Below are 72,089 nucleotides of genomic sequence, written 5' to 3' on the forward strand. Positions count from 1 at the left end.
GAGTGGTATTTGATCGAGGAGGATGAGTGCTTGCAGGACTGAGCCAGTGGAGATCGTGTGGGCTCAAAGGTTGCATGAGTGGTATTTGATCGAGGAGGATGAGTGCTTGCAGGACTGAGCTAGTGGAGATCGTGTGGGCTCAAAGGTTGCATGAGTGGTATTTGATCGAGGAGGATGAGTGCTTGCAGGACTGAGCCAGTGGAGATCGTGTGGGTTCAGAGGGAGTATAGCCTCAAAGGAAGCAGCCCTATGGAGGTTTGGGATCTCCAGGTTTGGAGATGATGAGACAGAGACGCTACCAAGATTATCGGATTCATTCTACAAAGTATGTTGCAGTGATCAATGCCAAATAGGCTAGAGTCATCGGATGATGATGCTTAATTCCTAGTCTTGGAAGTACCTCCCTCGCTAAGAGGGAGTGCTGATTTTTGTGTAGCTTGGGAAGTACTTCAAGCCCTAGTGTTCAAAGGTTGGAGTTCAAAGCGCCACAAGTAGGCTTGTGGGCTTAGAACCCAAGCCTAGGGTTTTGCACACATAGATGATTGGGCCAAAACTGTGACAAGTTTTCGACATGTGATGGATGAGGATGATAGCTCTCGGCAAGACGATTCTAACATAATGAGAATCATTCGATTCTGAGTTGTCGTTAAGGAGTTATGAATTTTTGAAGTCTAATGTTGAGTTGACACCATATGAGTAAAGGTCAGCTTAAGTTTAGTAAGCCTCCTTAACAGCTGGACAGCCCATAGAGGACGTTGAAAGGAGCCCTTTTCTGTGATAAAAAGAGAGGTGAGATGAGTCATTTTACTCATCCATTGGAGCAACACATCACAAGATAGAAGCTCGTTGAAGGAGATCTTCTCTCTGTTTTAGCCGCAGATAGGAAAGGAGGACCAGTGAAGAAGGAATAGGCTTGTAGAAGCACTCTTTCATGATTGTTTGGGCACCTTATCTATTCTGCATGAAGGTTGAATAAGACAAGTATACTTCTATATAGGCCGCAGCAAAGAAGGCATACCAGCGAGGGTTTGAAGGGTTGTTTTGAGGCCATTGCAGGTGATCGAATCGCTGGAAGGAGGGCCAAGGAGTCTTGCTAGAAGGCCGAGGCAAGGAGGGATTGTTTTGAGAACATTTGAGGGTGTGCAAACCCTTAACAAGGTCGTCACAGGCTTGTAAGGGCTAGAACATCCCAGGATTACATCGAAGGGTTTCATCCAATGTTGCACGGAGCGAGGACGGCTAGAACATCCCAGGATTACATCGAAGGGTTTCATCCAATGTTGCACGAAGCTAGGACGAAACGAGGACATTTTTGGAAGCGGGGACGCGGAAGCGTCATTTTCCTAGAATCTAGGAAGCAAAGCGTCTGCTCTATATATATATATATATATATATTCAAAACAAACATCCCAAATACCAAATTAGTTGTAGAAGGCATGAAAACATGCATTTTTGCATAAATCAAGATAGATATGGCATCCATGATTCCATTGTAGTTACTAGTATGTACATCAATGATTAATTATTCGAGCATCAACCATCCATATTCTAGCAATTACAAACATACATCAAATTTTTAAGCATATTATAAAACACAAAACATTTAAGCATATTATAAAACATAAAACATAGAGCATATTATGATTTATCTAGCAAGTGAGCAATTGTCAACACTTGTAATGTCCAAAATTCAAATAATAATGTTTACAAAATAAGACACTTGGTCACCACCAAGACAAAAAGGTTCAAATTCACAAGCCTACAAGTCTAATGATTAATCTATGACAAAAGTAGTAAATTGTGAATAATTATTTATCTAACCTCTTATCACCTTCCACCACGAAGAGAACGTGGCGGCGGGCCTCCACGTGATGGCAATGAAGAAGATGGTGCCTGTGGAAGTTGTGGCACTGACACTGATGAAGACGAACCCCCTGTTGTTAGTGTTGAACCATGGAACCTAGGAACCAAGGGACCAAATGGGGGTGGCATCTCAACATGATCATCATCATCCTCGAATCACTCAAAAAATTCATACAAAAAAAAACACAAAGGAAGCTCGTGATCCGTACGCTTCATACTCCGAAGCATGACGCTTCGTACAGCCGAAGCGTTGTCCAAAGCGTTTCAGAAAAACTGAAACATGTTTCGATCACACGCTTCCGAAATTTCAAGGAAGTGTGTTTATCAGCTCGAAACGCGTTTCGGTTTTTCCAAAACGCGCTTCGGACAACGCTTCCCCCACGCATCCGTACGGATCGCGGATCGGGGTTTTGATCCCGAGGGGGCGTTTCCTGCAACACATCCCCTCAAGGAAGGGCAACTGTATCACCTTCGATGCAAATTTGGGCAAAAAGAAGGCTGATAAAGGGATTGTGGTGTGCCCTAACCAGGCCTAGTTTGCAGCAAACAAATCAAACCTCAAAACAATGAGCTAAGGTATGTTTGGTCAAACATTCTTTTAGGTGTTGGATCCATGTTTTGGATCAGTTTTGGATCGGTTTAATTTGCAGCATGTGAGAGTCATTTGTTGGGGTTGCCTTAGGTGTTAAGAAACCCCAACTAGGAGGAAATCTCACAGAGGAGTAATAGATGTCCTAGATGAGAACATGATGGAGGCGAGATTTTTGCAATAACTCCTCTATTGCAGAGCAAAGGGTGGATGTGGAGAAGTTTTTGGGAAACCATGTGTAAGGGTCTCCTAGGTGTGAATATGCCCTAACTAGGAGCAGATGCTACAACACGGACTTGGTCTCTCATGGGTTGTTGGAGGGCAGCGTGAAAGTGGACCAAGTGTGGATGTGATTGGGCACTTATGGTCTACTGGAGGACAACGTGATAGTGTCCAAGTTGGAGCCCGATGAACAACACCTTGATGGACACAAGTGGTTGCAAGAGAGGCGTTGATGAGCTCAAGGGTTTGATCAACCAAGAGCAGTTTGTGGAGCCCGAGACTTGTGTGGGGAAAAGGACATCTAAAACAAAAGATGCACTATCCTCCTAGCCCGTGTTCATTGTAAGAGATGGACATTTTGCAGTGATAGGTGGCAGCCCTCTGTGCCTTATGTTAGTCTTCATCGGTGCAGTGCAGGGAGACCATAGTGGGTTGAAGTCCTTGAATAGCTGAGGAGCAACAATGCGCAAATTGAGAGTTGTTCACAAGTGGAGTTGTGAACAAATCGACACTAGTCTCAATGTGTTGTGGCCTTGATGGACTAAGGCACAACTAGAGAGCAAATTGGATAGCCGAGTTTTGGTTCAGCCAGATGGTCAGAGTATCTTGTTGAGGGCAGATTGATTGTCGATGGACTACCACCAAGCCCCAGTTTTGTATCTTGTACTAGTGGATGTATGAAGGCCATTATCCCTGGTACGGGAGCCCTAGACTGTTGTATTGTATGTTATTTAATATAACGAAGTTGGGTTGAAAATTGTAAAAAGTTGTCTATATTCTGTGCCTATGTCATTTACTGCTTTCTATTTCTGCTGTGCAAAGTAGTTTATGGTTCAGATTCTTGGTTTGGTAGCGTCAGTGATTTTAGTACTCTAACCTAGACCCAAGATCGTGGAAATTCAACATAGCCTAATCTCCTATTATGAGCACAGTCACAGAGAGAAAAAGTCCAAGACTGAAAAACTATCAAAAGATGCTCTTTCATTGCAGGAAATCACCCTCATTGAGCAGGAAATTAAAGACAATGTGCAGATCTCGGAACTGACAAATTCATCTTAATTATTTCTGATATTGAGGTCCGGACTAAGGACACAGGTCATCATTTTTCTGCTATTTACAGAATCTCTAAAGGCTGTTTGTAACAGAAGATTGTACTTATTGAGCTGTAACGGGCTACCCTGTTTGTTCTATTATGCTTAATGATGGTAGAAGATTGTAACTATGTCAAACAAGATTTTTGCTAATGATTAATCTATGACAAAAGTAGTAAATTGTGAATAATTATTTATCTAACCTCTTATCACCTTCCACCACAAAGAGAACGTGGCGGCGGGCCCCACGTGATGGCAATGAAGAAGATGGTGCCTGTGGAAGTTGTGGCACTGACACTAATGAAGACGAACCCCCTGTTGTTAGTGTTGAACCATGGAACCTAGGAACCAAGGGACCAAATGGGGGTGGCATCTCAACATGATCATCATCATCCTCGAATCACTCAAAAAATTCATACAAAAAAAAACACAAAGGAAGCTCGTGATCCGACGCTTCATACTCCGAAGCATGACGCTTCGTACAGCCGAAGCGTTGTCCAAAGCGTTTCAGAAAAACTGAAACATGCTTCGATCACACGCTTCCGAAATTTCAAGGAAGCGTGTTTATCAGCTCGAAACGCATTTCGGTTTTTCCAAAACGCGCTTCGGACGGCGCTTCCCCCACGCATCTGTACGGATCGCGGATCGGGGTTTTGATCCCGAGGGGGCATTTCCTACAACACTGGTCTCATCCCCTCAAGGAAGGGCAACTGTATCACCTTGGATGCAAATTTGGGCAAAAAGAACGCTGATAAAGGGATTGTGGTGTGCCCTAACCAGGCCTAGTTTGCAGCAAACAAATCAAACCTCAAAACAATGAGCTAAGGTATGTTTGGTCAAACATTCTTTTAGGTGTTGGATCCATGTTTTGGATCAGTTTTGGATCGGTTTAATTTGCAGCATGTGAGAGTCATTTGTTGGGGTTGTCTTAGGTGTTAAGAAACCCCAACTAGGAGCAAATCTCACAGAGTAGTAATAGATGTCCTAGATGAGAACATGATGGAGGCGAGATTTTTGCAATAACTCCTCTATTGCAGAGCAAAGGGTGGATGTGGAGAAGTTTTTGGGAAACCATGTGTAAGGGTCTCCTAGGTGTGAATATGCCCTAACTAGGAGCAGATGCTACAACACGGACTTGGTCTCTCATGGGTTGTTGGAGGGCAGCGTGAAAGTGGACCAAGTGTGGATGTGATTGGGCACTTATGGTCTACTGGAGGACAGCGTGATAGTGTCCAAGTTGGAGCCCGATGAACAACACCTTGATGGACACAAGTGGTTGCAAGAGAGGCGTTGATGAGCTCAAGGGTTTGATCAACCAAGAACAATTTGTGGAGCCCGAGACTTGTGTGGGGAGAAGGACATCTACAACAAAAGATGCACTATCCTCCTAGCCCGTGTTCACTGTAAGAGATGGACATTTTGCAGTGATAGGTGGCAGCCCTCCGCGCCTTATGTTAGTCTTCATCGGTGCAGTGCAGGGAGACCATAGTGGGTTGAAGTCCTTGAATAGCTGAGGAGCAACAGTGCGCAAATTGAGAGTTGTTCACAAGTGGAGTTGTGAACAACTCGACACTAGTCTCGATGTGTTGTGGCCTTGATGGACTAAGGCACAACTAGAGAGCAAATTGGATAGCCGAGTTTTGGGGAGCTGAGAGAGTCGACTTCATCAGCCAGATGGTCAGAGTATCTTGTTGAGGGCAGATTGATTGTCGATGGACTACCACCAAGCCCCAGTTTTGTATCTTGTACTAGTGGATGTATGAGGGCCATTATCCCTGATACGGGAGCCCTAGACTGTTGTATTGTATGTTATTTAATATAACGAAGTTGGGTTGAAAAATGTAAAATGTTGTCTATATTCTGTGCCTATGTCATTTACTGCTTTCTATTTCTACTGTGCAAAGTAGTTTATGGTTCAGATTCTTGGTTTGGTAGCGTCAGTGATTTTAGTACTCTAACCTAGACCCAAGATCGTGGAAATTCAACATAGCCTAATCTCCTATTATGAGCACAGTCACAGAGAGAAAAAGTCCAAGACTGAAAAGCTGTCAAAAGATGCCCTTTCATTGCAGGAAATCACCCTCATTGAGCAGGAAATTAAAGACAATGTGCAGATCTCAGAACTGACAAATTCATCTTAATTATTTCTGATATTGAGGTCCGGACTAAGGACACAGGTCATCATTTTTCTGCTATTTACAGAATCTCTAAAGGCTGTTTGTAACAGAAGATTGTACTTATTGAGCTGTAACGGGCTACCCTGTTTGTTCTATTATGCTTAATGATGGTAGAAGATTGTAACTATGTCAAACAAGATTTTTGCGAAGGGAGGCTTATAGCTACCACTTTTTGGCTGTAGCCATTTGGCCAATTTTATGTATATTCTGATTTATTTTTTTATTTGGCAACAAAAATAAAACAAGATCAGGCGCTCATAAGTCTCTCATACAGTTGTACAAACACTTATTAACTATGATAAAAAAGGGTCTGATTAACAAAATTTGCATGCATAATGTGCCTAAGTTATTGACATAATTTTCAGGAATTTGGAAAAGCAGATAAACAGCAGAAGAAGAATAATTACAAGCAAAATAATTCGATCAATCATTCTGACATTTTTCCAATGAATTAGGTCAAACTTAGTTTCAATCAATCAATAAAATGTTTTACTCAAAATAGAAACCCAATACTTTTGGCAATGCCTTATGGCTAAATGAAAAACTTTAATGGTACACGTTGTGATCCTAAAAATATACACCAAATCCTCTAAAATTTGGAGCCCGAAACTTGTGTGGGGAGAAGGACATCTACAGCAGAAGATGCACTATCCTCCTAGCCTGTGTTCATTGTAAGAGATGGACATCTTGCAGTGATAGGTGGCAGCCCTCCATGCCCTATGTTGGTCTTCATCGGTGCAGCGCAGGAAGACCATTGTGGGTTGAAGCCCCTAAGTCGCTGAGAAGCAACAGTGGGCAGATTGAGAGTTGTGAACAACTCGATAGTAGTCTCGATGTGTTGTGGCCTTGATGGACTAAGGCACAACTAGAGAGCAGATTGGATAGCCGAGATTCGGTAGCCAAATGGACTTGGAGCATTGATAAAGCCAAGAGCTGCAGATCAGGAGCTAAAGGACCAGGCAGGTACAGGGTACAACCGAGGGGAGCTGAGAGAGTCGACTTCATCAGCTAGATGGTCAGAGTATCTTGTTGAGGGCAGATTGGTTGTCGATGGATTGACACCAAGCCCCATGTTGTATCTTGTACTACTGGATGTATGAGGGCCATTATCCCTGGTACGGGAGCCCTAGACGGTTGTATTATATGCTGTTTAATATAACGAAATTGGGTTGAAAATTGTAAAAAGTTGTCTATATTCTGTGCATATGTGATTTACTGCTTTCTATTTCCACTGTGCAAAGTAGTTTATGGTTGAGATTCTTCGTTTGGAAATTCGACATAGCCTAATCTCCTATTATGAGCACAGTCACAGAGGGAATAAGTCCAAGACAGAAAAGCTGTCAAAAGATGCCCTTTCATTGCAGGAAATCACCCTCATTGAGCAGGAAATTACAGACAATGTGCAGATCTCAGAACTGACAAATTCATCTTAATTATTTCTGATATTAAGCGCCGGACTAAGGACACAGGTCATCATTTTTCTGAAGGCTGTTTGTAACAGAAGATTGTACTTATTGAGCTGTAATGGGCTACCCTGTTTGTTCTATTATGCTTAATGATGGTAGAAGATTGTAACTATGTCAAACAAGATTTGTGCGAAGGGAGGCTTATGGCTACCACTTTTTGGCTGTAGCCGTTTGGCCAAAATTCTATGTATATTCTGATTTATTTTTTTATTTGGCAACAAAAAACACAAGAGCAGGTGCTCATAACTTATAAGTCTCTCATACAGGTGTACAAACACTTATTAACTATGAGAAAAAAGGGTCTGATTAACAAAATTTGCATGCATAAAGTGCCCAAGTTATTGACATGATTTTTCAGGAATTTGGAAAGGCAAATAAACAGCAGAAGAAGAATAATTACAAGCAGAACAATTGGATCAATCATTCTGAAACATTTTTCCAATGAATTAGGTCATACTTAGTTTCAATCAATCAATAAAATGTTTTACTCAAAATAGAAACCCAATACTTTTGGCAATGCCTTATGGCTAAATGAAAAACTTTAATGGTACGGATTGTGATCCTAAAAATCTACACCAACTCCTCTAAAATTTTGATATGTTAGCCTAATATCACCTCCTCCTAGCAAATCAGGTTTCATTGAATGTGGATTTGTCTAGAAAAAACTATGGATTTGTGATCACCATTCCTAAAAGTGACAATCCAAGAATCTACTTGTTATAACACCACTTGCTATGAACCAAGTTATCTAAAACAGCCAGAAAATAACTATGCCAAATATAGGTGAGAAGCACAGCTCCAAAGTACATCACCAATGATGAGTTGCACAACCCCAGAGAAATAAGAAAATAACTCTAAATAACCCATAAAGATAACAGTCTGAAAAAATCACAGCATTTGTGTGACTAATAATGTATACTAATTTATCAGTGACTCATCAACCTCAGAAATGGGACACATCACACAGGAGACATGTTTGGACTCTCAAAAAGGTGATGAGATTCACATTGTAACCATTATGCATTTCAAGAAAATGCCCAATTATCTCAGGTTACAAAACAGGATCAACCTATTATTCATAAGTAGCATGGATATTCACCTTCAAGAAGAGAAAGAATAAAAAGGGAATGAAATGGCAATGAAATGGCAATGGACAGCTAAGTGCCAAGACGCTTAATGTTGTAATTCCAGAAACACAAATTCAATGTTATCCAAAGCAACTTTGTAAAATTATTATAGCTGCAGAAACATTGGAACAACTTTGTTGGTAAGTAGTGCAGTTCCAAGATGTATTGAATGTAACTGGATGAATCTTTCAAAACACTGCCAAGTAGGTGGCCTTCATCAACAACCTTAGATGTCATTTTCTCTAGTAACTCAGAGATGTTGCTAAATTTCCAATAGTACAAAGTGTGTATCGGTTGAACTAAATCACAGCTTTCTTATCAATATTCTGCTCACAAAAATTCACGAGTAGACAGTGAAGGTAATTTACCTTGTAAAAAGTCAATCAGAGATAAATTACTTCTGTTTGATATAGATGCTCAACTTTTAGTCTTAGAATGAAATATTATATATCCCTGAAATGTTCTCATGTCATGGCCCCGTTTCAGATAAAAATCTTTCATATTCCAATTCCATAGCTTTCTTCACATATCCAGAAGGAAAAAGGTTAGAAGGTCGTGGAGTGGTACCCAAACCTCTCATTAATGAAGCTTGTGATGATAACTCAGAATATGCGCTGCCCGATGGAACTGATGGAGGTGCATAGTGCTGATATGTAGAAATCCTGGATTTGTTTGGAGAAAAATGGCTCATGGCATCAGCTGAATGGACATTTAATTTTGACATCGAGGAATCACTGACATTGCCTAGTACTGGTTGAGATCTAGGAAGCCCATGCATGCCACTAGATGATTCTGCCAAACGGAGTGGCATCTCATATAGATCATGTGTACGATATGAAGTAGCTGGCACACTGTTGAAAGTACCTCCTTGCAAAGGATTGACACTATGGTATGGCATGCCAGAACCATTGTTATTAGAATAAAGATTATAAGGAGATAAAGATACAGGCCTAGTTGAAGAATTCCATGATATCTGTGCATAATCACCAGAGTGGACAGGCAATTTTGGTGGTTGTTTCTTATCAAAAGTGTAAAGAGCTTCTGCAGGTCCCATCTCAGAGCCAAGAGGCCATCCTGCCACCCTTACAGCTAAAGTCTTGTCTTCCAACCTGTAGCCATTCATATGTGCAATAGCTTGGGCAGCACAATGGATGTTATAAAATTTCACAAAACCATAACCTTTGCTCAAACCTTTCACATCGTCCCTAATGACTTTGGCTTCAACTATTCTACCAAAAGGAGAGAATAGCTTAATCAATTGTTCCTCTTCCATGGTAGGAGGCAGATATCCCACATATACATTTGAGTGATCAATTTCTTTACCATGATTATGTTCAAAACGAGGTCCTAAACCCAGATGGGAAACGGAAGGGCTGTCAAAACTAGATTCCAAACCCACATGTGAAAAGTTGGGGCTGTATCCATGCAAACGAGAACCTCGTACAGAAGAGGTCCCAAATTCACGACCCTTGCTTACATCTGGTCCTATTCCAGAACTTCCATTTTCTGCGTGTTCCAAACCTCCAGCTAACCATGACATATAATTGTCTCTAAGACCCAGTGGTTGAGTGGACTGTCCTGGAATCCCAGACCCACTTTTTTCCAAAGAAACCTTATTTATCTCTGGTCCTATTCCATCTTTCCCACTTTCTGAGTGTTGCAAGCCTCCAGTTAACCATGACATATAATTGTCTGTAAGATCCAGTGATTGAGTGGGCTGCCTTGGAAGCCCAGACACACTCTTTTCCACAGACGCTTTCCCAGGTACTATTCCAGGATTTACGCTTTCTGGGTGTTCCAAGCCTCCAGCTAACCATGCCATATAACTGTCTGTAAAACCCAGTGGTTGAGAGGACTGAATTGGAACCTCAGACCCCTTCTTTTCCGTCGATGCCCTCATTACCTCAGGTCCATTTCGAGCATTTCCATTTTGTTGGTGTTCCAGTCCTCCTGCTTGAGCTAAAGATGACATATAATTGCCTGTGGGACCCACTGGTTGAACGGACTGTCTTGGACACCAAGACCCACTATTTTCCAGAGATGCTATCAATTTCTCTTTTCCAAGTTCAAAGCATAAATCCTGGTCATTAGATACCTTCTCTAGACTTTTCATTAGACTTGTAATCCTCACTGGACAAGAGGCTTGCACATGACCTTCCTGCCCACAAAATCTACAAAAAGTAGGTTTGAGGGTGCCTTTCATTACTGCCAATTCCTTTAGTTGAGACCGTTTGAGTTCATTGCTTCCTTCTTCTACAGGCACAAGCAATTTTTCAACCATAGCGCAAGCCTTCTCCAGAGAATTCTCATCATCTGCCTCTACAATAACATGCAAATCTTCATCATCTGATGGGTCTGGCTTTGGATCTTTCCTCCCTGATCCTTCCCTTCTGGATCCTCTCCCTCTTAGTAATATCTTAGCCCCAGTTTCTTGCTCCATTTTTTTCTGGTTATTACCACGGGGCCCCAAGATAAGCCCAATAAAGTTGTACCCAGGGTATTCCTTAACAGGTACATAAATCTTTTTGGATGGCTTAACATTGACAGTTTTATTAGAATCTGCAGGTGGCCTTAAAGCAGGGTTTTTTGCATTCAACATTGCCATTGTTATATCTCTTTCCTGTATGAGCTTTTCCCTAGCTCTAGCCTCCCTTGTATTGATTCTTATCCCCAAGTTATTATGTATAGGCTCAGGGGATGGAGATCTGTTCCCGTCACTTGATGAAACGATAACATTTCCAGTCCGAAGTCTCCAGTTGATCATATACAGCTTCAGATTTAGTTCCTGCATTTCAGTATATACACCACTTAACTCCTTAAAATCTGGAAGTTGGCTTTGCCCTGGCATTGACATTTTTGGTTCCTCTGTGTCCCATCTTGATCTCTTCTTCTTACCACTTAACTCCATAACATCTGGCAGTTTTGTTTGCCCTAGCATTGAAATTTTAGGCTCTTCTGTAGCCCATCTTGATTTCTTCTTCTTACCACTACATTCACCTTCATTTGTTACTACTCCCTCTTCAGGCATAGAATCAGAATCCCATCTGCTGCGCCCTTTTTTACCAGATTTTCCACCACTTTGATGTGTCTGAGTTGCCTGTCCATAATTTTGATGGTTTGCTGCTTCATCAGAGGGCAATAAAGTGCCTTCACTCTCTAAAACTCCTTTTCTATTAATGACATTTTCCGGAACATTTTCTACCTTGGCTTTACTTGACGGTGTTTCCAATGCATCAGGTGAAGCTTGATTGAAGGATGGGCATTTGTCCTGCAGACTGGCAATGTCTTCACTCTCATCAGAATCGCTACTCTGTTGCTGCTTTTCTGAACCATCCAGACTGGCAATGTCTTCACTCGCATCAGAATAACTGCTCTGTTGCTGCTTTTCTGAACCATCCAGACTGGCAATGTATTCACTCTCATCAGAACAACTGCTCTGTTGCTGCTTTTCTGAACCATCATCTGAATGGGAAGGACTTGTTCCTCCGTCTTGGTCCATTTCAGTCATAGCTTTTGGAACTGTTGAGCTGCCTATTTCAGTCACAGGCATCCAATGAATGAGGAAATCAAATTTTATCCAAAATAAGCAAAAGCAGAAAATATAATAAAAGAAAGAAAGTATTAGATGCAAGCCACAGTCAAGTCTGATAAAAGATTGGGTATGCACAGACATTTTCTAGTTTAGTGAAAAAGCGGAGGACTTGGACCCTGAAATATATTTCCAGTGAATTAGGTTAATTTAGTTTTGATCGATAAATAAAAGGTTTTACCCAAATTATAGACACCTAACATTTTTGACAATTCTTGACGATTAGATTAAAAAAAAACCTAAATTATATGGGCTATTATCCTAAAAATCTACACATTCTGCTATAATTTGATATGTTAGCCTTATATCTGGTCCTTCCAGCAAATCAGGTTACACTGAATTTAGATTTGTCTAGAAAATATTTTGGATGTGTGAACAAAGCATTTTGAAGCCCTGATGAACACCAGAGAATTTTAGGCCTACTTATCTGACCTCTGATGAAAGAATCACAAATCTTCCTTCTGGTTATCAACTTTTGTGATCACTGAACTAACACAAGATTCTAAATTCATATATTTTTCTGTGATAACTGCTTGTGATATCTTTTTATCTTTCTTACTTAATAGCTTCTTCTCTTACTATTATGCTATGTTACCGGATCCGTCAGGCCCAGCAGCTGGATCCGCGGATCCACGGAACAGAGACGGATTCGGATCCAGATCCACAAAGATCCGCCCAACATTTGTCTATGTAAAATGGCTTGACATTAGCACATATTTCCAAATTAGATCTCAGAGCAGAATTCCAGAATGAAACTGTCAGCGGATGAATAATGCGATATTGGAAAAATCAGCCGCGCAAAAAATTAACAAGGCAGTTCATTAATTTTTGCTTGGTTGACCATATTATAAACTTTAATTCGAGATTATAAGATGCAGACATTTGGATATTCTAATTAAATTTTATGTTTATTTTAAACGTAAAAAGGTGAGTTTCATAAAGTAAGTTCATTTAATTTAAATATAATAACTAGTAAGTAATGTTTCAATATTATGATACATTAATTTTAATATTAGTTAATTAAACAACATATCTTAATGTGATAATAATTATGTATATATACTTTATAATGATTATAAGTTAAGGTCTATGCCAATCACCCCTTATTATTATGTTATTCCTTCTCCTATATAGTGGGGCTATTCCATAATTATGGCCAGATTACATTAATCATCCCACTTGTGTACCTCCCTAGGTACATTGCAATGCTTCCATTTCTTCATCTGCTTGTACAAGGTCATATATATCTTTATCTTATGTAGGGCAATTCAGTACAACTTTGTGAAACAACTTGAAATAGTAGCACCCAAGTCTTATTCCTTGAATATTCAAGGACTATTCATATGGCATACCCACTTTCTCAAACTCAAATGGCTGCAACAAATTGTGCATTTCCAAGACTAGTGCCTAACTAATTCTTCTCTTCAAATTATCAAAATATCTTATTCTCTTTTTTAAAAAAGGCTAGGCAACTTTTTATTAAAAATAAACAAAATTACATTTCAAAGATGCCAATGGAGTCGACATTGCATATTCCATGAAGGACACAATTTTGCTTATGCATTAATCCTTACCAAAAAGAGAATCCCTCCAAAATATCAATTATTTGATCCTTAAAAAAACCTCTAAAATCTCTCAACATTCTCGGCATAAAGATGAGCAACATAGCCCCCTTTATAATGTTGTGTACATAAAATTTATAAACAAGCATTCCCTAAAGACCATTGAGTGATACCCAAAACTAACAACAAATCGAAAGGAGGATGAGAAAATTCAATGACACAACCCTCAACATTTTCCTAGATGCTCCATTCACCTTGCATCAATTGCACACCTACCTTGGATAACCCATCAACACTTCCCAAGATGGTCCATTCACCTTGCACCAATTACACCCCTACCTTAGATAACATGTCAGCCTCTCTCTCTCTCTCTCTCTCTCTCTCTCTCTCTCTCTCTCTCTATATATATATATATATATATATATATTAAACGGAGATTTGTGCAATTTCCTGTGATAAATTTAAAACTTCTTCAAGCATCAACTAGAGGATAAAATTCATCAGTGCCTAAAATGAAGCAAGCAATTTTGATAAATATTGTGCTTCTCCCATGAAACCTCTTAAGTAATGTAATGAACAAATCAACCAATTGTTGATATTGGCTTTGATTTATGTGGGTTCTACCTTCAATTCTCCTCTGCCAATCTTGTGGCAAAGATTAAACAAACATTGTATACCACATTCACACTTCTTAAGATTAACTAATAGTTGAGTCTTCTTATGTGTGTCTAAAACTTGTTTCATATGGGAGATATGCTCTTCCTAAGGAGAGTTGAATATCAATATTTCATCCAAGTAAATTATTGCCAGTGAATCTATAAATGAACACAAAATTTAAGTCATTAAAGATATAAATGTTTTAGGCATGTTAGATAATCTGAAAGACATAACAAACTATTTGTCCTGGATGTTTTCTTCTATATGTCTTACTCTCTCACTCATGCTTGGTGATATTCTAGAGAAATCTTCCAACTTCCATCCCTCTAAGACACAATGATGTTAGGTGACACACCAAGTGAAGCAGTGAGATTGATCAATCCTTGCCCAACAGTTGTTGAACTATTTCTTCACTTCATTGAACTCCAATACAATCCTATATTGGGCAATGGAGATTTTGTCAACAACTCAATCTCATGTTCAATCTCCCTTTTAGGTGGAAATCCTTGGGGTCCTTGAAATGTTTTCTTCTAGGCATTGATCAATTGTTTTGCTTGTTGTTGCATCCCCACAAAGATGTTCTATCCTTGACAAAGAGAAATATTATAGGCAATATCCAAAATTGGAGGATATCCAACTTTCGAGTGAGTCAAATACATTGTCTCTTAATCTATCATGGAGTCCATTACTGTTCAAATGATGTAAGTAGTTAAATTTCTTGTGGAATAAAAGTGTAAGGTTATCTATAGTGGTATGACTATCTCCCTATCCAAGAATTTGAATTTATGTAGAGGGGTTGTGAGAAGGGATTCCCCTGATGTCTAGTCATGTGAGTCTATTCATTTTGTTGGTAAGGAAAATCCAATTGGTGTAGGGAATAGTAGAAAAATCCACAAGAGTCTAGTAGATCCAATAATGGGGTGTGGTAGAGACATTGAAATATTCCTTCCTAACAAATTCATACATCACCTACAAGTAATTGTAAAATGTACACTTAATTTGATTGACAGCAATGAGGCACATCCCTGTGGTCTCGAGGCTAGAGAAAGGCAATCAATCTAGGTCTATCAGGAAATTCAACTCAAAAATGGGATTACTTTTTAGAACTCAAGAAGGCACACATATAAGATTGAACAATTTCTTGGATGAATTATTTTGGGCTTTGAATGTAATCATACCTCTAATCTTGGATACTCAGATCCTTCTAGACCAAGACCAGGTGATAACAAATGGTGGTGGTAGAGGGTTTGGAAGTTAAAGACCCTACGAAGTGTAAGTTCTTTATGTAGCTCATTTTGAACATAAAGTTTTAACATGAGAAGCCCTCCAAAAAAGAAGTAGAGCAAGTACAAATATATGTTTACTTTGCACGTAGTGAGGAAACACTTCACATTTGTTTTTGCATTGTAATCTTTCTCAGAAAGCTTGGGTTGAGGTTGTGGGACTTTTGTGTATTCAGAACCCTTTGAAATGTGAATCCTTAGATACATGTCCTAATGTTTGGCTTACTTAGCAAGATCTTAAGTGCTTTAGGGCCATTACATTTTGGTTTTGTGGGGGATATGTGCAGCTAGAAACTCTATTTTGTTTGAAGAGAATATGATGCCTACTTTTCAAGTAGCAGACCAAGTTATTGTTTTATTTGCATAGGTTATTCCAAAGGTTAAACCACACACAATGCTATTGGAGGTTATTCCAATTTATTCTTATACAACTTGTCAAGGCCCTATTAGAATCAATTGTTATTGATTTCAAAGGGTGGCTTGATGAAGATAAGAGTGCCACAGGCTTAAAGAGCACTTTAAGCTCTTTCCAATGCGCTAGCTTGCCTCCTAACTACTCTCCATTGTGGAGAACTGAATTTTTTAAGTAGAGAAACTAGATTTCCCCCCTTTCAAGTCAGCCTACCTTGTGGTCAAGTCGGCCCTACTATGGTCAAAATAGTGTGAGTGAACATGTATAAATGAGAATCCTCTCCTCTCTCATTCAACCTCCAACTCGTCCAAGACAAGCAAGAAAAGTTTGGATGTATAACAAAGAGAGGTATAGGTTCATATCTCATGAACCTTGTAGCAAATTGAAGAAGATACTCTTAGGATTGGTTTCTGTTTTTATGGCACTTGGGATATGGTCTTTGGTGACGTTCTTATCAGCTTTTGATGTCTTTCATCAAACCTAAACTTGGTCACTTTGTAGCACTAATCACAAGTCTTTTTTAAAGGTATAATTCAGCCAGCCATTGGAGAAATTTCAGCCTCTCTACAGCTCATAGATTCTGCCTCCTTTAGTCCTGTAGCAGACCTCAGCCCCAGTAATTTCAGGCCTGAGATTCAACATGTGGAAAGACATGAATTCAGCCCCTCTCTGTGAATATCGGCCCAGGTTCAGACCTGCAGAAGGACCAGAACTCAGCCCTCTTACACTGTGGACTTCAGCCCTGTGAAAGAAGCTGTCGAGGCCTATCTTTTGGGGCAAATTTGGTAAATCCTTGAGCAGACATGAGGACATTCTCTGAGCAGGATTGTAGACACCTTTTGGAATAGAACTGAAAAATTCTTTTAGCCGACTTCAGCCTTGAAGCAAGAATCTTGGAGACACTTTTTAGAGCAGATTTGAAGAGTCTTGAAGCAGACTTGAAGACTTCTTGAGCAGCTCTTGAAGTGTCTTTGGAGCAGACTTTGGAGAACTTTTTGGATAACATCTTGAAGTAGTGTTGGGGTAAAGTTCTGAAGTATATTGGAAGTGTTTGTTTAGGCTGGAGCCTGAGAGGGTTGGTGTCCTCATTAAGACCAGGTTGATGCCTGGATTTGTGCTTGAGGATTGGAGACCTCATTCAAGATTGGAGTGTGAAATTTTGTAAAAGTGGATTGGCCTCACTATCTTCACTAATAAAATTATTTTCTTGTTCTACTTGTTTTCTAATTTAACTTGAGATAAAATCTTAACTGGCATAATAAAACAATTGAAAGAAACACTGATCCACCCCCCTCTCAGTATTTCCAACAGGCCCGAATTCTATCAGTGAGATTGACTTCATTCTATATCTTTCAGAGACCCATAGACTTCAGCTCAAAGGTAATATAGGAAGAGAAATAAATAACCCAGGGGGAATTCTAGGCCTTATACACTACTTACTGGAATCTTCTCTGGATAGAATCATAGAAGGATTGATAAGCTTCAGGTCATGGGAAAATCTTCCATGATCAATAAACTGGATGAAGGAAGCCTTCAAGTTCAAAATAATTCTATTCTTCGACTAGCACATCCATTAAGATTAATCACTAATCAGTCTCTTCAGGTCAGCTACATTCATATTTATAGAGAGCACAACATGAATGCAGATCAGCTCTCAAAGGAAGAACTTCAACTACATAAGCATTATGGTTCCTTGGAAGAAATACAACATGGCCATACAGTAGTCTTATAGCAGAGTTTTCATTTAATGATTTCTCAATGAACTAGATGATCCTTTTTGGACTGCACCTAGACCTGAGTATAGCATTTTTGTTTATCTCTATTAAAAATACAGTTTTCTTGGAAAATACAAAACACTTAATCAATGTTTTAAAAAACAGCTGAATTGAATCTGAAACGGCCGAGTTGATCCGAGTCATTGGGATTTTTTTTGACCCGGTAGAAAAAACGGAACGGGAGGCCGAGTCATGATTGACTCGGCCGAGTTATTGCAGAACCGGCCGGGTTGACCGAGTCATGACTGACTCGGTCAACCCGGCCGGTTATGCAATAACTCGGCCAAGTCAATGAATGCTGCCTGTGACCCCAAAAAAATGTGATTTTTCATATATTTTTTTTAAATTTAACTGTTAGCTGAGTGTTGGGCACTCCAAGGTGTTCTCTAAATCATTTTTTTACAACCAGGCCGAGTTGACTCGGAAACGGCCTGGTCAAACCGAGCCGATAAAAAAAATTACGACCAGGCCAAGTAACCGGCTAGGTTGGCCGAGTCAACTATGACTCGGCCTAGTCATCCAATGACCAGGCCGAGTCATAGTTGACTCGGTCAACCAGGCCGAGTACGTATTGACCAGGCCTAGTCATTGGAAAACGGCTGGGCAGCGTAAAAAATAAATTTTATTCACTTTTTTTTGGATTTGTGGTGTGAAATTAATCTGTTTGGATGTCTGTAATTTTATTATGAAGTACACAATGCATAAAGTATGCCATGAACCATTGCAAAACTATTTGTAATCAAGTTAATAAGAAGGCGCCTTGCTTATAAAAGGTAACCTCTCCCTCGTAATAGAATGGTGATATTCTTTTCAGAATCTTGCTGTTTATCTCTCTGATGTTTTCATTATGTCAGGTATGACTAATTTTTTTCAGATCTGCAAGTAGATCAAAGATCCTCTTCATACTTTCGAATCCAAAAGTCCAAGTACCTGTAAGATATGTGAGGCTGTTTTCCCTGCAATATACTGATAACATCTCCAAAGGCAGAAAGTGACAAGTTTATAGCTTTTGCTTCTTCCATAGTTTGGCCACTAGCCTGTGTCTTAAGAATTTGTTCGCTTCCACCTAAATTAACCATCCACAACTTACCTGTTATGGCGTATGTCTCATCAACTCTCAAACCCCTAGTGACAATCCTGATCAAGCTGAAAAGAGGAACAGCTTTCTTCAGGAAAAGCTTTCTAATATGCATTTTCTGAAAAACCAAATTTCCCAGTAAGCAAAATTATGCTGAAAGGTGTATTAACACATCTAACCTTTAGTGTTGTATCTAGATGTCTACCTGTAATACATATCTTCTTGCTTACAGAGACAAAAGGATGTCATGAATCCACTGGACTTGAGGTTTTTCATTCTTTAAGATTTTGCTGAGGACCTCAATCAGGAAAAAACAGAGCACAAAATTTAGTAAACCCCACTGCCACAGTGCAACTCTCACCTATGTGACCTGCTTGAAGCCTCATTGACATTGGTCCACACAGTAGATCTTGTCCATCTGCCAATAAGGTACCATAGAAATGCTTGTTTGAAATCCATCGCTACAGCTTCAATCAGATTTTTAATCTCCATACCACTTGGTGCATCCATTTGAATTAAAAGGCTATACCAATATTAGAAAGTTCTTCAATCTATTCAAATCTTTAAATCAAGCTCTGTGAGAGAATAGAAGCACATTTCAAAATCTTGATTTGAGAGGCAAATCAATCCCAACACTTAAATAACCAAAATTTTCCTTATGCAGAATATAAAATGGCATTATGTAATTACTACCACAATCCAGAATTACTATTGCAGCACCGCAAACATATTAATAAATCCATTTAGAAACATGGAAGACCTGGTAAAAACAAGCAAAATTTGTAAATATGAAGAGCATTTTAACACAGAAGAATTAAATAGAAACACATATCTATATATGTTTAGTTTTCAAGGTTAAAATGTGTATACTATAATCTAGAACCTGAATTAAAAGTGTTCGAACCAAAGTGTAAATACATAAGACCCTCCGGTATAAACCCCCCTAGTCAAGTTAAAAAGTTTGATCATATGTTGTCTTCCATCTATATTATAATGCTATGTGTTTGGAAACATGAATGAAAATCTTTAAAATTATGTTTAAAATATTTAAAATTATGTTTTTTTATAAAAAAAATAAATATTTAATGTATTTTTTACAACGACCGAGTCATTGAAATCGACTAGGCCGAGTCATTACCGAATCCTGGTCGGAGTCGGAGTCGATCCTCGGCCTGGTCGGAGTCCTGGTCCTGGTTGTAAAACACTGCTCTAAATTAGTTAAATGCTATTTGTGGTTCATTCCCCTCTCCTAGTATTGATATGCTATTCAAATTTCACAGTAATGTTAAATTCTTAAAGTAAAAGGAGCTTCTGAAAATGTTGCTCCCGCTCCCATTTTCTCTCTCGCTCCCCACTTTCACTCCCGCTCCCAAGTAACACTGAGCCAGATGATGTTGGCAACTCTAGCAGTAGCCAATAGCACTGGTCACAGACTTTTGTTGTAGAGGCCATTTATAGCCTCCTTGGTTATGTGTTTTTGTTTTGATCTCTATACCATCATCGTGTATGTATTGGACAGTGCACTGGGTGCCATTTTGATATAATGGATATATTCATGAGCCTACTTTGATCATATGTTGTCTTCTATCTATATTCTAATGTTGTGTGTTTGGAATTTGAATGAAAAACTTTAAAATTATGTGTTTTTATAAAAAATAAATATTTAATGTATTTTTTACAACGACCGAGTCATTGAAATCGAGCCAGCCGAGTCGATACCGAGTCGGAGTCGGAGTCGGAGTTGGAGTCGACCCTCTGCCGAGTCAGAGTCGGAGTTTTAAAACATTGCACTTAATAGCTATATAATCAAAAAACATGGTGAGAATAACAAAAATTTAAGAGCAAAATGTGCCTATGCTATTGACATAAGCTTCCAGGAATATCTAAGAAAAAAGATAAGCACAGAGGAAAAATAACTGCAAGCAGAACAGTTCATTCTTTTCATAGCAACAGAAAAGGAAAATGACATCTCTAATGTCCATCACAAAACTTCAACCCTGAGCAGAAGAAGTGTAACAAAAGAATAGCTATTGTCATTTGTACAGAAACATGAAAAATTACAGAGAAAGTGTATACCCACAAACAAATCCATGAAAGAGAAGCTGTAAAGAATTGACGAGAAAGACATGTGCAACAATTTACGGCCATCCCCATATCCTAATTTAACATAGTAGTTTTCAAGACATCTAGCATTAATTCACCACAAGAAATTTTCTTACCACGGGACAGAATATACCAAATGGATGATTCTTTTTCTTTGTATATACAGAACAAATTTGTCCTTAACGTACCCCTGTATGGGTCAGGCCTGCCCCCTCTCGCATACCTTACACTGCCTTCTTTTTAGTGATTTTGTTGAACCACAAGGGTGATTTAGAGAGTGGCCGGGCTCACGGTGACTACTATGAATAAAATCACAAGTGAAAAGGAAGTGTGGTAACCTATAAAGAGTATGTTAGGTTTAAAACGCTTTAGGAAAAGGGCAAAAACAATACATACAGCTACTGTAATTACATGAGAAACGTGGTTGCATCGACGGAATTAATTAATCAGACGAAATCATCAACATCCCACGCACTTCACACCTCACACCTCAGATACCAAGGAGTTCGGTAAAACTTAAGCTAAATTCCAATGACTGTCTCAAACCCTCTCTATTGAATACACTTATCACGTACCCCTGTATGGGTCAGACCTGCCACGTCTCGCATACCTCACACTGCCTTCTTTTTGGTAATTTTGTTGAATCAATTGAGGAGGGTGATTTACAGAGTGCCTGGGCTCACGGTGACTACTATGAATAAAATCACAAGTGAAAAGGAAGTGTGGTCGCCTATAAAGAGTATGTTAGGTTTAAAACGCTTTACGAAAAGGGCAAAAACAATACATACAGCTACTGTAGTTACATGAGAAACGTGGTTACATCGACGAGCTTTATTAATCAGACGAAATCATCAACACCGCACACACTTCACACCTCACACTGCCTTCTTTCTGGTGATTTTGTTGAATCAATCGAGGAGGATGATTTAGAGAATGCCTGGTGTCACGGTGACTACTATGAATAAAATCACAAGTGAAAATGGCAAGCATGGTCGCCTACGAAGAGTATGTTAGCTTTAAAACGCTTTACGAAAAGGGCAAAAACAATGCATACAGCTACTGTAATTACATTAGAAACGAGAGCACATCGACGCAGCTATAAAAAAAAAATAAGGCATGTACGTTTTACCCCATTAATCAGACGAAATCATTAAAACCCTATAACAAAAAGGCTACATAAGAATGCATTCGTGAGCAAAAATGCCCCATTTAAGCTCAAAATAAGTAAAAGCGTGCCCTTTTCTCACTAGCAACAGAACCTATAATGTGTTTGTTTACGTGAATGAGAATCGAACCCATGGCCAACATTGTTTTTTGTATCGAATACTAATATAGACCATTATTCATAAGAGAAACAATTTCTGATAAAATTAACTGAAGTTTCCAGCAATCTTGACCTCGTATCAACCCCATACCAAAATCCAACAAATTCAAGGCCAAATAGGTCAGATGGGTAGAGAAATGGGTACCTGTGTGTGTCTCAGGATGAGAGATTACTTCCTGTGCTAACTAGATGCTCTCATGCTCTCGCCGTTCTCTGGGCTTCAGACTTACATGTATTCTATGGCCAACGATAGCGAAAAAGGGCAAATGAACGAATACAATATCGGATAGTCCACCATATTATGATAAGAGGCGAAAGCTGAACGCCACTTATATTGGCATCCCACATCATATGGAAAGGAGAGAGCCTATGTATACAAGACGGTTAGCCTTGGCAAACGATTGACACAACTATGGGTTTCCATAGTATCATGTACTAAAATGTTTGGGGGGGCCTTGGCAAACGATGGCAAAACTATGGGTTTTGCCTAGTATCATGTACTAAAATGTTTGGGGCCACGCTTCCTTTGTGTGTATATATAATAACAAAGGTTTAGTGTATTATAGTTTAGTAGGAATGAGGGTAAATTTCTCCTCATTATTATTATTTAATTTTAAGGTTGTGTTTATATATGATAATAATGGTTTAGTGTTTTATAATTTAGTAAGAATGAGGGTAAATTTTTTTATTATTATTATTTAATTTTAAGGTAGGACCAAGTTAGATATTAAATTGGAGGCCTTCTTGTTTGTGGGGTAATGGATCTACCTCTACGCAGTGATTTGAAAGGCATATATACTCTACCCCTCTGGTTTTGAACTTGTAACCTCTTAAGAAGAAAGACATACACTTAACCATTAGGCTCTTAACATTATATGACTCAAAAGATGGTGTATCCATAAAATTAAACATTATATCAAAAAATAATAATAAAATATAATGTGGATTTAATTAAAAATAAAATATAATGTGGATTCAATTAAAAAGTAATGAAAATAATAAATTTATTTATTTTTTGGAGAAAAAAAATATAATAAGTGTATCACATTAAAATAAATTTAAATAATGATAATTCATATTAGTACTCATAATATTCCATAACATATAATTAATAAACCTATAAAAACTTAATAAATTTAATTAATAAACATATAATTAAAAATAAAAATGTTTCTAAATATAGAAATGTGAAATAGATATAATATATATAGTAACTATAAATTATTTATTGTTCATGGAGTCTTGGATCAGGTGTTTTGTTAAGGCACTCCTTGATGTGAAGTCACTGGTTCAACTCCCCACATGGGGGTGATATATTGAACATGATGAAGATGTAGTCTCACCAAGCTTACAAAAAAACTATAAATTATTTACCATATAAATTAAAATAATGTTTCATATTCATAATAGCTCCAGCAAGTAGCTCAATTGTGGATTGCCATGAAAATGAAGTGTTATGTACCACTAGATTCTAGGTTCAAATCTCCTAAGTTTACCCGCTAAGGGTGATGTAGTTTGGTGTGGTTCTCCTGAGTTTACCTCTCAAGGCGGCGTAGTTTAGTGTGGTTCACCTAGGGATTATAGTGGTAGTTGTCGCCATAAAAAGAAGTTTACATCTTAAAAGATTTGGTGGCGTTAGTGTGGTTCACCTAGGGATTATAGTGGTAGTTGTCCCCATAAAAAGAAGTTTACATCTTAAAAGATTTGGTCCTAAGTTTACCCGCTCAAGGTGTTGTAGTTGTCCCCATAAAAAGAAGTTTACATCTTAAAAGATTTGGTCCCTCTAAGTGCTATCTGGATGGAGAGTAATGTATATTGATGGTAATATAATAATAATAATGTATATTATTGTATTTTTATGATGGAGAGTAATAATGTATATTGATGGTAATATAATAATAATAATGTATATTATTGTATTTTTATTGAGCATAGTTTAAGTCCTTGTCAGAAAATGTTGTTATTCCTATTTATGTTGAGAATCTATTTTGTAATGTGTATGTTTTTAGTAAATTGACTATTAAATACATCCAATGTTGATAGACATGTTTATTTTAGAATAGGGTTTTCATAATTTTTATTTGACTAGCAGGGCCATATAAATTAAATGGCTAGTAGATGGGGATAGGCATCAATCCAAAATAAGCATCAAAACAGTTACTTATTATGGATTTAGGGTTGCTAAAATTAAAAGAATTATAAAATTACCTAAATTATAATTTTATTTTAAATTATTCTTATTATTAATTATTTAAAATTTTAATATATAAGTTAAACATATATACAAGTGAAAAAACATGGAATAAGATTCTTAACCATGGAGATTTACCCCACTTTACCATGGAGATTCATAATCTCTAAGCTTTGTTACAATACCATGGCCTAATACCATGACTTATCAATACTACATGTCCAAAAAACATAACTCATTTGTTCATATGATACTTGTTGATATGACTTTTTTTTAATTAATCAATTTAACTAAAAGAGAAAAAAGAGCATAACTAATTTGGAGACAAATATCAACATTGTATTTGTGTATACTATTATAAATATTATAGAATATTATGTGGAAGTTAAATCCCTACCATCCATCTAATAAATATTGATAATTAAATTAAAATTCTATAAGCCTTATTCCAAAATAAAATCGTGCAATGGCGGGATTTAAATTATATGGAATATTTTAAAATAGACTTAGTAGTAGTAACAAATTAAAGGTTGTGTTATATCTTAAAAGTAGTTATGCTCTTTTTGCTCTTTTAATTGAAATGATTAATTAAACAAATGTCATATGAACATGAGTTATGGTGTTTTGGGCATGTGGTATTAGTAATCCATAGTATTAGCCCATGGTATTGTAACAAGCCTATTTGTAGTTAAAAATCTCCATGGTAAAATGAGGGTGAATCTCCATAGTTAAGAATCTTGTTACATGTTTCTTTAAATGTATATATGTTTTTTTTTTCCCAAAAAAACTTATATTTTCGAAAAAGAAATATTGAGAGGACTTTTTGAAGGTATGTTCATGTCCTATAAAAAAAGCTTCATATGTAAACATTATGTCCATAAATAAACAGTTACATATCTAGAAACTCGATGACTACATCCTACATCCTCTATGGCTTAATCATCTAAAAACTCTGTAATATGGAGTGTAATAGGGTGCTAAGTTATTTAGCACCCTAAAATGGTGTTTCACTTCAAACCATTCCAATTTTGCATATTCATTCTTGATTTCATTAATGATAGCTTCAAGGTGTGGGGTTGCAACCTCTAATTCACATTTATCCAGAAATTGAATGACTACATCCTCTAAAGCTTAATCATCTAAAAACTCTGTAATATAGAGTGTAGTAGGGTGCTAGGCTATTTAGCACCCTAAAATGGTGTTCACTTCAAACCATTCCAATTTGCATATTCATTCTTGATTTCATCAATGATAGCTTCAAGGTGTGGGGTTGCAACCTCTAATTCACATTTATCCAGTTAATAACTAGTTTTGAGTCTTTAAATACTTGCAATTTCTTAATGTTATAGAAACTTGTAACATAAAAAAGGGCTCATGTAGCAGCGAATTTCACTCTTGATTTTGTGCCTCTTCCTAGAGTGAATCAAATATGATAGAAATAATGATGATTTGCATAAAGCACAACTCCATCTCCACATATGGTTGGTTGGCCCTCATTGGCCCCATCGAAAAAACCCTAAGGCACATCAACTAGCAATGGATGCATAATAGGGATCCTTTGTTTTTTGCCCTTTGGATTTATCTTAAAGTGTTTAACCAATTATTCAATAACCCCAACAACCACTTTAGCTGGAGCAATCTTATCCTGAAAGATAGCACAGTTTTGTGCCCACCAAATGGAGTGAACCAGGTAAGCAGGGAAAAATGGGAATGTCTTAATTGACTTGTCCCTTGCCCATTCATGTACACATTCCAACACTAATACTTTGTTCCAGCTAGACATTTTGGGGGTTGAAAGGTTGAATAGCCAAGGACTAGACTTGTCGGCAGAAGGCATAGCCAATGAAAATGTGGGAGGTAGTTCCTTTGCCTGTTTACATAGCGCACACTGACTTGGTCCAATCCATCCATGTTTGATTCTGACTTCCCATGTGAGGAGTTTATTCAGAATAGCTAACCAAAGTGTTAGTTTATGTTTTATGGGGCCTAGGATTTTCCATAAAAATCCCCACCACTACTCTTCCTAAATGTTATATGTGGCTTCAATTACCGACTGATAACCTAACTTTGTTGTGAAGACCCTCAGCGTTTGGTCTTATACCATATTAGAGCATCCTCGAAATCATCTTTCAACTTAGCTATGGCAAAAACCAACAAACCAACACATGTTTTCCATTCGGTTGCATCTGGTTCGTTAAATGTATATATATTTAACTCATATATTAATTTTTTTATTAATAATAATATTAATTTAAATAAAGTTATCATTTAGTTAATTTTTGTGGTTTTTTTAAATCTTGTGTAGAAATTTTGAATAATATGACACATATTCACAGAGATTATCCTAATTATACACTTATAAGCGGAACATGCATAATACATAACCTCCTCTACAATGATCATCAATTTACAGAAGCAGAAACATTCAGAGGCGTACATAGAAGCATCAATCACACATATCAACACAATATTTTCCCGGGGAAAGCATCTCGTTAAAAACCCCAACTATCTGTATATTATAGTGATTGAATCATGTAACAATACATAGTACAATACTCCTCACAAGTACTCAGTACTATCTCCACATGCTACACACAATACAACTCAGATCTGATCTCCAAATCTCCCCCGCTGCTTGCCTGCCTCGACAGCTCAATACCTGCTCAAGAATTGATGAGAATAGTTTACCAAACTCGTATTTGACCTGCAAATAATCACTCACACTGTGTTGGTCGTGAGCACAGGCTACAATTCTTGGTATTGGCCAATTCATTGGCATACTCAATCCCTCTGATTGTGCAAATCATCATGCACAGCTGTAGTCACAATTGATAGCAATTTGATCCTCTAACACCTGTCCCTGTTGAACTGAACATGCACTGACATGCAACTAAGTTAACTGATGTATTCTATAGTTGCATTATGAGTTAATAACTTGTGAATTAATTAATAACTAATTCACCCAACTCATCTCTAGTCTATTGATCAGTTAGACTAAATACGACTAGTTTAACAAAGCTAAACTGAACACAACTCCATCAACTGCACCTCCAGTCCACTAAACTCAACTCACTTGAGTTCTGACTGAAGTCCTGCATGCAAATATTAGTCATCCCATAGGTAACCACGTATTTCCTTCTGGGATCTGCATGTACCACATTTGTAGCTCATCCTGAAGTGCTCCAAGAGAATAAGGTCAAGTTTATAGTCCAAATATTATTATGAGACAATAATATTTGACTTTTCTATTTTTGACAGCCAGTCTAAAAATAGACTTTGATCACTCATACTGTGATCACTCATACTGTGGTCACCCATACTGTGATCACTCATACTGTGATCACCCATATTGTGATCACCCATACTGTGATCATCCCTGCTGGGATCAAAAATAGAACTTGCGCCATAATTTGCCTGCGGGCCCACTTAATGAAGGCGACTCCTTTCCACTAAGCTCCATCATCTTGTTGCATTTTCAACAAGCATTTCTTGTTGCACACTTTTCAACACTCCCTCTCAACAAGAAAGGCTTCCTCTCAAACCCGATCCTGTAACTCTGGAATGTTCTCCATGCAACACATCTGGCCGGTCCACTTGCTCTGTCATCAAAGTCTCTGACTGTTATTGCCTTTATTGACTGAAAACTTTGCATCTCTGTGCTCTTCAGTATCTAACTGCTCTAGCCTCTATCACTTTGATCTCTGACTGCATCTGTGCTGCTGCTAGTTCTATCTCCCAGCATTGCATCCGCACTGCACCTCCCAACTGACCTCCCTGTTGGGCTAGAAACACCCTCTGATGTTGAAGCTCTACCTGCTACTGACAAGTGCTCCCTCTCTGACATCTGCACTACTGCAACATCTCCATGCATCTTGCACCATTGCACACCTCTCTGTGCCACCTAGCACTATGCAAAACACTTGTGCCTCTCGCATTGTTGTGGCTTGCTAGCTATGCGCTGTCCTGGGATTCCCTGCATTGTCGCTCTCTCTGCCGCTCCATCCGCATCTGTCTCTACCCAATCAATCAGTTCCTGCTACTACACATTGGGGCTCTCGTAGCAAGGTCTCATCCAAGAGGTTGGGTACCTCAAGGATCTTGCCCCTCCTCCTTAGGACGATCAATCCACATCACCCCACCTCCTACCTAGAGGTATGGCTGCATGCGATCCCTCAGCCCACCTGGCTCGAAGTTTCCCCCTACTGGAGGTCTCTGAATGAGTAGATGTCCCTACTCGATCTCCTCTCAGCTTCCCTTGTTGTGGCTGCTCCACAACCTCCTGAAGCTGCTGCACCAATCGTGGCTCCTCCACAATCGTCTGAGACTTCTTCTGGCTCTGCATGTTGAGAGGTAATATATGCTCCCTCTCAACCACCAAGTCTCCATCAATTGCCTCGCTGCTCAAGGCTTTGGATGCATCTTGAACCTCAAGAGCATACAGGTTCTTGACCCATGAACCCTCCTCACGACAACGAAAGCATCGCACTTTCGATTTATCAACCTTCTTCCCACCACTGGAAGAACTGGATTTGGAAAGAGAACCCTTCTCCTTCCCCTTCTTCACCTTACTCGCTAAGGCACAGTTCTCCTCATCCTGCATGGATGAAGAACCGTCTCTGGTGCTCCGTCTAATCTCCTCCTACACAAGATCCGACCAAAGTCTCTCCCATCCTGGCAGTTTCTCCCTTCCATTCACTGAGTCCTGGTAGCTATGCCAACTCTTAGGAAGGTCAAGGAGTGCTAGCCTCACCATCCTCATCCGACAGTCACCCCCACACTTCCTAGCTCATCCCGGCATTGGGTGAACTTCGTGAGATACTGGGGCATACTGTCTCCATTCTCACACTTAATGTTTCTGAGTTTTATCTCTTGCTTTGGAATTAAATTCGAATTCCACCAGTTCAAAAACTCAACCACTTCCGATCTAGAATTTGTGAGAACAAAGTATTTCTTGTACAGAGATTGACTGTCTGGGCATTCACCGGATATCTCACCTTCCAAAAGAAGGATGAATCCAGAGGCTACCTGGCCCGACTACAGACTCTGCCTGAAGAAATAAAATGTAAACACTTTTTGAATAATAGATCCGATGATCAATCTTCGCTTGATATCCTGTAAAAATATCTTCTACAAATCAAGCAGCTCTGATACCATGTAGGAATTTCTTGCAAATTCTCTACAAATCTAGCTCCGATACCATGTAGAAATTTTGAATAATATGACACATATTCACAGAGATTATCCCGATTATACACTTATAAGCGGAACATGCATAATACATAACCTCCTCTACATTGATCATCAATTTACAGAAGCAAAAACATTCAGAGGCGTACATAGAAGCATCAATCACACATATCAACACAGTATTTTCCCGAGGAAAGCATCTCGCTAAAAACCCCAACCATCTGTATATTATAGTGATTGAATCATGTAACAATACATAGTACAATACTCCTCACAAGTACTCAGTACTATCTCCACATGCTACACACAATACAGCTCAGATCTGATCTCCAAATCTTCCCCGTTGCTTGCCTGCCTCCACAGCTCAATACCTACTCAAGAATTGATGAGAATGGTTTACCAAACTCGTATTTGACCTGCAAATAATCACTCACACTGTGTTGGACGTGAGCACAGGCTACAATTCTTGGTATTGGCCAATTCATTGGCATACTCAATCCCTCTGATTGTGCAAATCATCATGCACAGCTATAGTCACAACTGATAGCAATCTGATCCTCTAACACCTGTCCCTGTTGAACTGAACATGCACTGACATGCAACTAAGTTAACTGATGTATTCTATAGTTGCATTATGAGTTAATAACTTGTGAATTAATTAATAACTAATTCACCCAACTCATCTCTAGTCTATTGATCAGTTAGACTAAATACAACTAGTTTAACAAAGCTAAACTGAACACAACTCCATCAACTGCACCTCCAGTCCACTAAACTCAACTCACTTGAGTTCTAACTGAAGTCCTGCATGCAAATATTAGTCATCCCATAGGTAACCACGTATTTCCTTCTGGGATCTGCATGTACCACATCCGTAGCTCATCCTGAAGTGCTCCAAGAGAATAAGATCAAGTTTATAGTCCAAATATTATTATGAGACAATAATATTTGACTTTTCTATTTTTGACAGCCAGTCTAAAAATAGACTTTGATCACTCATACTGTGGTCACCCATACTGTGATCACTCATATTGTGATCACCCATACAGTGATCACCCATACTGTGATCATCCCTGCTGGGATCAAAAATAGAACTTGCGCCATAATTTGTCTGCGGGCCCACTTAGTGAAGGCGACTCCTTTCCACTAAGCTCCATCATCTTGTTGCATTCTCAACAAGCATTTCTTGTTGCACACTTTTCAACATCTTGGCAATGTGAAGTGTATCATGAGGTAAGTGTTTTGATGGCTATCTTTGTTTACCAACCATTTATTTTACATGGTTGCACTAGTATATATAGAAAGAAATATTGTTGTAAATTATGTGTGCATTGTTTTCTTATATTTTGTAGGTTTATTATTTTGATTTTCTTCACACTCCTTTGTAATGGTTTATTATATTGAATGAGCAATACATTGTGAGTATAATGGCTAAAATTTAGGTTACATTTTTTCAAGGTTTCTTTTATTTTATAGAACCATTTATTTTTTCTAGTTGGGTTTGTTTTATGAGATGTGATTTCATTAAGGATCTAGTTTGGAGTGGGATGAGGTTAACTAAAGGGACATTGCAAAGGAATGTTCACATATGTGGTTTGAGGAATTGTAGGAGAAGTTCCTGATCTCACAAAAGTTAAAAGTTTGATCACTCGTAGTGGTATAAGTGAGAAGGTGTAGGTTAGCTAGTTTATTTGAGACTTTGTTATGATCCTTGCGCCTTAAAAATGATAAGAAACGAATAATTACAATCCACTTCGAGGGGGGGGCCTCATTTTACAATAAATATAGTGAACAGGGCAATATTTGATTATCTTGAGACTAGGTCTCCTTAATATATATATAGGAGACAAAGGATACAATTATAGTAAAATGGGACCATGAGGGGTTCTAGCTTACATGACAATATAACAATAGAAATGTAATCACTCAATATCTATGGCTTAATAAGGGGTTTTAGGGTTAACATGGGGCTTATATAGGGCTCAACATGTCCCTTCCCTTCAAAAAAGTGTTGTCCTCAACACCTAGCTATTTGTGCATGTTTTTGCATGAAAAACTCATCCTCCCATGTCATTTCTTCCACTGATAGGTTCTTCCATTTGATGAGGTGCTTAATTGCTCGATTTCTCAACAGCTTAGTCGTTGTTTTAAAAAAAAACATGGTTCTATTATTATTTTCCCTTCTACCATTAATCTCTAGTAGAAGAGTTTGGATTGAGATCTTGTCATCAATTACCTTCATTAAGAATGAAATAAGGAATATTGGATGTACACATGAAGTTAGGTAAATCAAAGTTATAAGACATACTTTCAATCCTCTGCAACACATTATAAGGGCCATAATACCTCATAACTCATTTATTGTCCTTATTTTGTTGCTTGAGGGACATCTATTTATATGGTTGTATTCTCACAAATACTTGAGCTCCCACTCCAAATTCCCTTTGACTGTGATGTTGATCTGCTTGTTGCTTCATCCTATTTTGTGCCATAACCAAGTTGTCCTTCAAGAATTTGAGAACCTCTTGTTGGTGTTGAATGTGGTCCTTTACTGCTTGAGCCATTATAGTCCCTTTCAAAGGTGATGTGATGGATGGAGGATGATATCCATAAAGTGCCATAAATGGTGACATTTTTTATGAAGTATGGAAGGATGTGTTTTGCCACCATTCTGTCAAGGGAAACTATTTGACCCATTGTGTATGTTTATCATATGCAAAGCAACATAGCTATCCTTCTAAACATGTATTTCCAAACTTATTTTTCCCATCAGATTGAGGATGGTAAGATGATTTGTGAGCCAATTGAGTACGTAGACAAGAAAATAATATAGTCCAAAAATTTCCAGTGAAAATTTGATCTCTATCACTTCTAATAATCTTTGGTGTTCCATGTAGCTTTTGAATTGTTTCCATGAATGCCCCTGCCACAATACTTGCTTTAAAGGGATGAGAAAGAGGGAAAAAGTGGGTAGACTTTGTCATTTGATCTACCACTATCATAATGAAACTCTTTCCTTCATATTTGGGTAAACATGTAATAAAATCCATTGAAACTTCTTCCCAACATTAGCTTGGTATGGCTAATGGTTGAAGGCGACTTGGGGTCTTGATATTCTCTCCTTTATTTTGTTAGCATACCACACATTTCGCCATAAAATAGTGCATGTCTACTTTAAGACCATCCCCCCCCAAAAAAAACTTGATCCTATGGTATGTCTTCAAGAACCCTGAATGTCCTCCTATAGGAGAAGTGTGTAATTCCCAAAGGACCTTCTATTTGAGTTGAAAATTCTTACATAAGTATAAGTGATATTGATACTATAACAAATCATTTTTCCATGTAAAATTTTCTATTGCTTCAGGATCCTCCTCTAGATATTGAATGATCTTGCATATCTTCTCATCTTATTGCCATTATATCCTTGCTTCTTCCACCTAGTCAGATTGTGGAATGGAAATAACACATAGTAAACCATTTATGTCTTCCTCTTTCTTTGAGAGTGCATCTACCACAATATTTTGTTTTCCCTTTTTGTAGATAATTTCAAAGTCATAACCCAACATATTTGTGACCCATTTTTGTTGTTCTTCCAAAGATAGTCTTCGCTTCGAGAAGTACTTGAGACTATCATGATCTATTTTTACTTTTAAGTTCCTTCCTATTAGGTATGGATGTGATTTCTTAACTACATGTAGTATGGCCAACATTTATTTTTCATAAATGGGTTTGAGTAAGTTCTTTCCTTTAAGTTCACTACTTTCAAAGGCAAAGGCCTTCCTTCTTGCATCAAAACTACACCAATGAAATGGCCCGAGGCATCACACTCCACAATGAATATTTTTGTGAAGTCAGGTGTCACCAGTACATGAGTTGTACACATGGTCTCTTTAAGTTCTTTAAACGCCTTGCTTGCTTCTTTATTCCAAGAAAATGCTTCCTTCTTTAATAATTTGTTAGAGGTGCTACTATTTGACCACAATTCCTAGCAAATTTGTGGTAATATCTTGTCAATCCTAATAATCCTATGAGTTTCTTTAAGGTATTTAGAATTGGCCATTGCCTCATAGCTTTGATTTTGTTAGGATCCATTTTGACACCATCGTGTGCTACAATATGACCCAAATATTCCACTACTTGAAACCCAAAGGCACACTTGGAAGGCTTTGCATATAGTTGTTGCTCTTCCGATAGTATCAAGACCCTGTCAACATGTTGTACATGCTCTTCCTAATATTTGTTGTAAATCAATATGTCATAAAAAATACTAGCCCAACTTGTCTAAGGAGGGGTTTGAAAATAGAATTCGTCAAGCTTTGAAATGTTGAAGGTGCATTTGTAAGTCCAAATGACATAGCCAAAAACTCATAATGACCTTCATGTGTTCTAAAGGTTATTTTGGGATTGTCTTCTTGCCTAATTCTGATTTGATGATATCTAGAACGAAGATCCAACTTAGTAAAGAAAATTGTGTAGTGTAATTCATTTAACAATTCATCAATGACAAGAACAATAAATTTATCTTGGATTGTTATTTTGTTGAGATGTTTGTAGTATGGACACATATGCAATGAACCTTCCTTTTTTATAACCATCACACCACTAGTGAAGAGAAAGCACTTTGGATAGGTTGAATGATGCTCACCTCTAGCATTCCTTGAACCATACACTCAATCTCACTCTTAACTGTTATGGGCCATATATTAGAAGAAAATAGTTATATGAGGATTTTCCTAAGTCAAGGCTCTTAAAGGAGAAGTATTTGATTTGGGAGGGGATCTAAATATTACTTTGTTTGCTCGTGAGTTTTGGGGGACATGCCCTAGATTAGACCCTTTATTAGTTTATTTCTCCCATATCTTCCAGGATGTTGGATTGATTGATATAGTACCCTCCCCACCAGTTCCTACGTGGAGGAATGGTAGGACTAGAGTGGCAGGAGTGGCAAAAAACCTTATAGATTTATGGTTATTAAAGATCTTGCTATATCCGTGAGTACATACAGATCTTGGGTGGTGAATGTGGGTATCTCTAATAATATGCATATATGTCATTAAATGGATTTGGATGGAACTAAGAAAAACTTCATGTTTAATCCTAACCACTCTTGGTTAGAAGAAGAAGAGTTCTTAGTACTGATTAGAGAAAAATGACCAAAGTTGAGTGAGTTTAAGGGACTATTAGCCATAGACAAGTTGGTGTTTAAGCTAAAAGAAACCTAAAGGAGAAGTGATTGGGTGGGAGAAAAACAAAAAGTTGACCCTGAAACATGACTTACTACCTATTAAAGAGTTGATCGATACAAAGTTTTATGATTGTGTATCAGGGGTTTTATCAGAAGAAGAGAAAGCTAAGGTAAAATGTTTGGAGGAAAGGGAAGTAAGAATCTTAAAACTAGAAGAAGAAACTTGGAGGCTAAAAAGTCGGCCTATTTGGATTGCTTGGGGAGAGAATCATACCCCATTTTTCCATAAGTTTACAACACATAGAAGGAACATTAGTTCTATTTAAGAGATAAAAGATGGTTTGGGTGGTGTTATCTCTTCACAAAAGGATGTGGAGAAGGCTACATTGGACCACTTCTCTGGTATTTTTGAGGCGTTTGATTCAAACATTATTGGAGCTCAATTGATGGTTATACAAAACTATCCTCATTTCTTCTCAGCAATAGACTCCCAGATTATTGGAAGGCTTGTCTCCTTGACATAAGTTGAGGATATCTTAAAAGCAATTGCTAAATTTAAGAGTCTAAGTCCAGATGGATGGATTATAAAATTATTTCTAAGGTTTTTTTATATCTTGGGTCCAAAGTTGTTGGTTGTTTTGGAGGAGGCTAGAATTATTGGGAAAGTGTCTAGTACTCTCAATGCAACTTTTGTTACACTAATTACCAAATGCTCTAATCCCTCCTCTTTCAATTATTTTAGGCCAATTATTTTGTGTAATATTATCTACAAAACCAATGCCAAAGTGATTGCTAATCAAATCAAAAGTAAGCTAGTTGAGTGCATGATGAATGAACAATTTTGGTTTTCTAGCAAATCGTTAAATTTTGGATGTTGTGGGAGTTGCACAGGAATGTCTACATTCAATCAAAGTTAACAAGTTGGAAGCTTTAGTTCTGAAATTGGACCTAGTAAGAGCCTGTGATGGAGTGGATTAAGGACTCTTGAGACATGTACTTTTACAAATTGGCTTGGGCCTTAAGGTAATTGACTAGATAATGGGGTGTATATCTTTAGTTAATTTTGTTGTTCTTATCAATGGATATCTTTTTGGTTTCTTAGAAGCTATAGGGGTTTAAAACAAGGGTGTCCTCTATCACCTCAATTGTTTCTATCAGTCATGAAAGGCTTCAGTATATTGATTGGGAAGGCTCAAAGGGATGACAAGATCAAAGGGGTAAAGGTGGTTTCAAGGATTTTTATAAGTCATCTATTGTTTGTGGACGATGTGTTTCTATTTGGGAGAGAATTTGTGGAAGAATGGTCATCCATTAAAGAAATTCTTCAGTTTTTTTTGTGAGGCATATGGAATGGAAATCATTGGTCAAAAACCCTGCTTCTTAACTCATTTGGTAGAAGAATAAACGTTATACAAAATAGTATCATTGCTACCTCTCCAACATGGCTCTATTGATTTGGTTTTTTTGTAATTGGGTTACTTTCTAAAGCCAAATAATTATTGGAAGGCATATTGGTTTTGGCTTCTAAAAAAGTGGAAAAGAAAGTGGAAAACTGGTGTTTCATATGGCCATCTCTTCTTGGTAGGATGACACTCATTAAATGTGTCCTAGAAATAATACTTGTTTATTGGCTTTCTATGTCAAAGATTCCCAAGTACATCTTAAACTCAATTAGCTAAAGAATGTTCAACTTCTTATGGTCTAGAAATAAAGCTAAGGAAGGAGTCCATTTAGTCAGTTGGGAGAGTTTATCACTTCAAAAAATGCTAGGGGCTAGGGCTTTAAAAATATATTTGGTTTGGGAAAGCTCCATGTATGAATAGTTTGTGGAAAGTAATAATTGGGGTTGGTCTTTGGAGTGAAGTCATGATATCCAAATACTCTAAGAAATTATCACTTACTGATTGGACTAGGAAACCTTGTAGACTTAATTCATGTCCTTCAAACAACTAGAGGGATTTAACGAACTATTTTCCTTTGATTAGAGAATGCTTGGCATGGAAGGTTGAAGATGGAAAAAGCATCCTTCGGGGTTTTGATCCATTTACTGGAGGAGAGGAATTCTACATGTCACCCTTGGATCTTGTTCTTCTTTTAAACATAATTGGTTTCATATTTTTGTCTTAAATAAAAAAACTTACAACAGACGAAACAATCATTTGTTGGTTACAAGGTAGTGATTTGGGACTTCAAGGAATCTTTGTAGAGGACTAGAACATATGTATAAATGGGTTTTCACATCGTGGTATTTATTTTACATAAAGAAGAATATGAAATGGTATGGAGTTGGAATGTGTCCACTAGTCAAGTAACAATTAACGAAGCATATGAAGCAATATCTTATTCCTCTGTGGTTGTTTAGGAAAAATGGTGGCATACGTGTATTTGGAAATGGTTTAAGCCCTTAAAGATCGAGTGCTTTGGTTGGCCAGTCCTTGAAATCAAGATATTGACTTGGGACAAATACATTAAGAAAGGAGGTTATGGTCCTGTAACAACCCCTGGTTAAAAGTTCATGTAATAAAAGTTAATAAAGACAAAATAAAACCACGATTAAGGGACACTTATTCCACGCTGAATGTTGGGCAAAGATATCTTAGTGGGCATCACTGGATGTGTTTATGGCTAAGGTAAATTGGTAAAGGCAATGGATAAGGCATTAAAAGGAATTTTTGGCACATTTATTTATGAAGTAAAGGAAAATAGGAGAAAAGGGAGGTGAAAGGTCATAGGTTGCGTGTGAGTAGGAAAATGAAGGAAAATAATGGAAAATGAATAAAATAAAGGCCTCATTGATAAAAAGGCTTGTGAGGATCAATTTGTAACATTTTGTCAGTTTCGTTTTGGAGCTCTCTCATTATTCTCTCTCTCTCACACACTCTTAGACATTTAGAGTTTTCTTAGAGCACTATAGCTTTGGAGCAAGGAAGGAAAAATCAAGCGAAGGAAAGGAAGGAAGGCAAAGATAAGGCAAGGAAGAGCAGGTTCAAGCAGCTTCACAGGAATACTTGCAGGTAACATATTGCATGTGTGATTTCCTAGTTGGTTTTGACATGCATGGCTTTGCATGTCGGTATATGGTTCTTTTGTTGTCGGTGGCATGGTTTTGCCTGGTTATGACAGTTGTTTTTAGCCTAGCCTTGCCTTTTTTCGGATGGTCATGGTGTGATGGTATTGTTTTCTCAATTTTGAGCTTTGGAATTACCGAATGGTTTCAAACTCTAGGACGGAGGTGGTCTCAGGAAAATTCCCAAAGGCCTAAGAATCTCTTGACTAGTTTTGGTGGGACACATGGTAAAGCCTAAGGGTGGAGTCTCGGTTTAGGGCCTAGTGATCCGGTGTGGATTGCGGCAAAACCTGAGATATTGGTGTCTCGGTTTAGGGCCTTGTGATCCAGTGTGGATTGTGATAAAGCCTAAGAGATAAGGAGAGAAAAAATTCCTTAAGGATAGTGATGGAGTCCGGAGGAATTCCTAGCTCGGTGCCGGTTTTGTGATCTTAGTGCCGATTTTTGTGAGATAACAGTTTGGTGAGGGTGGAGGTGGCGTAACCTTTGGATTCCCTTCATTGTTTTTTGATTGGTTTATCCATGAGATCCCACATTCATGCTTGGAATATGGCATGAGGGTGAATGGATGAAAGAAAGATTTGGTTCAGCCATGTCTATGGTCGGGTGGTACGTGGAAGTCCTAAACTTGGTCGGCTTTGCCTATGTTTAATAAAAGTTAATTTCTCTTGCCTTTCTACTTGTTAATATGAGGCTTTAATGGCTGTTATCTCATTGTTATTTTCACTGTTTAATGTTGGTTATAAGCATGGTTATATGACTGGTTATTGTCATGGTTATTTAATGTGTTTACTTGTAACTAAACGGATAATGCATGCAAGACCTAATTGATGTCAAAACAATTAAGGGAAATTAGAATTTTTATTGTAGATTCAAACTGCAGTTTGTGATATGCCAAATCAATTGACTTGAATCTAATTTACTCATCAATAGAAACAAAAATCGATTGATGAAATCATGAAGCAGAAAAAGGAAGAATTTAAATCACACATAACACAATATTTTTCTGGGGAAAGCCACAACTAAAAACCCCTACTATCTATATATTGCATTAACTAGAAGATCTGAGAAGAAAATGTAATGCTTGTTCAACCCAAACAATCTCTACACAAATACAATCTCACTCACTGCTTCACAAACCAACTCAAGCCAATACTTAGCCAAATATGTTGCCTGCCAAGCTCCTATTTCCTTGCGTTATTCCCATGGGAATCAACCCATATTTAATTGGGAAATTCCTCACTCATAACTGCGCAATCCATCCATATGCCTTCCTCTTATTGCATGCATCATCGGTTTAATTTAAATGATTTTACAACTTATAGTACATTGTCCTTGAACTCTAATCTCAACAGGGTCTTTTTCAGAACTTACATACATGAGTTATTTATGAGTGAATTATCAGTTATTTGATTAATCATTGCATGTGAATTAAATCCAACTTAATTCACTTGACCTCTCACTAGTTCCTCCATCAGTTAGAACTAGTTAAACTGAATTTAACTCAGTTAAATTGAATTTAACTCAGTTAAACTGAATTAAATAATTACAACTCAATAAGAACTCAACCTGGGCACCTAAAATTTAGGGATCACTCTACATGAAACTAGATAGAATCCCAACTCAAATTTATTGATCCAACTAAGTCAACTTAACATAGTTCACTGTTACAAGTTGCTATGAGAATAGAATTACAATTTAATTCAAGGACAAATCAAATAAGGATTTTTCTTGATGCTATTTTTAACATTTCTTGTTGTTATTTTCAACGCTCCCTCTCAACAAGAAAGGAATTCAACTCTATCCCGATCCGATACCTTTGGAATGTTTAGCATGCAACTCTTGTCACTGTTGTTGTTGCTACTGCAGCATCTGCAACCAAGAAGCATCCAAACAAAATAAATTGAATCAACTGTGTTTGCAATTGTCTACTGGGAAAAACTATGATGTTGTTGACTCTGCTATTGAGCCTCCTACTCTACTATCAACACTACTTTGCACTCCTCAGTATCTGACTGGAATTGATCCTCCTGCTACTGAATATTGTGCCCCCCCATAGCAAGGTAATGATCCATGAGACAAAAAACACCTCAATGGATCCTACCCAATTTCTGAAACTCTTGGACTAAGGTTTCACTTCGCCCTTCTTCACACCTGGAGGTATGGCTGCATGTACTCCCTCCGCCCACTTGGCTCGAAATTCCCCCCTACTGGAGGTCTCTGCTTGAGTGGATGTCTCCACTCAATCTCTTCTCTGTTTCTCCAATTGTGGTTGCTCCACAACTTGTTGAGGCTGCTTCTGAGGTTGCTTCCAAGGTCGCATGTTGAGAGGTAATTCATGCTCCCTCTCAACCACCAAGTCTTTAACCTTTCCCTTGCTCCTCAAGGCTTTGCATGCATATTGTACCTCAAGAGCATACAGGTTTTTGACTGTCACACCGATTTGTTTCACTTGTCTGGTGGCGATGTGTCTAAGGAAAACCTTTCCTTTGCTAAAAATCACATCGTAGCCACATTCTTCCATTATCACGACGGAAACAAGTTTCTTCTCTAGTCCTGGAACATACATAACATCTGTTAGTTTGAGAGGGGAGCCAAACTCCCTCTAAAAAGTAACAGTACCGATGTTGGTCATGCTATACCTCCCATCATCTCCAAACTCTATGTTCTGCTTGAGGTCTTTCTCCTCCAAGTCACTAAAGAGATCTCTATTCCCCGTCATATGGAATGAGGCACTGCTGTCGAGATACCACATGCTTCCCATTACAGTGCTTTCCATGCATGCAATGAGAGTGAAATCAAGTTCGAATTGTGAAGCTAGAGCTTCACCTACTACTACTACTGCAGGATCCTTCTTGCTTTCTTTCTTCTGTGGGAATTTTGTGGCATAGTGCCTGAAATCGTGACAATGAAAACACTTGATGTTCGACAAGTCCTTCTTCTTACCGCCCTCCTCACCTTGGGATTTCTTTCCCTTGGATTTATTTTCTTTTCTGACTAATGCAAATTCCACTTCCACTTCTTTGGATGAGGTCCCAGCTTTGATGTTTCGTCGAATCTCATCTCGTACCAAGTCAGACCACAATCGTTCCTAGTCTAGTAGCTTCTCCCTCCCATTAACTAAGTCCTAGTAGTTGTGCCAGCTCCTAGGAAGTCCTAGAAGTGCTAGGCTCACCATATTGTCTTTTGCCATAGTAACACCAACACTTCCAAGCTCATTCAGACATTGGGTGAACTTGGTCAAGTACTTTGATATTGTATCGCCCTTCTCCATCTTGATGTTTCTGAGTTTATCCTTCAGTGCCAACTTCCTGTGATCACTATTGTTTTGAAACAGGTTCGTCAAGGTCTTCCACATTGCAAATGGAGTTTTCTTACCGTGGAGATTTGAGACAATATGATCTTGAACTCCTTCTAGGATAATCCTTCTCACCTTTGCCACACACTTTCTCCACTCTATCATATCTTTAGCATCAGATGTTGGAGGCTTTGGGATATCATGATCTATGAATTCCTTTAGCCCATTGTCTTCCAACACTACCTCCATCATGTCCTTCCAAGCTATGTAATTTGAGCTACCCTCAAGGGCATACTCAAGTCTCAATCCGTAGAATGACATCCTGCTGGCTCTGAAGTATGAAACTGCAAATTCGATTTCACTTGCACAACAAACTCGTATTCTCCTCTTCTATAGTGATTTCAGATCTGATGCCATGTAGATTTTTATTGTAGATTCAAACTACAGATTGTGATATGATAAAACAATTGAATTGAATCTACTCAACTCATCAGCGGAAACAAAAATTATCGATGAAATCACGAAGCAGAAAAAGGAAGAATTTCAATCACACATAAAAAATAATTTTTTAGGGAAAGCCACAGCTAAAAACCTGTACTATCTGTATATTGCATTAACCAGAAGATCTAAGAAGAAAATACAATTCTTGTTTAACCCAAACAATCTCTGCACAAGTACAATCTCACTCACTGCTTCAAAAACCAGCTCAAGCCAATACTTAGCCAAATCTATTGTCTGCCAAGCTCCTACTTCCTTGTGTTGTTCCCTTGGGAATTATCCCATATTTAATTGGGAAATTTCTCAATCATAACTGCGCAATCCATCCATAGGCCTTCCTTTTATTGCATGCATCATCAGTTTAATTTAGATGATTTTACAACTAATAGTACATTTCCCTGAACTCTAAGCTTGACTGGGTATTTTTCAAAACTGACATGCATGAGTTATTTATGAGTGAATTATTAGTTATCTTATTGATCACTGCATGTGAATTAAATCCAAATTAATTCACTTGACCTCTCATTAGTTCCCCATGAGTTAGAACTAGTTTAACTGCATTTAACTCAGTTAAACTGAATTAAATAATTACAACTCAATAAGAACTCAACCTGGGCCCCTAAAATTTAGGGATCATTGTACATGACTCTAGATATACTCCCAACTCGAATTTACTGATCCAACTAAGTCAACTTAACTTATTTAATTGTTACAAGTTGCTATGTGAATAAATTACAATTTAATTCCGAATTTAATTCAAGGACAAATTAAATTAGGATTTTTCTTGATGTTATTTTTAACATTTCTTGTTGTTATTTTCAACATAATGCTGGTTATAAGCATGGTTATATGACTGGTTATTGTCATGGTTATTGTCATGTATTTACTTGTAACTAAAAGGACAATGGATGCAAGACCTAATTGATGTCAAAACAATTAAGGGAAGAGAGTTTTGATCCTTCTTGTCAAGTTCCATATGAGTTATCAGTCATTTATGTTTTGTCTTGTATTCATTTCATGTAGACTGCATTGATGCCAAGTGTTTGATGGAATGTCAGTCATGATTGGGGATGTTTAGGCCTATTCCCGGACTCAATTTTTTATTTGTAAGTCTTGTCATAATGTAATTTATGGATTCTGAAAGCTACAAGAGTTTTTGGCCAGTGTCTTGGATTTTGGCTTGAAAAGTGGCTCAAATCCCCAGGACGCAGGCACAAGTATGAGTACAAAAGTCCTTGGATGTTGGCATGCCCATGTTGTGCATGCGTCCAGAGGTCCTCAGGCGCACCTTTGTCTATATCAAGGGATGTCTAGGGGTTTAGTGGTCTAAAAGTTCAGTGGGACCCCATGGGTTGGCTACCTGAGTGGTTGAGATGGTTCCTATGAGTCTTGTTTCTAATGTGGAAGGTCTGTATGGTGTGTTTCCGTCGATTCCATTTCCTTAAGGTGACTTAGGAGGTCGAATCATATCATAGTAACTTCTCGTCACATGTTTACACCAGTTGGTCGGTTACTTGGGTAGATGTGGGAGGAGGTTGTTATAGGTCCTAGCTTTTGTGTCCTTTGTAGTAAACAAGCTAAATATATTGACCACTTATTTGTTTCCTATAAGTTCTCCAAACTTGTGTGGAAGGATATATTCTAGATCTTAAGATTATCCTTTGTCTAGGAAGCTTCCACCTTTCAAGAGAGCCTATTGAAGTGGTAATTATCAGTTAAAGAATATAGAGTTTTCCTATTTTGTGATTATATGGTGCATTTGGAGACAAAGGAATTATGCTCAGTTTTAAAGCTCACACATATATGCATCAATTGTTAGCTTGAAATTTGTTGGTTACTTTAAGGAATTTCATAGAGAATATAAGCACAATGTATTCAGATACTCTCTCACCTCAACTTTTAGACCAAGTTCCTATTGGTTTTTTTGATGGTGCGACTTAGTTGGATTCATGTGGAGAAAGCGTGTAGATAGTTGTGAACAACAATCATAAATACTTACTTTCAATGGGAGGAAGTCTGGGACAAACACTAGAGTTGAACTACTTGATTTATGGGGTTTAATGTACTTTTCTCTAGAAAAAAATGATTTTCTTTATTATAGGTTCTCAATGATTCCAAGTAATTATTGATTGGTTAAATGGACATGCTAAGATCTAGGTGCTTTCACTGTATTTTTTGCACGACATAATTGAAGAGCTTAAAGTATAGTTTTAGGCTATCTCTTTCAGACGTATTTTTTGCCAACATAACTCACAAGTTGAAAGGATGTCGAAGTTAGCATTAAATAAGCAAGAAGGTCTAATCAAGTTTGAAGAAGTAAAAGAAAATTTGTCATAGATAGAGACTTATAACTAGATTTCTAATCAATTTGGTTTTAAAAAAGAGTTGTTTTCTACGTAAGTTTAACTTTTTACAAGTTGTTTTATTGATATGTAAGTGGAATAGTGTCTTGGTGAACATTACTTTTTGGTGTAATTTTTTATAGTTTGAAGGACATAATTGTTTGTTACAACTATATTAAGGGTTTTTTAACTAGGAACTTATCTAATTCAATTATATTGTCTGTGAAAGAACTAAAATCTATTTCAATCTATTAGTATATGCATTGGTTCTCTTTGATTCACCCTATGAATAATAAGAGGATTGCCTATTTTTTATTTAAAAAAAGAGTGGTAGAAGTTTGGGTTCAAGATTCAATTAAACTTTAGTCAATAGGCATAACCTGAGGGACTCCATTAGCAGAATCCCCATATGTATTAAGTCGAGTTGTAAACATCTAGGTTGAAATGGGTTTAGATATAATCACTTGGGTTACGATGTATTGGGACACAATTGCATATGATAGGCTTGGTTGTGGAACACGGGACCCTGAGTTATGTCCATTGATTTAGAAAGAGGTACCTTCATGGAGATGGTATTATGTTTGATAGAGAAGCCATAATGAGTATTACATGTCAATGATATGTTTTCCTTAACTTTGATCCTAAGTTTGCATTCGATGTCAAGGATGAACTTGAGTTTGAGCATGCGTAGCTCTAGAAAAATAAAGGTATTATGAGAATTGATGATTGACACCTTTAAGTCATGCCAATTGATAGGTGATAGAGTTGATATGACCCAATAGGTATTGTAACACATTGACAACAACATTAACACATGGAGCTTCCATGGTGGATAGTTGAAACCCTAAGGTTATAAGTACTTCAAAAGGTAGTTTGGATAAAGGTTGAGGAGATGGAAGAGAAGATCTTCCACTTGTATATAATTAGGGTGAGAGATAATACATTCTCGAGAGGGAAAGGTGAAAATAAAAATGATCAAAAGTAAGGGTAACCTTACTTTTGAAGGGTTGACACATAACACATAAATCAACTTTCTTGAGAAATGAGAGGTTTAGAATATTTTTTAGTGAATAAAGATTGTAGGAGAAAACATGGAAAATAACATTTTGTGATGAAGCAAAAATGTGAGGGAAGTCCATATTGGAACCACCAAAATGCATGTGTGTTTCAATAGCCCACATATCCAACCAAGATGGAAGAAATAATGGGACTACATTTTAATTTAGAATGCCAAATAACCCTTGAAGGGGCACCAATATTATGAAAGGAAGAGACCTTGGGTTCACAAGTGAACTCCATACCAACTAATGCTATTATCGCTAGGATGGATAGTCTAGGTAAATGGGTTTTCCCCTTAGTTGTTAGCTAAAAATGAGAAAACTTTGATTGAAAGAAGAGAAGAATATTGAGTATATTAGGTACATTTAGATGAATGGATGGATAATTTTATCTAAAATTATCATTTAATCTAAGAATTTTTCTTCTAATTAAGAATTGAAAATAAGCAAAGAAGGGAAATAAAACCTATATTTAAAGCATGAAAATATGAATGCAACGCATAATTATCCATAATGATATTCAAATCTTTAAAAATTTTGAACATTTCATCCTCAACCTGTGTGCTTCGAATAATTTTCATCAAAAACTGCAATCTTTTAGCCATATTAACATTGATGAAGTTATGCTTGCAACTAGAGTGAATAGAAATAATGACCTTCTCTCCTTGAATACCTCCATGAACTTGCAATATGAAGTTTGTGCACGGAAACACATGGTTGGTGCTTTATTTATCCTTATTTTGACATTAAACCATATGTCTAAATGTAAGTTGTCATATGCTTCACCAAAAAGTGTTATCATCTTGTCAAAGTCAAATGATCACCACTATATGAAAACATCTTATTTGGGACCATAGCATTGACAAACTTTCCACTTCTCTTTCGATACTAACTTTTTGTACTTTATGAGTCCTTCAATGATAGTGCCATCACGTTTTCTTATTAAAAACATCTTCCTTGTTATAACACCAAAACAAAACTAGGATTTTAAAGAAAAACACTTACTTTTCAATAGAAATCCTTTATGTAGTTAGAGTTTGAGGCCAAAAAATTAAAATCATGACAACTTCTACTATACTTCTCAAATTGGCCATTGTGACTCCAATTAGGAATTGCCACAACTTCTTTAGATCGAATGAAACTAGCTTGAATAGAATCTATGCACTCTATCACAAGATATCCAATCTATCAAATTCACGACCATCATCATATTAAAAAAAAAACTTAAAAATTGTTAATTTTGACTCAATGATATCTCCACTTCCCAAGTTGTATTCTATATGATTTTTTCTTTTGAAACAAATTATTTTTCAAGAGGAAATCATATATAGGACTAAATTCTCCATAGTTTTCAAAGAGAGATTAAAAAATTGGCATGAATGTTGTCATCCTCTTTTCTGCCTCAAAAATCAACCCAAGAAAAATCTTCCACTTTGTACCCAAAAAAATTCGCACTTCATGCCCAAGAAAGATATCTAACACCACTGAAAAAATTTCAATGTATCAGAGGTTTTTTTCTCTACTTTGCTCTGCAAATTTTGGGGTTTCTTCTACATAGCCTTTTATCCTTGGCTCCATAAGAGGGAGCTCTACCCCCTCCTTTAGCTAGATTGTTTCAAGAGTTCATAATGATTTTGGAACTACTAATTTTCCCCTTCAATCTCCTCATCTTCGACATCCTTTTCATAAAGTAGCTAGGTGAAGTGGGGTTTCTGGTTTTGTAGCAAACCCTTTGCTAAGTTCATCATGACAAGTTAGAAATCTAGGGAATTTCCAGCCAAAAGTGGTACAAGATCCAAAATATGAGGTTAATCTAGCAAGATTTGAGAATATATCCAATATATGCAGGATCATGCTCTGACATGTAAATTTATTGGATTATGGCCCTTTGAAAGCTCTTTGATTAGGTGGATCCAAAACAAATGGAACCTCTAGGGTTAAATAGAATTGGAGCTAGTGGCAACATATTTTTTCATAGTCAATTTCTCCAATTTGGAAAATATATTGAGAGTTTTTGAAGGAGGGTTGTATTTTTTCACCAATGTGGGGTTCTTCATGTGATTTTGTAAGGAGCAATATAAGCAAGAGAAGGAAGATTTCCTTGTTGCCCCATCGGTTCATTTATTTTCTCTTCCCAAGGAATATTGGGAGGAGTAAACTCTTGAAGGTATCAACAATTCCATTATAAAATTTGTCAAAGTATTAGAGGCTACTATGAGAGGGAGGTACACAACATATGATTGCATTTATGTTTACATGAATATCTCACAACCTTTTCCAACCTCCATATATATTTATGATCAAGCTAGTGTTTGGAAGCATTCTCTAGATTTTGAGCATGTCCCCTTTAGATGTTTTCCAATGAATACCAGCGAATCGTCTGAAGCACACCCTTCTTAGAAAGAGCAAGATGATTTGGGAAAAATCCCCCAATGAAGAAGAAATTTTAGTCCTCAGGGTACCTCAAATCTTGACCAAGCTCTAGATATGGAAACAAGTTCAAGTCTCCCTCTTCTCCAAAAGAGTCTCTAGAGCAAGACAACTCTCAATCAAGCATAAAATTATCAAAACGAAAATCCCATAACCCTCTATCGAATCCTACAAAACCCATGTAAAATTCTTTTGAAGAGCACCAACAAAATCCAACACCATGCGAAATGATTAGTTTCCCATCAGAAGAAGTAGAAGTAGAAGCACTACCATAAGATATGGATCCAGATGACCCATGACAAATTTCCCTTGCAGAAGAATGACATGGAAAAGATGTGAAGGACATCCAAAATCATCAAGTTAGGATTTTGTATAATGCATGTCTTCAAAGCAAGGAGAGAAACCAATTAGGCTCAAGTTCTTCACAATCCAGTCTTGGGGTTCAAATGAAGGATTTCAAGGTGGTCTCTAGGTAAGACAAATAAGCTAAAAAATAAGGTCGCTAGAGCAATATGACACTGACCCGAGAAGATGGTGAACGATTAGTTAACTTAGGGAAAACGATGTCAATATCATAGGAATTCCCCCCCTTGAAATCTTGAATCTTCAAGGAGTTTCTATATAGTCATGATTATTGTAGTAAATTTTTAATTGTTTGTTATTAGTAGGCAACTTCTTAGTCTCAAGAATCTCTTGGACATTTTTGGAAATTCAAGCTATATGTAAATTTTTTCTCATTAACAAAAGGATCCTTTTATGCCACGAAAGGAAAAATTGCTCTAACACCACTTATAGTAAACCTTAGTATATAAAAGAAAGAATAAACCATAAAACTTCCAAGATAAACCCTTGGATACCAATGGTATTAAAAACATTCACCATGAAAAGCATGAGAATATGGAGAGGAGAACCCTTGAGGTATGGTAAAACCATCAAAGACTCCTTGTGGAATGAATCACTCCATAAGTTATGCTTGCTACATGACAATATAGTCCATCACACATCCAATAAAATGATATATGTGTCTATTATACTTTGTCATGAGTATTCCCAAAAGTCTTGTGCCAACAACCCCTTATTGCGTCGAGAAGCACTCTACAACCTAGTACGGGAGAGATGTCACGTAACGTTACATTTAAAAATAATAAGATAATATTTTAAATTAACAAATTAAAAATAACAATAACAAAAGAAATTAATGTCGCCCATAATTAAAATACTTCATTTTGCACCTTAATTTTACATAACTTTATATAGAGATATAAAAGTAACTAAAAGTAAAAAATTTACCTTTTAGTGCGAGGAAGAAATGTAATTTCTTCCCTATTTAATATGTAGACGAGTAAAAAAAATTAATTTAGTTTTGAGTTTGAGGAAGAAATTACATTTCTTCACTACTTAGTATGGAGATGACAAGAAATATTATTATTGATATTACATGATGTGTAATTCATTCTATGTTCAATTTACATGTGATATTTAAAAAAAATATATCTTTTTGTACGAGAAAGAAATATAATTCCTTCACTACTTAATATGGAGATGAGTAAAAAAAATTAATTTAGTTTTTAGTTCGAAAAAGAATTGTAATTTCTTTACTACTTAATATGGGGATGACAAGAAATAGTATTATTGATATTGCATCATGTGTAATTCAGTCTACATTCAATTTACATGTGATACTTAGAAAGAAAAAAATTATTAATAAAGAAAAAAATTACTCTCAACCAAACGTAAAATATTTCAATGCCCAAATTAAATAACATAATTGTATATCTACTTTTTGTAGAGAAAAATAATATAATTTAAATTAAAAATGTTTTTATCTTTCCACTTTTCATAACTAGGGAGATGTGTAATTTATTTCATTTTTAATATGCAGTTGATATTTAGGATTTTAAAAATAGCAATAACAAAGAAAAATTTAAGGTGGGTTACAAATTTAATATTTCAGTGCAGAGGTTGAGTAAAAGATTTTAACATGAAACATACATAAAGGGAGAATGATTGAGAGAATTCTTATTCCATTAATAATTGCTTTCAAATTCGATGTATGAGGGAGATCTGTGATTCTTTCAATGTTTAATATGGATTTGATATATAATATTTTAGAAAATATTAATAATAAAATAATTAATGTATGCATACAAAAAATATATGAGGGGGCATGTTTTAACATTTTAATGTGGAGAACGTTAATTATAAATAAAAGGTTTCAATGTCAACTACATATAGATTATACCATCCTAGATCCATCTTATCTCCGAATCTACCAAGGGCCGAGAGGGATCAAATCTCTTTTCACTTTAAAAGAGGTTTACATATCAAGAGATTTGATGCTCTCAATGCTTGTTAGATCCGAAGTTAAGATGGATCTAGGCTAGTTATTATATTATTTCATTTTAATTACATAGTAGCAATCTTCCATTATTATGGCTACATTACATCCATTACCAACTAAGGGGTACTTCATATTATGCTCCCTATAAACATTACAAGTTAAAATTACAACTTAAATGAAACCAAAACCTTTTTTTTTGTTGATCAAAGAGCTTTTATTAGATTATCATGAAAACACATATTGCAAAATATTCCTCACCGGCTCCCTCGACTTCACTCCGTCCAGATTTGTTAGCTAGGAGAGTCAGATTATGCAAAAGATGTTCCCATTTTGCATTTATTTCTGACAACCTGAATAGCCTTACAAGCTAAAAAGGAGACAAAAATGATAGACAACCTGTGAGCATCATATCATGGAGGTGGATGAGAAGGGCGCAAAGGAGGCACTGCAAATAGACCAGATCTCTTATGCATATGGAAATCAATGTGCTCGACTTTGGCCTCCAATTCATGAAGGCGATCATTAGTCTAGTGCTGGCGTCGATGAATGTTAGTCGACTGCTCCAAAATATCATTCTGACTGAACTAGATGTCGTTCATGTTTGCCACCAACTCATTCCTATCCTTATATCTATGCTCGCTGAGGATATCTATGTTGTCCTAGATTTCTCTCATTTGCTCAGCTATTGACTCCAAGGTGATTGGTACATCCATGTGTCCCAAGGAGTGGCTTTGGTCCTGGGCTACCTCCCCCTCGTGCTCCAGACTCGCATAGTCTGCAATCGATGAGTTGTGGCTGCTTGCATGATGCAATGCCTGCCTTTGTTGACCACCTCCTCTACGAGGCCGACCTCTCTAGCAAGGCATGACTGAAATTACATTAGTTTCCCAAGCATGAAACCCGAAAAGGACCACAACCTGTGTGGAGAAAGCACCCACAAGAACCCAAAAAAGAGACCCACGAACCAAATAAAGAGGAGGGGATACAAACTCGATGACATGAAAGAGCCCACAAAGCTCAGCGGTGGCAACAAGCTTACCTGACGTCAGGTTGTTCTCACAACCAACAAAGAAGAATAAGGAATGTGAATTAGTTTCCCACCCCACCCAAAATACCATTACACCATTGCACATAACAACCAAACAAGGACAAAAGCAAATTGGCCTTATCCCTGAGACAGAATACACATGGGGCTAAATCCAAGGGAGGGCTAGACTGAAGACACCATAGACAATGGAACAACTGAAAGGAGATAGACCCTTGAGACCCAGAGATATCCCCACTCGACATCCATTGGGCACACCACCTCCACAAAATCATTAAAAGACCACATAAAAATCTACAACATTAACAACCCATAGGGTTGGCACCACTCGTGAACCTAATTCCATAAGCCAAGATGGTCACACAACTGCAACCAAAACCTTAACACCACCAGAATGAAAGTTGCATAACAAAACCATAATAAGGTAGAAAAGGTTAAATCAAGGTCGTTGAATGCCTATCTGGATAGGATTTTGCTCCACTAGCAAGAGTCAGCGCTTTCGCTTACAAACCCAAGCCCAAGAAGGAGGTCTGAAGAGAATTTCAGATGCACTTCGAGGTACCAGATGAATGCCTTAGAGCCACCCTGAATACAAACTGCTGCATAAAGGTCTATTGATGCACTTTGTCAACTGTTCAACTTCCAGAGAGATCTTGCATGGCCACCCACATGTAACCTCACCACCCTACACCCACTGCTCATCTCCCAATTCTCATCAACCTTCGCAAACCTCCTGTGAACCATTATAACTCCAACCACCTCCTATGGAAAGTTCGGAAATTGGCCATCGCACCCCATTATACTCTTTATGGCTAGGAGCACGCCTTCCATGTGCAAGGAGGGGAAAACTGTTGGGAAAAATATAGAGAGGGGGGGTGAATCAGTGTTTACAAATCAATAACTTTTTGAATCAACTAATCATTAAAACTTCTGACACAACTGAATCAAATAATCACTGAAACCTCAGACACAACTGAATCACCCAATCATCAATTTTTGATACAACTGAATCACCCATTCACTAAAAAACCCAATCAACCGACACTTTATCAAAATTCAACCAGTAAATTGGAACAGTCAGATCACTGTAACCAGAACACATAACTTAACCCAACACACTGCATCAACAACCAAAACCAACCGTAACCTCAAAATTCATATGTCAAAATGTATACACTACTTCAATGAAGCCAACCTGCACGTATACACTACTTTATGTAACCCAACCTACGTATACCTCTAAAGATACTCAATCATAAAATCTCTGAACCAAAAACTGTACCAACCAATGACATTCTGAAGATCTAATGTCATATTACATATTTCTAAATAGATAGCAGCAAAGATCACCATTCTTACTCAATCAATCAATCAACTAGACTCAATCTCGTTATAGAATCAGTTTTACTTTCACATCTAGTGAAGACATCATTGACAAACAACAATAAAACAATATCACTAATCAGATAGATCAGTCATCTCTGAACAACAAGCTTTTCTTCTGCATACGCTACTTGGAAGTGTCGAACCAACGTGTATATGCGCCTTCCCCATTAGAATTGCCCACTGTAGATCAACAGATTATGCAATATACTAAAGCAAAATACAAGATCTACTTCTACAAAAAACTTTGCGGAAGCTTAATCGATTTTGAGAAAGATCAAATAGAACACATATAACTGAGAATGAGAAAATAATTACACATGAACACAGAAGAATACTCTGGGGAAAGCCTCAGTTAAAAACCCCGATCTCTGTATTATCATACAAGTGGAAATATGTTCAGATTACATAAAGCATCAGCTCACAAGCTATCCTGCTCTCAGTACAATCCAACAATACAACTCACAGACTGAATAGACACAACATATGCTTTTCCTCAGCCCTCCAAGCCTCCTATTTCCTTACACAGTTTTCCTTGGGGTCCAATGCTAACACTCGTGTGAATTGGCCTCATCACACACTCATCAAACCCAAAAGCAACTGCGCAATCTCCAATGAATGAATTCCTTCTGCATGCAAGAGATATCCTCCATGGAATATTCCTGCAGCTGATAGTACATTGTCCCATCATCTGAACTCAACTGGGTCTCTATCTGAACTGACACGCATGAGTTATTTATGAGAGAATATTCAGTTATATGAAGTGCAACAGTTACATGCATGCATGCATTAACTAACTCAACTCACAATTAGTTCAACAAACTATTTGAACTAATCTAACTGGACTTAACTAAGTTAACTGAGCTAACTAATTACAACTCAAAGTACAACTCATCCTGGTCTCCTTTAATCAAGGGATAACTTCCTCAATCAATGGAGAAACTGTTGCATGTCTTCACATAGACTTCATGTTTGATTTTATACAACTAATTAACTCAAGATGAATTAATTACTTATTTTACAAACAACTGCTAAGATCAAAATTCGAATTTTAATTCTCAATTTTAGTTTAGGGACTAACTAAAATTGGAATGTATCCCAAAATGCTATTTATAGTAGTGCTAATTTTAGCACTTCTATTTTTAGCATTTCTTTTTTCTATTTTCAACACTCCCTCTCAACAAGAAAGGGATTATCAGTAGCCCCATTCCTGTCTCTGTGGAACTCGAACTTGCATTTTGATAATGCCTTAGTCAAAATATTTGCATCATGTTCCTCGATCGAAACATACAACAACAACATGATCCTCTTGACCACACAGTCTCGAAGATGGTGATACCGGATATCAATGTGCTTGAACCTGTCATGAAAAACTGGATTCTTAGAGAGTTTGATACAACTTTGATTATCACAGTAGATCACAATTGGATCCATCCTCTGACCAAACAATCCCACTAGAATCTTTCGCATCCAAATGGCCTCACATGCTGCCTGACTGGTAGCCATGTATTCAGCCTCTGCTGAGCTAAGTGCAACTGACCTCTGTTTCCTATTGTACTAGGAAACTGTCGCTGAACCAAGGTTGAAGATTCCTCCAGAAGTGCTCTTCCAGTCTGATGGACTCCCTGCCCAATTTGCATCTGTGAAGCCCTGAAGCTTCACTCCCTCTGTCCGTCTGTAGCACAATCCATACTGAGATGTGCCTCTGAGGCATCTCAGCACATGCTTCGCTGCCTTCCAAAACAGCTTGGTAGGCTGAACCATAGCTTGACTCAGCTGGTTCACCGCAAAGCATAAGTCTGGTCGTGTGTTCATTAGATACATAAGTGAACCCACAAGCTGCCGATAAACAGTAGCAGCTACTACCTCACCTGAAGTAGCATCCTCCTTCCTCCAGTTCCCAACTAGAGGAGTCTGCATGGGCTTGCACTTCTCCATGTGGAAGCACTTGAGTATCTCATTGGCATACTTGCCTTGAGACACAAATACTTCCCCATCTTTTAGCCACACTTCCATGCCTAGAAAGTAGTGCATAAGACCCATGTCTTTCATCTCGAACTCTCTTGCAAGGTCCTCCTTGCAAGAGTTGATCAACTAATCATCACCTGTCAAAATCAGCTCATCCACATAAAGAACAATGATCAATGGCTTACCTTCTACCATGATGTGGTAAAGGTTTGCATCTGCTTCACTCTTGGTGAAGCCCAATCCGGTGAAATAGTTGTCGATCCTGGTGTACCAAGCACGAGGTGCTTGGTTCAGCCCATACAAAGCCCTCTTGAGTCGGCACACATGTGACTCATGATTGAAGGTCTCAAAACCTTCTGGCTGCTCAATGTACACCTCTTCCTCAATCTTCCCATTAAGGAACGTGATCTTTACATCCATCTAATGGATCTTCCAACCCATTTGAGCTGATAGTGCCAACATCAATTTGATAGATGAGTACCTTGCTACTGGAGCGAAGGTCTCATCATAGTCGATGCCCTTGACCTGTGAGAAACCATGGGAAACAAACCTTGCCTTATGTTTCTCAACACTGCCATAAGCTGCCTGCTTTACCTTGTAAAGCCATCTGGAACTCACCACTGACTTGTCCTGAGGCCTTGGGACAACATCCCACATACTGTTCCAAATGATAGAGTCGTACTCCTCTACCATTGCATCAACCCAGACTGGTTGCTGCATTGCCTCCTCGAATGAATAAGGTCCGGTCTCTACACACTCCCCAACCAGGGCCATGTAACCAGTGCATTGCTCGGGTGACCTCCTCTATCTGCACTGAGAAGATGGCTATCTGATATTCTCTCGTGCATCCATCATCAACCTATCAGCTTCCCTTGAGCATTTTCGCCCATCTTTGGAAGACTCAGCATGAGTGGATGTCTCCACTCCCGGATCCTCTGCATGTGGCTGCTCCACATCAATCTGAGGCTCCTCCTCCTTAGGAACTGAAAGTTCCTCCTCTGCATGCAACTTGAGCTCCCTCTCAAATAATACTCGCATGGCTTTCTGCTCGTCGAACTTTAGATCTCTGCATACCACTGTCCTCTGACTAGTAGGCAGGAACACGTGATAGTTGTGGGGTGTATCAGTGTACCCCACAAGTATCCCCAACTCAGCTATTGGATCAAGCTTCTTCCGGGCATCTTTGGTCACATGGAAATAAACCGATGATCAAAAGATCCTAAAGTGACTCACATGATAAAATATGAGAATCCAGATTAATTTATTAATCAAATGCAATTACATATATACAAGAAGTGTTATCTCAAGATAGGCATGCTATCTTCGACACACAATCTGTTGGTTGAGAGATTATCTCAACCACACACCAATCTAGGAAATATATCCTAACTACTAGGAACAGACTCCTTTACTTAGTAAGAATCACAACTAGAGACAAGTAGGAATTAGATATTCCAACACTCCCCCTTAATGAGTACTTGTCTCCATATCAATCTGCAAAATCTAGTTGTGGTCAAATATACCAAAAAGAATATGTTGATGTCCATATAAAGGAGAAACCATCCACCGGAATGCATGGGTACTAACCGCTGCAACCGTCAGTCTTATAGGATGTCCTTCACATACATGGTTCTTCCAACCATTATAATTGCACACCTGTACCTCTACCGATAAATCCCCCTACAATATCATCATGGGTTTTATCGGATTACCCGTAACCATGCTCTGGGTTTTATCGGATCACCCTCAACCATGCCACCAAGGGTTCTCAGCCACCAAGGCTAAACACAACCACCAAGGCTCAACTCAGCCATGAAGGCTCAACATAGCCACGAAGGCTCAACTCAGCCACGAAGGCACTCCAGCCACTCTGGGCCACAACCTTGCCACTAGGGCACTCCAGCCACTAAGGCTCACCAAAGACCCGACTCAACCAGGCCAAGGGTTTTCTCGGCTAACCCTAAACCATGCCAACAAGAATCTCTATCCCACTTCACTCTTACATGTGGTTTCTGGCTTACCACAAACCAACACTGCAAATACAAAGTGGTTTTTAGATTACCACGAACTGTATGGGGATACACATGCCTTAAAAGGCTTACATTTCACACTCCAACTCTGGAGTTACCAGGTACACAGTTTACAAAGACCACTATAAAACACCCTAGACTTGCTTACTAATAAAGTGTGACTCATCAAATAACATGCTAGTGAGTCTATTCCATAAACTCACACAAAATTTAACTTAGTTGTCCATCATCCTCCAATCTCTGATGCTACTGGTGCACTTCATCTTTTGATCACATCCTAGGCACCTTTGTCTTTTCTTTCTATTTCCGATTTAATTGTCTTAGATTTACCTACATGATTTGCTAGAGTAGCTAATTCTAACAAAATCATTCCATTGAGTTAGCTAAGCTCAATGCTTCTAATTCCAAAACATTTATAAATACCACATTAATTTGTTTCTCATTGGAGTTTTTGTTTTTGTTTGTTTTTTTTTTTAATATGAAATTCTAAATTCTAACAAATTTCACTTTTACATTGAGTTGATCAGGCTCAATGCGTTTACCTTCCTAAACTCCAATTGTGTCAGGTTGACCCGAAAAGAAAGAAGAGGTTGCCTGAGCAAGACACTGTCTAGATCAGAGACTCTGATCTCAGCAGCAAATCGCCCCATGGCCTTTTCATCACGCCTAAAAAATGTTTTTCCTTCACAATTGACCAAGGCTCTTGGTCACAGGCTCCTATTTCCCACTTCATTTCCAGTGGATTCTTCTTCCCTGGGGATAGCTGGCCTCTTCCGCAAATATCCTGCAAAAATCCAGTGCCAGAAGCTGCTATAGAAGTGTGAAAAAAAAACTTGAGTTTTCTCATTGTGCTACAACCAGGGAGAGGTTCCATTCTGTCTAATCTCGGTGAGCTTCACTCCCATCTTGGTAGCCAGCACATGGGTCAGGGGCATCAGCTCAGGGGTCTCATCAGTTGCATATCCAAACCTTAAAGTTGCAGGCAACACAGCTGGGTCTCCACACGCAGAACAAATCGCTTACCTGCTGATACAGTTCACGCAAAACACTGTCAACAAATCTCACGCAGCTAGCACTCCTCATGTAGTCATCATCTCTCTCACGTAGGTGGAGCTCATCACACACCCGATGTGCACGAACATGCACCAACATGCACCACCGCCATTGAGCTATGGGCAGATCCGAGATGAGACACGACCACCACTGCACAAACAGATGAGCTACACCACCTCCGCTAGTGTGTACATAGCAGATACGATCCCCTCCACGATCCATCATTAAGCATATTGCCTCTGTGGGCACCCAGATTCAAAAAAAAAGAAAAGCATCCGGTCCTGAATTTAAACCCCAAATTCCAAAAAAAAATAGCAAACCTGAAACCTGAATTAAATGAAATCTCGCCAAAATCAAATATCTTTACGCCAAAAAATTGGGCTTCTGTCCTCGCACACAGCAACCCAAGACGAGCTCAAACTGCGCAGCTCCTTGTTAGATCGAATCCTCTATTCTGCTATAATTTTGTTCAGGCACTGTGATTCGTAGACTTCTCCACATTCGATCCTTGATCACTGCCAGAGGTAGGTTTTCGGTTCCGAAAAAAAAAAGAGCGACCCTTGTTCCAAAACTGTCTTCTCACTAGTTGGAAGGGAGCGTGTTTTGGAGGAATCGGATTGCCGCAAAGGAAAGAACTATGGGAGGCACGACAGGTGCCACCGTGACCTTGAACCTCTGGATCAGATCTAGTAGGCTCCTAATCTCGAACTTGTGCATGAGAAGAATAACACAAAGTTCAGCGAGGAGATATGAAACAGAGGGAGCATGCACAACCAAGCTGGTTTTCTTAGAATGCACAAAACAACAAACCGTCGCAAAACCCGTGAAATCAATCAGATTGAATAGCACGCTGTCATATTTGATCAGTCTGGCGAAGGGAAAGCAAATAGAAAAAAATGATGGACAAACACAAAAAAATGGATTGGCAAACCAAGATGTTTATTTCCTCGGCCCAGGAGGGGCCAAGCCCACAAGGGGCGAGGCCCTCAGGGCTCTGATACCATGATAAAATATGAGAATCCAAATTAATTTATTAATCAAATGTAATTACATATATACAAGAAGGGTTGTCTCAAGATAGGCACGCTATCTTGGACACACAATCTGTTGGTTGAGAGATTATCCCAACCACACACCAATCTAGGAAATAGATCCCAACTATTAGGAACAGACTCCTTAGTTAGTAAGAATCAAGAATCACAACTAGAGACAAGTAGGAATTAGATATTCCAACATCACATCTGGTCAATTCTCAGAAAAGGCCTCCATAGGTGTCTTCATTCCCAGTATATGGTGCGGGCTTCTATTTTGCAAGTATATTGTTGTATTGCATGCCTCAGCCCATAAATGAAGTGGTAGGCTTTGGTCATGCAACATCGCTCGAGCTGCTCCCACAATCGATTTATTCTTCCTTTCGGCCACCCCATTCTGCTGTGGGTTATGGGGTGTCATCAACTCCCGTTTAATTCCTTCTGCAACACAGAAGTCCTTAAACTGTTGGGAGACATACTCTCCTTAAACTTTTGTTGTATTGCATGCCTCAGCCCATAAATGAAGTGGTAGGCTTTGGTCATGCAACATCGCTCGAGCTGCTCCCACAATCGATCTATTCTTCCTTTCGGCCACCCCATTATGCTGTGGGTTATGGGGTGTCGTCAACTCCCGTTTAATTCCTTCTGCAGCGCAGAAGTCCTTAAACTGTTGGGAGACATACTCTCCTTAAACTTTTGTTGTATTGCATGCCTCAGCCCATAAATGAAGTGGTAGGCTTTGGTCATGCAACATCGCTCGAGCTGTTCCCACAATCGATCTATTCTTCCTTTCGGCCACCCCATTCTGCTGTGGGTTATGGGGTGTCGTCAACTCCCGTTTAATTCCTTCTGCAGCGCAGAAGTCCTTAAACTGTTGGGAGACATACTCTCCACCATTGTCGCTACACAAGGCTTTTATTTTCTTTCTAGATTCTTTCTCTGCCAAGGCTTTAAACTCACAAAACCTCAAGAAGGTTTGATCCTTCTTTTGCATAAAGTAGATCCAACATCTACGAGAAAAATCATCAATAAAAATAATATAGTACCTTTATTTAGCGATGGAGGCTGTAGAGAATGGTCCACAAACATCTGAGTGAACTCGCTCCAAGATTGCTCCAGCTCTACTGTCTCGATCCTGAAAGGAAGATTTTGCATACTTACCCAAGGTACAACCTTTGCATGTATCTGTATGCTCCAGTTTTCCCTTGGGAAGTCCGGTAGAAATCTGTTGCATGATCTTCAAAGCCCCATGGTGCAAGTGGCCCAATCTTCTATGCCATAGCTCACCAACATATTGGCTTTGCACCACCTCTGCTTTGAAACTCAATTCAACACAGTCGTCTACCTCCCGCTTATAGAGATTCTTAACTCGAATCCCAATCCTCTTTTTTTGTCCAGTACCGATATGCCTCAGGAATACCTTTCCTTTACTAAAGACTACATCATAGCCTTTATCTTCTAGCATAACGACAGACACAAGATTCTTCTTCAGACCCCGTACATACTTTACATCAGTTAGGAGTGAGAGGAGCTCCATGCTCCCTCTGAAACACAACCGTACCTTCACTTCAAACATGGTACTTTCCATCAGCGCCCATCTCGATTTGCATCTGGAGATCCTTCTCCTCCAAGGTACTGAAAAGATTCTTGTCGCCGGACATGTGAAAAGAGGCTCCACTATCCAGGTACCACACACATCCCACCATGGATGAAACCATGCATGCGATGAGAGAGAAATCCAACTCGAACTTTGAGGCTAGTGCCTCACCATCTGATCCCTTCGAGGATCCCTTCTAAGATTTCTTTTGTGGACAATTCGTAGCATAATGGCCCACCTCATGACAATGAAAGCATCGCGCTTTCGATTTGTCAAACTTCTTCCCACCATGGGAAGAACTGGATTTGGGATGGGATGCCTTCCCTTTCCCTTTCCTCGCCTTACTCACTAAGGCTAGATTTTCTTTATCATCTTGTTTTGATGAAGATCCATCTCTGGTGCTTCTCCTTATCTCCTCCTGCATCAAATCTGACCAAAGTTGTTCCCAATCTGGCAATTTCTCTATTCCATTTACCGAGTCTTGGTAGTTATGCCAGCTCTTAGCAAGACCGAGGAGAGCAAGACTGATCATGTCATCATCGGCTGTCATGATCCCTACACTTTCAAGCTCATCCATGCAGGTGGTGAGCTTATTCATATATGTAGAGATCGTGTCACCCTTTTCACACTTGATTTTCTGAATCTTGTCTTTCAGCGCTAGCTTCCTCTGATCGCTGTTGTTCTGATATAGATATTTCAATTTTTTCCACATTGAAAACAGTGTCTCCTTCCCATGGAGGCTCAAGACAATGTGGTCCCGAACTCCCTCCAAGAGGATTCTCCTCGCTCTAGCCAAACATTTCTTCCATTCCACCAATTCTATAGCATTAGTCGCTATTGGCTTGGGGACTTCTTAATCAATGAATTCCTTTAGACCGTTGTCCTCTAATATTGCTTCCATGCGATCCTTCTAGGCTATATAATTTGAGCTGCTATCAAGGGCATACTCGAGTCTTAAACCGTTGAACGCCATTGGTGAAATTTGGGATGTGATAAGAATTCGAATTCTATAATCAGGAACTTGAAACTTCGAACTTCTTTGTATACTGTTCTTCGCTTTGATCACCTTTGCTCTAATACCATGTAGAATTTCCCGCTGTAGATCAACAGATTACACAATATATTAAAGAAAAATACAAGATCTACTTCTACAACAAAATTTGCGAAAGCTTAATCGATTTTGAGCAAGATCAAATAGAACACATATAATTGAGAATGAGAAGGCAATCACACATGAACACAGAAGAATACTCTAGGGAAAGCCTCAGCTAAAAACCCTGATCTCTGTATTATCATAAAAGTGGAAATATGTTCAGGTTACACAAAGCATCAGCTCACAAGCTATCCTTCTCTCAGTACAATCCAACAATACAGCTCACAGACTGAATAGATACAACATATGCCTTTCCTCAGCCCTCCAAGCCTCCTATTTCCTTGCGCAGATTTCCTTGGGGTCAAATGCTGCCACCTATGTGAATTGGCCTCATCACACACTCATCAAACCCAAAAGTAACTGCGCAATCTCCAAGGGATGAATTCCTTTTGCATGCAAGAGATATCCTCCATGGAATATTCCTGCAACTGATAGTACATTGTCCCATCATCTGATCTCAACTGGGTCTCTGTCTGAACTGACATGCATGAGTTATTTATGAGAGAATATTTAGCTATCTGAAGTGCAGTAGTTACATGCATGCATGCATTAACTAACTGAACTCACAATTAGTTCAAAAAACTATTTGAACTAATCTAACTAGACTTAACTCAGTTGACTGAGCTAACTAATTACAACTCAAAGTACAACTCATCGTGATCTCCTTTAATCAAGGGATAACTTCCTCAATCAATGGAGAAACTGTTGCATGTCTTCACATAGACTTCATGTTTGATTTTCTACAACTAATTAACTCAAGATGAATTAATCAATTATTTTATAAACAACTGCTAAGATCAAGTTTGAATTTTAATTTTGAATTTTAGTTTAGGGACTAACTAAAATTGGAATGTATCCCGAAATGCTATTTATAGCAGTGATAATTTTAGCACTTTTATTTTTAGCATTTCTTGTTGCTATTTTCAACACACCAAGTCGAACCAATATATAGATCTGCAAATAATAACTTATAACTCCACAGTTATTCCAGACTTCAGATATACCCATATCATAGCATATAAAGGATAAAAAATGTGTTAGCAATCAGATCTAGACTATCCATTATCATATCATACAATGAAAAGTCATTTCAGGTCTCATGATCCTGATCCAACATTATATCCAAGGGTGCACAAGATATTTCAGATCTATATCATAACCATAGCCCTTACAACACAAAATATACTTCAGATAGAAATATTCATGAAAAATCCTTTCATTTGGACACTTAGCCCTTTGATCTTCTCCTCCTTATATACTTAGAGCCTTTTTCAATACCTCGAACCAAAACAACACTTAGAACTTGTTAGTGTCAGTATCTTCATCCCTCCATCAGTGATCAAAATTTCTCTTTTTGCATGCATATTAGGTGTCTCATCCGGTCAACTGCACTCCATTAGGTCATGGATCATCTGATGGTAGTGGTTCTTTGTCAATTTCCCTCATGCCTTTCATCTGCTGGCCTCTTTTCACATGTACAGGTCATCTGCTGTAATTTTTATTTCATTTCATTTGCAGAAGTCATTTTAGGGTTTTCAGGTCTCATTAGGTCTAGGGTTTGCCACCATGGTCTTCAAAAAGCTCAATAAGAGGTCATCAGGCTCATGAGGATGTTTAATAAATTCATAAAATCACAAATTCTACTGATGATTTGCTCCATAAAGGGTTTTTACCTTAAAACAGAGTTTTGAGGTGAAAACAGAGTTTTTCTATTTCTTGTACAAATTTTATGTAATTTTATTGTTTTCATATGTAATAAAGCATCATCTGCAGCCTTGGGTCATCTTGCCAAACTCCTACACTCTAGCCCCTGCAAAAGAGACAGGAAAATCCAAGCATTAGTCCATCAGATGTCAAAAAGAGAGCCAAACTGCAAAACAGAACTTTTAAAGAACAAAGTGAAAAGCAAACTTTAGAAAGTGCGTTTTCTAAAAGAAAAAATTAAAGTCAAAGATATATGAAGTGATCATTTGTGTTATAAACTTCATTTGTGCCAAAAGAGAGAGAGAACAAGTGAAAATCGTGATTTGAGGCGAAGAAGGAAAAATCGCAGCAAAGTTTCTGGGCGTGGCGCATTTGGGTAGTGGTGTGGTGCATAGAGCACAGAAATTGCACTGAAACTTGAACTGGCGCAGCGCACCTATTGGGCGCGGCACATCTAGGTGTTGGCGCAGCGCACTGGTCCTCCAAGCCTAAATTTCACCCAATCGACCTTCTCAAGCTCCAAAACTTTGCCAATATCATTCCACAAGTAAGTAAAACATCCCAAGTTGCCATTGCAAGAGTTTTAGTCCTCATTGATGGTGTGTTAATAGGTGCAAAATTAAACCCTAGTTTGCTGCACAGTTACATTGAAAAAACTATCTAGGGTTTTGAAAATTGTCATTCTTGCTGTTTTATTCCCCTACATAATTCTCCCATACACAATCCCTCTTCATCACATTTCCTAAATTTCATTTCCCTTTCCCTCTCTCACTTACAATCATCCTACCCCTCTATCCCCAAAACCCTAAACCCTAACAAATTCCCACTATTCCCCAAACCCTAATTTGTATTCTGAAACCCTATCACTCCCTAAAAACCCTACAGCCAGCATCAAATCTTCCACTCATCAGTCCAATTCATTAGTCCTATTCATCAAACAGCAGTCACCTATTCTTGACTTAAAATCTCTTCATACTCATCATTTTACACCATACAGTGGCAAATATGGAAACAGATTCAGCTTATGAAAGGGATGAGGAAACTGTGAGTGATTCCTCCCAAGAAATTCATGCTCCAAGAAAACCACATAAGGGAGGAAAACACATCCGGGAGGAGCTCACTACAGTCACAGAGCTATTGGCTTGTCCTCTTGCAGTAGCATGTTTCAAACATCAGTCTTGCTACCAATTTTGTGAGATGGTGGAAAGGGTGAAATACCACCATGAGCTTGCTAGACTATTTGTTCTCCATCTTCACCTGAAACTATAGTTGAAGCAACATGTATTCCTAATGTGGGTGAACAGTGGAACAAAGGACAGCAAGTGGACAAAGAGCATTATGAGCCTTATATGAAAGCTAGTTATTAGAAGCAAATCAGTAGGGTCTTTCCTTTCAGATACCTACAGGACAAATATGCTCCACTCATGAAGCTCATTATAAAATACTTCAGCTGTGAAGGGAGATTTTCTCGCTTGTACACCTATCATGTTACACTATTGATGCATTTCACTAGAGTGAGGACGATGAACCTCCCCTATTTCATATGCAGAAATATTGAGAAAATGACCACATTGGTGCAAAGAAAACCTCCTCATCAACAATACAACAACATTTATCACTTTGCATTTATCAATATTGTTGTTTTGCATCAGCTGAGCTTGCTGAATGTTTCATGGGATGCTTTCATTTCACATGAGGTTTTCAAAAGCCCTCAAGTGACCCCATCAGTATTTCAAGAGGCAGGAGGGCCTTCAAATCAACAAGAGGTTCATGAGACTCAAACTACCAGTGTGCCAATATTTATCACTTATAAAAAAGGCACAAGGAGATTATTTGTAGTTGCCAAACAAGTACTATCTCCACCTAGGGTGGAAGGGGTCTCGTTTCCTTCATCAGACCATAGGAAAATGCTATCTTCACCTGGGGTGAAAGGGGCTTTGCCTTCTTCTTCAGCAAAGCAGATACAGGACAAAGTGAAACAACCATTGCATGATGAAGGGCCTTCTGAAGGTCAGGAGAGAGATTTCATTTTGATTTAGGATGAGGATACTGATTTGGGCTCCCAAAGCTCAAAACTCAAGGAGATAATCAAAGAATAAGAAGTTGACATCCATGACTTATCTCTTAACCTTGAAAGAGCTAAGTGGATCATAAATTACCTTGAACAACCGAAAAAGCAGTTGGAGGATAAGCAGACAATCATGGAGCTGCAAAACATAAGGGAAAACAGGCAAGCAACAAAGAGGAGGAAAGTCAAATTGTCACCGCTAGAGCAAGAGATTGTTGCTGACCAGGAATCTTGGCTAGAGAGGGCAAATATGCACTTGGAGAAGCTGTTTGAGAAAGCCAATAAGGAGAAAAAGATGTTGAGGCACATGGCTTATCACTATTTGGCACAAAATAAGATTTGCAAAATGAGGATAAGGAGCCTAAAAGCCAAGTTAAGGAAAACTTTGAGGAGAAAGAAAGAGCAAGTTAAGCTCAAGATCTTGGCTGAAGCTTCATTGGCCCAACATAGCACCTGACATAGATCACTCATGCCAAATTTCAAGAAATTTGGTGAACTTTTTGGCATTTTTGAATTTTTCATGGAAAAAACAGGTTTTTCCGGCAGGTGCGTAGCGCCACCTAGCCCTCGCTTTTGATAGGGACCTCCTTTTGAAGAAAACTTGGCATTTTGGATTCCTTATGAAAATTTATGCATGCCGATAAATTACTAAGAAATTTTGACAAGTTCTGGGTCACCTAAAGGGCCAAAAATACCCAAAAAATGCCCTCTCTGCCACTTTTTGGCCACACAGGAAGCAGTCTTGGGAGATTTCAATTTTGGAGGGGAAAATGGACTCCAAATCAAAATATTCAAGCTGTTCCAGAAAATAGACTCACGTGGCTTTCCAACGAGCTGTCCTGCACTTGATTTGGACCTCGGAAAGCCTTCCAAAAGCAGCTTGGAAAAAGCGCTATGCACAGAAAAATGGCACCACGCACAAGATGAAAAAGTGCTAATTTTGCTCAAAAACTCTGTTTTTCGCCTAGTTTTCTTCCAGTTTGAATTTTTCTCTCTCATGGTCAAATTCATGATGTTACATGATGTAAATTGATGTACTATGATGTAAAAATGATAAAAATTGACTTGATAAGGTAGATACATCAGTGGTAGGTGGTTTAGAGTTGAATGAATCAGTTTCTAGGTTTTAGAGGCAAGCTGTTCCACTGCCTATTTTTGTGTTCTTAGTTTAGATATGGTTGAGACCACCCCTCTTCTCATGGATTCGACCCTTGATGGATAGCTCAGGTGGTTTGGAGGTCTATATCATGTATTTTCTTAGTCATTTGTCAAGGTTGGACTCTTGTGAATGCTTTGAGCACTATTGTACATCATTTCTGCAGTTTGGCAAGGAAATAGACTAGAGTTTGCAACATTTTGTGGGATTCTTGTGGCAAGGTGACTTAGTATTGTTTTTCCTTCTGTGATTCAAGTTATCATATGTTTATGTGGATTATCTCTCTCTTTTCTTCTTAACTAAATGAATCAAGAATAAAGGTGGAAATCATTGATATTGCAGTGCTCTACCTTAGGGTTTCTTTAGTTTTACATGTTTTATACTGTTTGAAGAGGCCTCATGACACTTCCATGCCCTCTTCAACTCATCACCAGTCTTAATACTCTCCATTTCACCTAATTCAAAGTACTAAAGCACTTGCCTACCTCGCCCCACAGAAACCTCTGTAAGACAGAGTTCATTCCCCGGACCCAAAACTGCCTTTCACATTTGATCCAGCAATCAACCATAAAACTCGATCAAACTTCTCTGAGCATATACCTAGCCTAAAATTAGTCTTTACATCAGTCATCTCAAGCCTCACTTGCTATATTTTCCTGAGATTGACAAGGAGAGAGCCCTCTCCCGACCTGGTAAGGCTAGCTACCGGGTTAAGCGTGGTTTATGTTACCCTAGACCTACCTTCCTTCAGCTTGAGGTAGATTTAAGCCATAACGTATTGGCGACTCCTCTGGGGAAGGAAACATTGGTTTGTTAGTTATTGTTGTTTGCTTTATAAACTACTGAAGGAGCCCGAAGTTAGCCAGCTAGCCTTCGAACTGCTCTTGCTCTGCAAGTACATAGTAGATGAACACTGCTTCAGTCAATCTCCGGTTTAGTTTATGAACTGAACATTTGGTTTCCTCAACAGATGTAATCAAGTTCAGATCTAATTGTTGATGGTGGACAAGGATCATACACTGGAAGGCTGAAATCATTCACCTGGAGACTCTAAATCAATTTTGAGATGAGATCCAAGGACTTCACTGGAGGATGAACTTGACCAGCAAAAACATGAAAGGACAATATGGAAAGAACAGGTATTCAAGTTGGAATTTCATCCAAGACATTTTGTTCTTTGTTCTAAATTATTTCTTCTCTTTTCCCGAGAATGTCAAGAAGGCTTTTCAAAGTATATTGTATTTGAGAAAAGATCCTCAGCCTGCATTTGATTCCTTCCCTTTGAAGATTGTGAATACCAAAGATTTGCATGCCTTTGAGCTTGATCAAGGCCTTTCTTCCAAATCTTGTGATGACCGTCTTCAAATGATGAGCCTCAAGAGACCAAGACTGACTCTACACCTTCTATACATGTTCCTATAACTTGTAAAATTCCAGATCGATACAAACCTCTAATTTTACCTCCTATATCCCTTGCTTTCCCTAAAAATTATTACCTATATCTACCAAGATTTGATGGTGAATGTGACAACATCACTGCTGAGAGACATTTATTGAATTTTGAGTCTTTTCTCGACCTTTTTGAAGTTGATGAAGAGGATGTCACTATTAGGATTTTTTCTTTTTCTTTGCAAGGCAAAGTCAAGAGTTGGTTCAAAACCCTGCCTGATGCGAGCATCTCAAATTTACAACATTTCATCAAAGTTTTCCTCGACAGGTGGGTGGTTAAATAGAACCCTTTCTTGATTATAGAAGAGTATAACCAGCTGAAAAGATTGCCAGGGGAGACAATACAACAATTTTTTGCCAGATTTAACCAAGTTTATTATTCGATGCCTGTTAATATAAGACCTCCTCCTGGATCCGCTCTCTTACACTACCCGGATGCCTTTGATCGGGAAATGGAATTTCAACTGAGGGAAAGGAACCTTGCAACACTTGAAGAGATGCAGAACAGTGCAGTAGATGTAGAAGCTAATTTGCTGATCAAAAGGGCAAAGTTGAAGGAAGAAGGGATGAAGAACATTTTTACAGAGGAATCAACATCTTTAGAGGTAAAGCTTGACATTTGGTAAGTGCAGTGGAAGAAATGATGCAAAATATCACTACAAGGAATGAGTATGATGTTCAAGATCATGGCTCACTGATTGAAGAAGAACAAGTTGCTGATCCAAAACATTTTCTTTCTTATCCCGACTGTCATAGATTTGATAATGATTATTTTATAGATCATCTTGGAGAAGAGAGATCTATTGATATGAAATGTATGCTTGATGATGTGTTTTATACTGATGATTTGCCTCAGTTTGATCAGTATGATGATGATTATGTTCTCCGAAAAGAAGCTACTCTTGCAGACAAATCAACAACTAGTTTGTGGAAGAAGGAAGTTCACTTTCAACAGCTCGAGTACAGTGATCAACCGATGCATATCAATCATGGAAGTGAGGAGGAAAGTGCAACAAATTTTGAAGCAAGTGAAGGATCTTTACCTTTTTGTTTTGCTTTGTTTTAGTTCATCAGAGAAAAAATTCATGCAATCAGAAGTCAATCATCGACAGGTCTTGATCTGGACCATCTTAAGGGCAATGAAAACTTTGTTCAAGACTTTTCATATCCATAATTGCAGCCTTTGAATGTCATTGATTGTCAGGTTGAAGATGAAGACTTGGAAGCTGGAACTGATCCATGTGGATATTGGTGGCCACCTGCCAAGTCCGCCTAGACCCCCACCATTATTTCTCTCAGCATTTTCAGTTTCCTTAATTGTAGCACAACTTACTATTTTTAGCAGTTTTTCGGGTCCTGAACTTCTGGAGCCGTTTTGAGGCCCTAAAAGACGTTTTTTGGGAAATCTGGGGGCAACATGTGTCCATGGATTGATGTTGCCCTTCCCAAAGTGGTAGTTCTTGGATAGATCTTTCTAACGAGCTATTGTACGCGTCAAACGGAGATCGTATGCCAAAGTTATGACCCCGGGAAGTTGATGTACCAATTTACCCAAACAAGGCCCACAGTTTGGCGTTTCATCTCCTAGGGTTAGGTTTTGGAATGTTAAGAGTTTTACATTATTTCTGAACAATAAATAGGCCTTCGAGTCTCATTGTAACATAGTTCAGAGGCATGTAGCCACCACATCTCTTCTCAGAGATAAGCTACCATGGCTCTAGCTGGTTTATTTCCATTTTTGGTTGTAAGCATATTTTAGTATTTTCCATTAATGAAATGAAGTATTATTTCCGCTGCATCTTTGTGTATATGGTTATCTATGTAATTTGTTGCGTTCCTGTTTAAATCCGGATCAGTGGTATCAGAGCGGTCTGCTTTTTCTCTGTTTTTCTTTGCATGTCCCCAACAAGGTCAGGATATAAGGAGTTAGGGCTTGAACTGGTTGAACCTTTGCAAGACTAGCCTCGCAAACCCCGACGGCCTCCCATGGCGGATGAGAAGAAAGACGAGGGGGCAGGAGATCCCATCAAAATCTTGCTCGAAGAAGCCCTCGAGCAACAACGGAACACGATGATGGACAGCTTTGCCCAGATCCTTCAGCGGCTACCCAGAAGCGACGCATCGGCTTCCAGCAGCTACTCTGGAAACACCACGCCCTTTAAGGTACAAGTTAATTTTGAAATCCCCATATTCGAGGGTCAGATAGATGCAGATGCCGTAGATAAATGGTTAAATCTGCTAGAGGGTTATTTTTCTGTTCATGAATTTTCGAGTCGGGAAAAGATTGTTTTCGCTCTTCTCAAAGCAGCCCCCCACGTCAAGGACTGGTGGGAAACCTACTGCGAGCAGAAGGATGAAAGTACTGGCTCACTATTTTCAGCCGCACCCACCTGGAATTCATTCCGGGATGCCATCAAGGAGCAGTACTACCGTGTCGAAAGCTATGAGGATGAATACATAAAGTGGACCACGCTGCGGTAGGGAAGGGACCAAGACGTGCCGGAGTTCACCAATCTTTTCCATACCCTTCGCACAAAGTTGGGTATCAAGGATTCATAGCAACATTTGATACTCAAATACCGTGGCTGCCTACACAAGTACATCCAGGAAGAAATACAATTCCTGAACATCTCCTCGCTCGGCGCAGCATACCGATATGCCGTCAAGGTCGAGCAGAATTTTAAACAAAAGAAGCGAGACTTTGGATCTGCGAATCCAAAGCAGGGGAAAGGTGCCCCTAAACCACAGAACAAAGGACAAAGCCAAGGCGGGACAGCCCAAGACAACCCGCTGAAGCTACAAGGAAAGAACAGCGTCGCGAAGCCGAAAAAGGACACTGGAAAATGGTGTGAGTTCCATAAGAGCTCCACTCACAACACAAGTGAGTGTCGGGCCAAGCTGTCACTGGTGGCTGAGCTAAAGGTTTCAGAATTAGATGCATGTTCCGACTCTGAGTCAGAACCCGACAAGGGGAATGAAAAAGGGAAGCAGGTCATTGATGCGGATCCCAACGCCACTGTTGCTACCACCAAGATCCAGAAAAATGAACCCGAAGATCTAGAGGAGGAGGAGCGTCTCTTCCACTCCCAGATGTGGGTAAAGGGCTCCCCGATACAGTTCATTGTTGATAGCGGGAGTCAAAAGAACCTCATTTCGGCAGAGGTCGTGAAGCGGTTGGGCTTACCGACCACAGCACATCCACAACCATACACCATTGGGTGGCTTCACCAAGGAGATCTTCGCGTGAGCCAGCAGTGTCGCCTTCCATACAACATCAAGCCCTTCACGGATGAGGTATTGTGTGACATTGCTCCCCTTGAAGTTTGTGATGTATTATTAGACATCCATACTTGTGGAAGCGACATGGTGTGTATGAATCAAGGCCCCGTGCTGTTATTATTACATTGGGAAATAAGTTGTACAGGATACCAAAGGTAGCACCACCTACCGCCATCTCTTTGATTACTGCAAAACAATGTAGTAAGATCATTTCCAAAACCAGGAAATTTGTTTTCCTCGTGATACGCCCTCAAGGAAAGAAGAAGACAGTGGTCGCGGCCTCCAGACGGGGTCCCTCTGCACGACAACTACAGATGGACAAGGTTGTGGAGGAGTACGAGGACATCTTCACCTCCCCTGCAGGGGTTCCTCTGCACTGTCAGGTAAAGCACTCCATCGATCTGACCCTAGGTGTGCCGCTACCCAATGGACCAATTTATCGGCGCTCCGTTCTGGAGAACAATGAAATCAAGAGGCAGATTCAGGAGCTCCTGCAGAAAGGTCACATTCGTCTGAGTTCATCGCCTTGTGGGAGCCCGATCGTGTTTGTACAGAAGAAGGATGGGACGTGGAGACTCTGTATTGACTATCGGGCACTGAATAAGATCACTGTCCGTAATAGGTACCCGATCCCGCGGATTGATGACCTCCTGGACCAACTAAAGGGGGCGAAATATTTCAGCAAGATCGATATGAAGTCAGGATATCACCAGGTACCAATCGAACCCTCTGATGTGTGGAAGACTGCCTTCAAATCCAAGGAGGGCCTTTTTGAATGGTTGGTTATGCCTTTCGGATTGACGAATGCTCCTGCAACCTTCATGAAGCTAATGGATGATATCTTGCAGCCATTCACCAACTCATTTGTAGTAGTATACTTGGATGACATTCTGATCTTCAGCCAGAGTTGGGAAGAGCACCTCCACCACATCCGACAGGTTCTCCAAACACTGCGACAACACAAGCTATGTGCCAATTTGGAGAAATGCACTTTTGGCATGACCCAGGTTCAGTATCTGGGATACATCATTGATGAATAGGGGGTGCATGTCGATCCAGCCAAGATCCAAGTCATTCGAGATTGGCCATCTCCAACCACTCTAACAGAGCTCCGCAGCTTTCTAGGTCTTGCCAACTTCTACTGCAGGTTCGTGTTGGGCTTTTCTCATATTACTTGGCCCTTGAGTCAAGTCACCAAGGGAGGGGCGAAAGCAAAATTCTTTTGGTCTGAATCTCAACATAAGGCATTCATGGAGTT

The 72,089-nt window shown here is 38.6% G+C and overlaps 1 protein-coding gene across 1 annotated transcript; it reads right to left on the reverse strand.

The window, feature by feature from the left end:
* Positions 1-8,547: 8,547 nt before the first annotated feature.
* Positions 8,548-18,959, reverse strand: LOC149192326 (uncharacterized). The gene is made up of 2 exons (XM_089404550.1): positions 18,744-18,959; positions 8,548-12,066 (listed from the first exon to the last, which is right to left on the reverse strand). Exons 1-2 carry the CDS (start codon positions 18,787-18,789, stop codon positions 9,005-9,007), a joined length of 3,108 nt encoding a protein of 1,035 aa, XP_089260676.1. The 5' UTR covers positions 18,790-18,959; the 3' UTR covers positions 8,548-9,004.
* Positions 18,960-72,089: the final 53,130 nt, after the last annotated feature.

Source organism: Pinus tabuliformis, chromosome 2_2, assembly GCF_031772625.1.
Source record: "Pinus tabuliformis cultivar Carrire ecotype Pingquan chromosome 2_2, CPIR1, whole genome shotgun sequence".
Classification (NCBI taxonomy): Eukaryota; Viridiplantae; Streptophyta; class Pinopsida; order Pinales; family Pinaceae; genus Pinus; species Pinus tabuliformis.

What these genes read in the sequence shown, in the direction of transcription:
- LOC149192326 (XM_089404550.1), bottom strand. Translation starts at nt 18,789, where the DNA reads ATGTTATCAGTATATTGCAGGGAAAACAGCCTCACATATCTTACAG. An exon ending in CAGCCTCACATATCTTACAG is followed by an intron (nt 12,067 to 18,743) that starts GTACTTGGACTT and finishes TGACTGAAATAG; the next exon opens with GCAGCTCAACAGTTCCAAAA.